We start from the raw sequence: 71434 nt of genomic DNA on the forward strand, positions 1-71434 counted from the left end.
GTTTTGGGAGATTTGGAAGCACCTACTCAACTCCCCGTGGCCACTAACCTAAGTTGGAAGTCAATCTAACATGTAGAAGCACAGTTTTGGGACATTGGAATTAGGGCCGAGAGTTTTGAGATAATTTTAGTCCATTTCCGTCCACCTTTTGGACTTTTAAGAGGTATAAACTTGGTCTCCTCTTCCTGAGCTTCATTTCCATATAAAGTACATCGAAAATGGTTGAGAATTGAGAAAGTTATGAAGTTTTAAAAAATTTCCAGAAATCCGACGACTTTTTCCAGAATCCGGTGAACCAGACGGTGGCCACGGCGGCAGCGAGTGGTTGTCATGCAGAAGTCCGTGACTTCGTGTAGAATGTTTTCGTATATTTAAACACTTCGTTTGAGCAAACTATGGAGGATTTTCTTAGCCTTTTAGTATATGTCCTAATTAATTAATTACTATAGTTGTTTCACATATAAGAGAGAATTACCCCGAGGAGGTACATGGACAAGCAAGGCTAGAAGGTTACGATTCGACAATGTATCAGTGAGTGGGCATTTGTTTTTATATATTATATATAAAGTTTTATAGTTTCAACAAATGCTTTTGGATTGATTTTAGGGAACTTTAACGAAAAGCTCCCGGTACTATTTACTTTAACGAAAAATCACATTTTTACACTAAAAAATCAATCATGGTACTATTCACTTTACCATTTATTTTGTCCTTATCGTTAAAACTCAAAGTTTTCAAGCCCTTTTCATTAGTTTTCCTTTGATTTTATGCCTATCATGCCATGTTTTATTTAATTTTAAAAATATCATTATATTGTTGAGATTTATATATTGTCATGGCATGTTCATATATATTACACCTACTCATCATGCATTCTTGCACCAGTGTAGTACTCGCCTAGGGCCAGGGCCAAGGTTCACGTGTATGCTCACATCACACCACACGCTCACCTTGGATCCATTGTAGGTGCCAATCTTCGTTTGCGTCTGCATTCCTCCTAGGCTGCGCAACTGGTTTGGTCTGTACAAGATCAGTAGAGTAGGCGATAAAGGGTAGTTACACCTCACCACCATGAACGACAAAGAGATGGCGGTCATGATCGAATTGTTTGGCCTTGGATAAAATGGTGACTTTACAGGGAAAAACGGCTACCATAGAGCTCACCTCATTCGGGTCCCTAGTGAGGAATTTCATCCTCATTCCTCTCACCAGATTGATATGAAGGTTTGGCACTTGATTTGGAATGCAAAAGTGATCCCAAAGATATCTAATTTTCTGTGGAGGGCAACATCTACTTATTTACCAACCAGGTCGACGCTTGCTCATCCACACCTCACTACCAACCTTATTTCCTATTTGTAATTCACAAGAAGAAACAATTGAACACATGCTACTGCTTTGCTCATGGACATTGCCGGTATGGTTTGGGTCTCAAATTGGTTATCGCCCTTGCGCTCAAAGAATTTCTTCATTTGACAAATGGCTTCTTGACATGATTAATACTACTCATCCTGATGCTCGTGACCATCGTGCCATTATTATTGGTATTACCTGCTTGGAAATATGGAAAGAACACTGCAGTGCTTTTTTTCATGCTAGGAATCCTAACCCTGTCCTGGTGAACTAGAGGTGCTTTGTTTCGATACAAGAAATGGTGAATTACAGGTGTACGATGGTGCTTTCTCGAATGGTCAATACAAACAGAAATCGGGTTATAGTTTGGAATCATCCATCTCATCCAATGATTAAGGTGAATGTTGATGGGGCGTTGAAGGCAACCTCTAGGGAGTCGGATGTTGGTGTGATATTGAGAGATTCTTGGGGGTCTTCACTTGGAGGTGAATTTTTTCACTTATCTCGTGCATCAACTGAGGAGGTGGAGGCGAAAGATGTCTTGGAGGGAGTTAAGTTGGCAAAAAGACATAACCTCGTTGATGTTGTGATTGAGAGTGAGTGTAAGAATGTTACTGATTGAATCATAAGAATTTCTCCAAAGGTCTCTGGAGAATTTTTCCAATATTGGAGGAAATTAGGAGACAAGCTTCTTCCTTTTCTTCCATTCATTGGAGTTGGATCCTGCTGTCGGCAAACAAAGCAGCTCATGCCGCTGCTAATTTGGCGCTATAGAGGGTGTGCACTTCTAATTGGGCTTCATCGCCTCCCCCCTCTCTTGTCATGGTCTTGTCTAAGGCTAGTCTTCCATGTCCCCCTCTCATGTAATTTCCAGGTCAGGATGGAATAGCTCTCCTTTCTTGATTGTGGATTTTTTAGGAAGCCTTTTTGGCTTGATAATTGGGTTATTACCTTCTGGAACTCTATTAGTTCATGCCTTGTAATAGCTCAGGTTATCATCTCCTATTAAGGAGTCTGCTTGTCCTCAGTTTATCTTGCCTTTGGCATCTACACCAACACCTACTCAATGTATCGCGATGTCAAGAAATGACACAAAGCTATATTCAGCATGGTTACCCAAAGTAAGGATGAAAGTCTTAGGGCTTGAAGCGATTCTGTGCGAAATTAGCTGAAGCAGAGAAGCCTGACGACATGCTTGCCATCATTGATTTCAAAAGTCAAACAAGAAGTAATATGACCATGCCACCCTGGCGGAATGCTTTGATGTAGCAAATGACCTCATTGATTAGGATGACAAAAATATGAGGAAGGCTCGTGATCTAGACCCCAACAAGAAGCTTGGGCGGAAAAAGGAAGACTACAACACTCCGCCTCCCCATCTCTGTCAAACAACATGAGAGGACTAAAAGACAAACCAACTCTGCCTAGACCAAGAAGTACATAGACTTGAACACTACCATCAACAACATCCTTCACATCACCAAGGACAAGCTCTTCCTTAAGCTGCCAAAACCACTCCCTGAGCTTCTGCCCAAGAAAAAGCCAAACAAATACTGTTTATTCCATTAGTGCACCAGCCATACAACTCGTGGGAAGCCGGTTGGCGCTGATGTTGAGGTACAGCTATAGAGAGGATCACGAGGGGAATCCAACTGGTTAGATGCACCGGCTATACAACTCGGGGGGAAATCAAATGGTCAAATGTTGGTTGCAGCAATGCGGGTGGAAGTCGACTGATGTTGATGTTAGGGCGTAGCCACGGAATGAATCGCGATGCTGGTCAGGCCGATTAAACTTTTTTTTTTCTTTTTTCTTTTTTGAGAATTAGGTTGTTCTTCCTAATTCAGTCAAAAGCCATTACATCTCTAGCATTTCTACCAACAGAAGTGTCATTGGATTAAATTAAGGTATTGTGAGCATTTTCTAAATTTTCTTAGCGTCTTTGGCAGGTAGAGCGCGATGTCATCTTCAAAGAAAGCTGTGAGCTGCATCAAGGTTCCATAGTACATGCAGGGAGAAAATCTTATCTGAAGTAGGGAAATTTGATCTGAAGCTGCCGAGGCTAGATGAAAAAACTTTCAAGGCTTACCTGAAACACAATGATGCTGCTTTCCCCCTGGACTTTGTCATGATGCTTGTAAAGGACTATATATCTCATCCTTTTTCAGAACTCTTTAGACTTCAAGCTTCCAATTGCAAGGTTAATCAAGAATGTGTTCTGCGCAATGGGGTGTGCGCATGCTCAACAATCATTTCTGACCATCGGCCTGCATTCTTCTTTTGGACTGGCAAAGTAGGCAGGCCTGAGCATCGGCATGCTGTTTGCAAGGTGCGTGGGCATGGTGATTGGCGTGTTAAAAGGAGCACGAAACTTAAAGAATGATGTCGAGTTATTAAGAGTGATGACATCGTAAGTCCAAGTATGAAAAGTGGTGCATATGTCTCTAAGTGCTTCGGAAGATCTTCGTAGATGTGGATGGTTAGGGAATCATGTGCGCCATGAAGTTTGATGGCCCGCCTACAACCTGTATAAGCAAGAAGGTGTTCTGATGTGGCCATCCCAAAGATCAGTAGGAACGTAGGAAGGTAATGAGTTGTCACGTCTGCGGTTTCGTGTTGAGTCTGCACTTGTTAATCTTCATGCTCTACTTCCTAAGTTATCCACCTTGTGTTGGCATAATGATGCTAATTGATGATCATCTTTCCTTTACTTCGCAGATACATCACTTGTTAGAAGAATTAAGCTACCAAGTTAAATCTTTGATTGGTTCTCAATTTAGCTTTGTTAAGTGTAAGGCTAAAGAAGAGTCGAGAAGCAATCTCGATGGTGTCCCAACAGTCAAGGAGGACAGTGATGCACAACAACTGAATTTTCAAGTCAGCAAGTTGCGGTCCTTATGGTAGGCTAGGTTTTAGTGGTGAGAAGGACTTGGTTGACAACAGAGAGGTCTATATCTGCGTCTGCAAAGCATTCCATACCTTGGGGAAGGTCTTAGGAAGCAGTGGTCAGTGCTAGCATGGAAAAGAGCAAGAAGAAGGTGAGGCCGCTTCTGCAGGGAGGGAAGAATCTGCCTTGGCTACTGTTCTTACTTCAGTAGCCCACTGCCTCATTTAGGTGGAAAGTTCGACAAAATATGTAGTCTTCCTCGTTTTGAGTCATGCGATATTGACTTGGAATCTACTTATTGAGGTGGAAAGTTTGACAAAATATGTAGTCTTCCTCGTCCACTGCCCCAACATCTGATCAAATGAAGGCATTTAAAGGAAATATGCCAGCATTGTTGGTTGCGCTTGGTGCAGTCCGTAGTGTGGCAACTGATGAGCTTGATGACGATTGCAATGAGGAGATGCATACTAAGGAATACTACTTCAGAATCTAAGACCTTGAGAAAATTCAAAGTCTGCTCAAAGGTATGTAAGCTGAACTTGGTCTACCAACTGTATCAATTGACAGTTCGTCATGAATATTTTTACTTGAACTCACACCGCTGATTTGTTTCATACAATTGAATGCATAAATGATCTCTTAGACGAATGAAATTTTTGTTTGGATGATTTTGAAATAAAAATTACGAAACTAAACACTTCTAATTATAAAACTTTAAGGTAAAATGCGTTATTCGCAGGAGATGACATATGCGCATTCTTCCTCCGTAGGATATGAAAAACTTATCCATAATAAAAGAACGTTCAATAACAAAAATGACTCCACAAATACAACCGAAACCAAACATATAAAGACTTCTATAATTAAACAACCTAATATCAGCAAATAATAGCTGCAACGATTAACTTATCAAATATGTACAGGTAGATAACAATTTTAGTTTAAAGATATGGTAGAAAATTGAGTAAAGGATGAACCACACAAACCATCTTTATTAACATGAATACATATAGGCACTCGATTGCTCATATTTAGTTGGTTAAGAACATTCACCTTTATACCTAACGTGGTTTTCCCTCCGCAATATCGCATGCATCAACAAAGAAAATATCAATACATAGCTAAAGTGTCCGATCAAGTTATTTATTCAAATCTTCAAACTCTCTATGTAGGATTTTTCTTCTTTGGAGGAGAGAAACTTGATATATTCATCTAAGCTACTTGCCTTGTAACTTTTGGGATGCTGCTCATCAATGAGCTCCATGGCAGGCTCCATTATCTCTTCCATGGGTAGGCTAAGAAAGCTACCTATAGAAATCCTATTCCTTTCAGGGTTTGGAACCACCCTGTGGAAAACACTCTTGTACAACCCGTTGCTGAGTATTTCGAGATGATTCCCTACTAGAACCTTAAGGGTAGCGTCGGTTGCCGGAACAGACTTCCAAGCATTATTGTCTGCGAAATCCATAATCTCAAGCCCCGACGTACTTTCGAGAATGATGGTGATGATACTGTGGTCTGTATGTGACGATGTTCCGAGTATACTGCTAGATGAGGAGCACCTAGGATATCGGCTGCCTACTATCATTTGCATTCCTTGCCCCAGGCTGCTCCTCAAGTAGGTTGGACCGAGGCCTAAGCTCTCTACTATGGCTCCAATTATATCGATGCTTAATCTCTTTACTTCCGCTGCATACCTTCCCAAATTTTCTCTAACAAAATAATATCAAGTTAATTCCTAACTGAAATGTGAAAACAATAATTTAATTTTGGACATAAGCATAATACCAACTAAACAACGATATCATTGTGTTCAAAACACACATTAATAAATAGGAAAAACAAAACAATACGAAGGGACTTGGTCCTTGATTATTTTAACTTCTTAGCACTATAATTTCACTTTGTTAGGTAGAAATATTGAGTTCAAATCTATGAATCGAGATCCTCTCTAGATATCGTAGTCTCGAGCAGATAGATTGAGTAATCCTCTAGACCCTCATTTCAAATCTTATGCCCCAGTAGTCATTCCTACTGGCCCACCTCACAAAAATCAAGGGTATGGATTACGCAATTTGTTGGTTTCAGACTGTGAGATCAGGAGAGGATCTGAATTCAAGATCTATGATGACTTTCGTGAAATAAAAAATTAAAAAGAATTATGGGGACCCGATTACAAACAAATTGTGACTATGAAGGCAAAAATTGTAAATGAATTCGTGAAAATATAAAAAAAGAAATAGTACAAAAGAATCCAAATTAACATTGCCCCCATTATTTGGTGATCACACTCATTAGAACTTTGAAGAAAGATTTTAATTACCTGAATTCTGTGGGATTATGAGGCCATAAATCAATCCAATTTTCAATAGGGTTGGCATAAAGTTTGATAAAGTCCCTCGAATTAGTCACAAATCTTACTGGCTTGCTTATATCATCAGACGAGAATAGCTTCTTCTGATCCATTGGCAAATCAAAGAAGTTTGACAACGAGCCAAGAGCATTTTCAGTGACTGTTTTGCTTATTCCATGATTGATAACCTAGAAAGTACAACGCTAAATATACTATCTGGGGTAACAATTTAAGAACAACCGGGAAATCAACATGCAATTTTTGTTTTGGTTACCTGAAAAAACCCCATTTCTTGGCAAGCACGGTGAATACTTCTGACCAATACCGACCTTGTGTGAGAGTCCTGGTGCAGCTGGCTAACATCAATAGTGGTCACTTGCGAAGGATGCAAAATTGGCACCAAAATCTTCATCTTTTCCTCCATAAGTTGCAGTTTAGCTAGCTGATGAGAGAGATCTACAGAGTTTGGAAGACTGAAACAAGTAAAGATTAAACCCAGAAAATATATTATATACTTTTCTGTGGACATTGACTACTACATAAACTACTGTATACAGCACCAAGGGCACATCCGAATGTATATAGAATTCAAAGAATCATATGCATCTACTTGGATTACGATTGATTAATTTTCCTTTCTAACCTCTATGTCCAAAGGTCGTGCTCTTCCAGTCTTGTACCGACATTTCGTAGCGTCTACATATGATTAACTACTTTATAAGGAAAGAGCATAACTTCATATATCCATGTGATACTTACCAGAATCAGAACCCTTTGCATTCGAAAATTGACAAAATATGTTGCATTGTATAATCCAGAATGAATAGTTCCATACGGAAAGACTGGGCTTTTTATGATAAAGTATTACATATATCATATTGTGTAAGTTTTAAAGATGCAAGTTAGGAATAATATCAGTGACTATGGGTCACAAAAATAGCTATATTCACACCAATCATTATGGTGAGAAGCAAGGTAAGACAGTAAACTCAGTAATTCGGCCAAGGTAAGGCAGAAATTAACTTGATTTGGGATAGAACCGGACATGGTTACAATAAAGAAGTAGAAAATTACTCAACCGATTAAGATATGTGAGAGAGAATTGCAAATCCCTACTCGGAAGAAGTCGTTTACAAATCTCTCATACATGTTTTCCAATGTTAATGAAGAACCTTTGGTACTTGATAACTTGATCTCAATCTCTTGGTACTTGAAAATCTTTTATCCATAATTTTATTTTATTTTATTTTTTATTTTTTTGTTTTTGTTTTTTTCTGTGGTGGGTTCAGACGTTCACCTTAGTGGTGGCATTTCACCTTTCACCCTAATTCGTACGTTCTTTTTAGTGGTGGATTCCTCTCCACTAATCGAGATTTTTCCAATTCTGAAAGGAACGTGATTCGTTGTCCTTATCAGTAATCTAAATTTTGAGATTCGTTGCAAGTAGACATTATATGTATTAATCTCTTCCTCAAATTTCAAGTATTAATCTCTTTGATTTTGTGTGAGATACACGCACATCCGACAAGCACATCCGACAAACTCATTACAATAGATAGCGTTTTACGCAGTTGAGGTAAGTATTCATGCTTTGAACTCTGGTGTGTGTTCAATCATCACTGATTCTTCTTTCCCTAACTACTAACTGTTTAACTTACTAACCCTATCATTTATATAAAAAATAAAAATAAAAAATAAAAAATATGCCCCTTACCACCAAAGTTCAATGATCAAGAACTTTTAATTCAAACTTTACCAGAAATCGAGGCTTTTCTGCTGAGAAAAAGAAGCAAATGCAAAAAAAAATATTTGAACTTTCATAAACTGTTCGCCATCGATGACGTCAACTGAAGTGTCCCTATTCAGTGAATGTTGCTATATGTCATCGATATTTGGTAGATTTTCTTGATATAGTCTATATTAGCAATTCAGCCCGCGCGATGCTGTGAGTTTTGAAACCGTGTTTAACATGCGGAATATATTAAAATCTATTTACATTTATATCCAAATCTATTTACATCCTTATGTTCAATAAGGTAAAAAATACGTGTTTGTAGAATGGATTTTGAGTTATATACTGAGCTCTATTGAGTCCTCTTGCCATCCAAGGATGTGAGTTCATTGGTGAAACCACATGGATCATTACCACAAATTATCTATTCTAAAACTAGGGAGCAATTGACTGTTCATTGGGCTACAGTCAATTGTTTGCCCCTCGATTTCACGCTATTTACAACAAAAATCATCAGATCTGAGCTGGGTTGGAAAGGTAATTCCCAAAAGTTAGGGGGTAATTTTGTCCGTAGGATTGAGCCGAATTTCACTTTATTTACAAAATTGCCACCGCCTTTTCTTTCCCTCTTTCTCTCTCCCTGCTCTCTCGATAACCATCCATCAAATCCCCCGTTCTTCCCTTTTCTCACTCTGTAACCCTAGCACCGTTTCTCTCTCATTTCTCTCAAATTCGAGACTTCTCTCTCCATTCTCTCAACCTAGCCCCAGCGCTGCTCACCCCATTCCTCTTCATAATCTCAGTTAAATCCATCGTCATGGGACCTTCTTCCTCAGACCTTCATGTGTACGTTACCTTTTCATCTAAATTAGGATCAGGGTTCTGAAATTAATTTCCCCCCAATTTTCCCTCTCTCTTTGCAATGGAAGAACATCCATCGTCTTCCTCATCTTCTTCTTCTGCTGCTGCTTCGACCAGTAGGAATACTTCAGGCGGTGCTGCTGTTGCTGCCACTGCCGCTATGACGTTTGAGAGCTTCGCAGGTTCGGGAGGAGGACGATGACAATCAGTGCTACCAACACACCCATTTCTGGCATCCGGAGCTGGAGCAAAACCACGAAATCGGCACTTCGTACGGTGGTAATATGCCGATGAGGTGTCAACATGATTACAGATGACACGTGGCGTGGTCCTGCATCATCGTCCTCCTCACCTTCTGGTTCTTCGGTTTGTATCCAATTGTCAGATTATATTTTGGAATTTTGATGGCAATTCATTATTTGATTATCCATAATTTGATGGTAGTTGGATGTTCTGCAACATAACCCATTTTTTTGCTCTCTATAAAAGTTGTTTTCGTTCTAATTTTACCATTTTCTATTTTTTACTTATAGGCCTGCTGCTTTTGCGGTGAGGAATTCGAAGGATATGTGCTTCTGAGCAATTCCTAGGCACTAATCACTCACCATATCCTTTTCCACTTACTGGGATTTTCTTAGTTTGAACTATTTTCTTCAGTTTAATTCAAAACTTAATAGTTATTTAAAGTGTTTTATCCAGTTTTTACAATTACTCTCATAAATTGTACCTGATTTGTGGTTCGGTAGGATTGAGGTGATGGGGACGATTCGTGAGGTTGCAGCCATAAGATATAGGGCCTACGCGCGGGGTTTAGGGGTTTCACGGGGGGAGAGTTCCAGAGGGAGGGGGTGCACACGTGAATTGCAGAGGGAGAGGGAGAAGGAGAAAGAGGGGGAGTAGGGTTGCTGATTTGCTATATTCAAGTTCTTTATTTATTTATTTATTTATTTATTTATTTATTTTTGTTTTTTGTGACAGGTTGAGAATGTGAAAGCTTTGCTGGAGGTGGAGGTGAGAAGTTTAATTTAATTCATGATTTATTGTTGTTGTTGTTTTTTTTTTTTTAACTTTATTTTTGTGGGATTGTGCTGTTCTGGGGAAACAATATTAAATTGAAGTAAAGTTTAGATATTTCTGTAATTGGGATTTAGAGTAAGAGATGAAGAACTGAAAGTGATTGCAAAATTAAAAGCTTAGAACTTTTTTGATTCTCTCATAAGAAAGGATCTCCTCTTTGGCTTTCTGGGCCAAGTCATCGAAGCTCTCTCTGTAAGTAATTTCTCACCATTTTCATCATATTTACCCCCGTCGTAGTAAAATCGGATTTCTTTGGTTAAATTGATTGCGCCAATCAGTTCATTTGCTTTCAATTTCTTAGTTCTCTGCTTGGTTGCTGGGAAAGTGTAGGAAAAATGATTTAAATTTACTTCCTTTTATGTTTTCGACTTCAATCTTCGTAGTAATTGTACCTAAATGAGCTGACTATTGTTACAGTTTTTGTGGAATTCCATCTTCTTTCTGTTATCTGATTGATCTAATTGATTTAAAATGTATATAAAAAGTGACTTGATTTTGTTTTTTGCTCTGTTGACTTCTGATTCTAAACTGTTTAATTGGATTCATTATCAAAAAAGCTGATTTTTTTAAATATTTATTTATTATTATTTTTTTTTAAAGAAAAATGATTCATGAATGCACAATGTTGATAGGTTTTTATTGCCCATCTCAAAGACTGATAAACTCACTTTTGGGGGAACATACATGCCTAGCATTTTTTTCCTGTGCTGATTTGAGCTGCAAATGTACGAGGGTTGGTCTGAATTGACGATCATAGATTTTGCGTATGCAAATGTATACTAATTTAGGATCTTGAGCATTGTGGTGGTATGATCTCATGATAAAATGTCCAAGAATATATGATTTTTTTTCTTCTTTTGATTCAGTATCATGGCTCAGTTGCAAAGCACTAAACATTGTAGTTAAATACTTGCATGCTAATGGTTTGGTGTAATGGTAACTCATTTAGAGAGAGAAAGTGGCAGCAGTAGTGGGGAAGGAAGAAGGACTATTCATGTTTCTGTTATCATTTTTGCCATTCGAAGCTCTGGGGTTTGGCTTTGGCTCTGTTAGCTGTTGAGGTAATTATTAATTGTAATTTTTTTTTTCAGTATTCGGTGAGTTTGATCATATGGGTTTGACCATTATAAACAGGTTCACTTTTTAGGGTGGGTAATTTTGTGGTTTGAAAATTATGTGTTAGAAGTGTGTAAGTTTGGGCTTAGAAATGGGTTTTCTGTTAAAATTTCATTTTTGTGATTTTGGGGGTTTTGTTTCAAGCAATCTCATCCTTTTAATTAGACTTATTCCAAATTTTATTGGTGGGTGTTGGGTGCTTTTGAATTTGGTGAAATTTGTGATTTTTCAGTGCTTCAATGGTGTTTTGGAATGATTGGTATTTTGGTGACAAATGCAACTAATTATGTGGATCTTAATTTGATGATTCATTTCTTTCACTCAGTGTGTCAGGAAATGAGTTCAACCATGGATTCATATACATTGAAGTCCACATCAAATTTGTCTGCTCTCTGACCTGATTGAGTGAGGGAGGAGGGATACAGCGCAGAGAGAATATGACGGAAATTGAGGAGGAAGCCCAAGCTTTCAGAGAGTTAGTGAGATCTGAAGCCCATGCCTGGATGAACTGATTTAATTTGAGCACACAGAGCTCTAATCTGGTGTTCAAAAATAAGGCGGAGGCCACAAAGTTCTCAAATCCAAGATGAAAAGGTATAATCCAAGCCTCTGCAACTATTTGTCTCCTTGATATATATATATGCCATTAATTGTTAAAACAATATCTTCGTATGATTTTTTTTTTTAAGTTTATATTTTTGGTCTGCGTCTATTCCCTCTACTCTCATCCCTCTCCTCCACCACACCTCCTCCCCCCCCCTTCCCCCCCAGAGGCGCGCATCCCATCTTTGTCGTTGTCCATATTCTTCTCTGTGAATCAATGCCAATGTTTAATTTTCATGGGAGGTGCAAAAAAAATTTGGACTTTTTGTGATCCCACAACCCCACCCCCACATATAATTGGCTTTAAAGGGTTCTGGGTTCTGTAGATTTTGTTCATTATTTCAAAGTATTATTATTTTTTTCAGAAATTTGAAAGATTGTTTCAAACATTGATATATAAAAGCAGTGCAGTTTGGCATATCAAATCAACCTGCTGCTTTCTTGGGACTCTAATTCTTAGGTGAGTTCTTCTGTTTCTCATTTTATTGATGCTTTTTGGTTTTCCTTTCATCTAGGTTCTGTAATTTTCATATAGTTTTTTGTTCTTTTGATGCATTTGCTGCTATGATCTTCTAACTGCTGAAGTTTCTTCAGTCTGGTATGTCATTTTAACGGTTGGAATTCCACAATTTGATTAGTTTTGATAATTTCAGAAAGAAGAAGAAGGCCCTGTGTCCAAGTTTTAAAAGGCACACTTTGTAATGCTTCAAAATTTCATGCTTTTTTCAGGAATTCAGACAGGCAGGATGCGGATACTTCTGACTTTATTGAGGTTAGTGAATTATGTTGTTTCTCCACGGGGTGCAGTTTTATTGTTACACTTTGTAAAGCTTCAAAATTTTATGTTTTTTTTAGGAATTTAGTAGTCCCCATCATCATCAGTTTGTCTGCTATTGCAGTTAGAGAAGCATTCCACAGAAGAAGGCGGGGTTACACCTTCAGTTTATTCGTGCAAAGAACCAGTATGTCCAAAAATATATGTTACTCGATTCTTAAAAACTTTATGGCATGACAAAATAAATTTACAAATTGCTAATTTTTCTGTTTTGTATAAAATCTTTGTTCACTCTACCTGAATAGGTACACATGTTAAGTTTTCTTTCATCTTATCTTTGGCACAGAAAGCACCATCAAAATTTAAACTTTTTTTTTTTTCATTCGGCTGTTGAGGAAGGGATTGTTGTTGGTGGATGAAACCTTTAGGTAATTATCTGTTGCTTATTGAACTCCCCCAATCATGAGTTTTGACTCGGAAGAAGATTTTGATGATGACAGATACTGAATTAAATTTTGGCTCAAATTGTATTGAAAATTGCAGTTCGGAGCAATTTTTATGAGGAAGAAGGATGAGTCCCAAACATATGTATGAATTTAGTCAATTTCTACATGCTCCATTCAGTAGATGAATTGTAAACATATGAATTTCAAGCACCTGAATTGAATAGATGCTTTTAATTCTTCTCTCATCTAAACCTTAGATTTTTCTGCAATTTTATTTCTATGTTGTTTATATCATTGTTGTTTGAATATATGGTTAAACTTATTTCATTAATTCTTGATGCCGTGTGTTGATAATCCTGGAAAGGTAGGGGTGCGATGGTCGTTTTAGTCTGTAGGGTTTCGAACGGATTGGGTGGGTTAGGGAGACTTTCATTTCCTTTCTTTCTATGAGCTGCAGAGGGACTCGGTGAAAGCATGCCGTCAGGAGAGAGAGCAGGAGGGATAGAGATAGGGATTTGGTGAGAGGAAGGCATGCGGCTTGCAGAGAGGAGGAGGGGAGAGAGAGGGGGAGGAAGGAAGAGTGAGAGCGATAGGGATTTGGTAAGGGGAAGAAATACGACTTGCAGGTAGACAGAGTCATAGGGGTGTACGATTCAAGAGAGAGAGAGAGGAGATTGAGTCGTTGCATCACTCTCACTACCTGCACTCTTGAGCCATGAAGGCCTGAGATTGAGGACAAAGGCCATGGTTGCACAGAATGACTGAGATTTGAAGCCCATGACAGCCTCAGCTGATTGAGGTGAGGAGTCGTTTTCAAATCTTTTGTGCTTTAGGATTAAGTTTACAAACTCTATTCATATCATGCAGCTTCAAATTTGAAATTGTGATTTTGGTCAGCAAGAATTCTAGGGTTTGTGACGTTTGTGAGGTTTACACATTTTAAATCTCCTTTTGTCTTCCAATTCTCTCTACTTTATTGTTATGTGATGTAACTCTTATTCTGTATATTTTACTGACCAATCGAATGTGCAAAGATAGCGATTGAAGCCTTTTGTTGCTGGGAGATCGTTTAGAGGTAAAAACCCAGCTTCCTTTTTTATTTTTTATTTTATTTTTCTTCTTTGTTTAAATCTATTAGTTCTACTTAAGGAATGAATTATGATCAGAATTTGTTTCAAGGAATGCGAGAGTGAAATTCGAGAGAGAATGTGATGAATCATATTAATGTAGAGAACCAGTGCGCCGACCAAAGACGTTAAGGCTGCTCTCATTGATAGCAATTGGGGCTTGATATAGGTTACTTTTCGATATTTAGGGTTTAGGGTTGAGCCTCAAACATGGCGGATGCGTACTGGATGACAAAGACAGAGAGAGAGTGAGAGAGAGAGATTTGGCGGATCTTTGATTCCGGAGTGGGAGTTTGATAAAGAATGTGACTTTAAGATGACAGTTTTTGAAATTGTGTTGTGGGCATGTGTGAAGCTGAATGATGCAACCTTTGATCTCTCCCATCTGAATAAAGCTTAATTTTTATATTAAAATGTAATAATATTCAAATGTATACTAAGTTTCTCGGTAGCCAAAACAGACCCTTTACATGATTTTGTGTAGAATTTGTTTAAAGATTTAAAATTTCTCCACTCTGTTAATGGGTTTGATTTTTCCCCATCTGTTTTGCAGTTTGAGTCTGCTGAGTTCTGTGGATTCACTCAACTGCAATCATCTCTTCTGCAAGTAATCTCTACCTTCATTGTTATTCACATATGAATGTTAGGTTTTATTTGGATGTATTAATTGTCATTGGCAGTACTATAAAAAACAATCTTTCTGCATTATTCTAGGTTTAATATCTAGCTTTTTAGTTGTATATTACTTATATGGGTCTTTAACTACAATATCAAATTTCTTACCTTTTTTCATGTTTTTACTTTTAACTTACTGATATTTATTTTAGAATGTGGAATTATATCTAATATTTGTTTATTTCCTGACTGTCTTAATCCCTCACTCTCTCTAGATTTTAAATTTTGGTAAGAACCATGAAAATGACTGAAAAGCATGATGTTGTTTTCGAAATATATATTAGTATCCCCTTCTCACCCAAATGCCAAAATCAGGTGGCTTGATTTGAGGTGTTTTCAGATATTGTAATTGAATGAACAATTAGGTTACACTTTAACAAAAATGTGTAAAAAGGGTTGATAACCACATCTTTAAGAGAGAAGTACTATTTTGTCTTTGATAGTTGTCAACAGATTTGTGGCTGAGTCAATAACATGCTCTGAGTCTGGAATCTTTGCTCTTCTCTTTTGCATTCCCAAAATTTGTTTCATGTAGCTTGGGAAGAAAATTTTGAGCATGGGTGCAAGATCGTTTACATGTAAGACCATTTGCTCATGCAATTTGGGATGCTCATTTTGCAATCCCACAATAGAAAAAAAGTTTAAAGTCTTAATTGAAAACGTTAATTCCCAGCCATTTATAACAGGATAGCTTTTTAAGTGTGAATAATCATATTGTTTGTTACACATTGTTGTATAACCATTTGTGTTGAAGATTAGCACTAAACAAGTTATGTAAATCCAATCAACTCTTTACATATAGAAGGTTCTGCAAATATAACTAAGCTACCAACTAATACTTAGTAGTCAAAGTACTCCAATGTTTGGAGTCATCGGTAAAATAGGAGCAACTATATTTTGGGCATCTCTTAATATGTATATAATATCAGTGTACATAGTCAAGCTATAAACTACTACTTTATACTTTATACAAACCTTACCCTTCTGAGTTCCCACATATTTTCATTGTTTCATTTATACATCTATTGGAGGATTGGAGAGGATTGAGAGGCAGATGAGTGAGACTTCTGATGGTTACACAGAAATAAATGGTCTCTCGCATCTTGAACCAGATTACTCTGGGTTTGGCAGGTATAAATAATTCTAGCCTTTTTTTAGAGGAACTACGCTTTCCATATCAATCAGAATATTCTGTTATTAGAAGCAATTACATTGAGTTAGGCCAACTAAAATGGCTGGACAGAAAAAATGGTCCTAATTGTTCACTCTCTAATGATGTTGGCAAGTAACGTTGATTGTTAAAAACGCTGGTGGTGCTTCTGTTTTCCACAATGTAAGCCTAAGATTATGCGATGGTGCTCAATGTAAGCCTGAAATAATGTTGTCAAGTGCTATACTGAAGCTATCAGATTGAACATGATGTGTGCAACTTAGATTGCAACCATGCAATTGCTTACTTGGAGGTAATAGTCATTCTATTGCATGCATATCTTTAGAATCTTTGTTTTTTATAACTATTGGTGAAAGCACTGCAGACCAAATCATGTTATATATGCTTATTGTAAACAGTTATGTTTGTAAATTTGAAGCCCAAATTAACATAATTTTCTCCCCTGTTTGACCACGCATTTATGAATGTTGGATTAAAATGTGTTTATTTTTGGGAAGAAATGAGACGGTTGGTTTGAGTTTTAGAAGCCTTTGTTTTTCTGCCTTTTATGGCAATGAAAAAAAGGGGGAAAACATTGGTCTTAATTGTAATTTCCAATTCTTTACGCTGTTAGTAGTTAAAATTAGGGGAATGGCTATTAATATAATTTTTGGTGTATTTCAAGCTTCTAATTCACAAACTGAGTGAAGGTCACAATAAGTATTAGTCACTACGAGAGTGTTGGACTATCCTCATTCTGGAACCAGGTTTAAGAGGCCCCTGACAATGACATTGAAACGGGTATATAACCCTCTTCTTTTCGTCTTTTAGTCTTTCGCTTACTCGAGCATATGCTGTCATTTAAAATTAGTGGTCTGGTTAATGTACCTACAGTATCAGTAGTTCCTCTCTTTTTAATGGAGTGATTCCCTTTCTTGGGCATGTAAAATCTTGGTGTCTGTAAATGCACACATCACATGACTTTTAACACAATTCTTGCTTCTATCATTTGATGTTGCAGTGGGTAAGCTCTGAATTTAATGAATTGTTCAACTTTGAATTTAATGAATTGTGGTGTTTTATCTCTGAATTTCTAACCTATTAATATTGGAAGACCTAAAAGATTATTCCAATATATTGTTTCTGGATTTATTCAAATTAGTAGTGAAATGATGGTATTTATAAATTTTAATTTTTTTTTCTATAATTTACATGTTGATGCAGATTTATTCTCTACGATTCTCTGGTTAGGGTAAGCATTTTGGTGAGCTTTGATTTTCTGAGGGTAAGCTCTTAATCTTTCCTCTATCGTTTTGTAGTTCATCCTATTGTTTTAATTTAGAGCTATTTTAATGCTTTTATGTTTGTCGTTCCGTGCTGGGAAATTGGAAAGCTCTGGAAACAATATAGTTCTTGAGCTAATGTGAAGATTTTGGGTTGAACATTGTGCTGTGAAGATATTGGGTTTAATATTTGATTCCGTTTTTCATTTTGCACTTACAAAAATAGAGGATTGTGGTTAATTATTGTGATGTGAAGCTTCTATTTGATGTCGACTTAATGAGTAGCGATGTAAATTAAACTACGTATTTTATGGATCAATTCACATATCTCTTGCTTTTTCTTTCATTTGGAGATAATTGTGTAAATCTGTGGTTTTGTGAGCGTTACTCATATAAAACATGCGTTCTCTAAATTGTTACATTTAAGAATGCGATTATATCGCTGTAGCATTTTCAGTTAAATTTTCTATGAATATTATTCATGATTTGAAAACCCGCAGCAAAGCGCGGGCAGTCCTGCAAGTAAGTGCTAAAGGAAAGAGCCTTATAATCAAGTAGTAAGTGGTTTAAGTCTATTCTAATATATAAATGTGAAAATGGATAGATTGATAGACATGAAAAAAGCAAGTTATGAAGATTGAGAGAGTAAAGAGGAACTGAAATAGACCTAAGCAACAGTAGTACTGCAGTCTGTAGAGGGTGCCCAGTTCTTGGTCTCTCCAACTTCAAACCTTGTCCCACATCAGAAACAATGAGATCATTGTCAACAGAAAGCATAATACGAGTTTGGACACAAACTACTCAAACTCGAGCAGCTATGACCAAATGATGATAATTGTATAAAAAAAAAAAAAAAACAAAAAAGAAGAAAAAAAAACAACAAACAACACTCCACAGCTACTCAAACTCAAGACGAAATCGATACGGTTCGCACCCAAAAACAGAGAAGAACAGCCAACAAGTATTCCAAAAATCAAAGATCGTGTCTACCCGGAGATAATTTTGTGAAACCAAGAGGAAGAAATTGATAGAAAACAGGGGGGCACAACGATGAAGGCGGAGGAAAACCCAGAAGAGGAAACCAGAAAATGGAAAGCCAAAAGGTAAGTCAAACAGATGAATCGAAGGAGAGAAAGAAAGGATGGAGGACGCGTGGGCTGGATGGAACACTATGTCAATATACGTTGCTAATGTTGACAAGCCCGGCCCAGACGAGCTCCACAACCAAAAGGGCCTCTGAAATATCTTTCTTTCCCGGGTTTATCTGATCCAAATGTTAGAAATCCAATTTCATGGTAACCACTGCTTTTTCCATGGCTAATTGGCAGACCAACACCTCCTCTCTCTCTCTCTCTCTCTCTCTCTCTCTCTCTCTCTCCCCCCCTCTCCAAAACTCTGCAATGTTAATTGAATAATAAAACACAAGTGAAAACAACCATGGCTACGTTTTCTTTGTCCCTAGTGTTTCACAACCCACTTGTTTCACCATACCATTCGAAAATTGGATCACTTTCTGGCACCCAATCCAATTGGTTTCAATCTCCAATCAGAACCAGAACCAGAACGAAACCCAATTCTCGCTCAATCATCAAAGCTCAATCCGGTGCTCGCAGTGAAAACATTGTCATCGTCGGCGCCGGAATTGCTGGTCTTGCCACTGCACTCTCTCTTCACAGGTTACTTCCAAATCTCAGCAACATTAAATCTTTGACCATGCAGTTTTAAAAGTGTGTCATACAATACAAGATACACACACACACACATATACGTGTACATACGATCACTTTGTATTAATATTCTCCTTTTGGATGAATAGGCTTGGAGTTGGGTCGCTGGTGCTTGAACAAGCAGAGTCACTTCGAACTGGAGGAACATCACTCACCCTTTTCAAAAATGGGTGGCGAGTTTTGGATGCAATTGGAGTTGGAAACCATCTCAGGACTCAGTTTCTTGAAATTCAAGGGTATGTTAATCAGTCTTATGTTTCTTCATGCTAATTCTACAAATTACTAGTATATATCTCCACATTTAATTCATCATCTGCGTTTCCTCATTCTTCACACAACCACTCCCAGCTCTGTTTCCGGTTACACCAGAGGGAACCGAACTATGAACCTATCCTAACCCTAACGAAGGCTTTCGCGCCTTGCTGTTAAGTAAGGTGGAAGCTAGCTACTTGCTTGTTAAAGGTGAAACAATTGCCCCACCCGTTTTATGTTAAACAATCTGTAAGTCCTCAAAGAGGCTTGTTGTACATCCTGACCTTGGAACGGGGTAGCCTCCCCTCACCCTAAACTTTTTGTTACAAAAAAATAAAAATAAAAAAACCCTACCCAATTTCCTCTGATCTGGTTCATGGAATCAGCTGTGCAGGATGGTGGTAAAGACCGACAATGGAAGAGAGCTACGGTCTTTCAAGTTCAAAGAGGAAGATGAAAGGTAATGAAGTTAACTCATGTTATTCTTCCACATTCTCTCTTTTCTTAGAGAACATGGCAAATCAAATCTTTCATTCTTTCTCACTTGAAATGGACGAAACAGCCAAGAGGTGCGTGCTGTAGAGAGGAGAATACTGCTGGAGACTCTTGCCAATGAACTACCTCCGGGTGCGGTTCGTTTCTCTTCAAAGCTGGCAAAGATTGAAAAAACTGAAAATGGAGAAACGTTGTTGCAATTGGTGGATGGTACCCAGCTATATGCAAAGGTTACCCTCAGCCCACTCTGAATTTCCTTTAACACTGTCAGTTTGACAATGCTTTTAGAACGACTAAAAGTTCTTCCAGATACGATAACCACTTTTGACAATGTTTCATACGTGTTTTCCGGGATATAAATCGCTTTTCGTTTAGCAGATTGATGAAGGGTGAAACTGAGATCACCAAATGTTTCTAATTTTTCAATATGTTCTGATGAACCCCAACAGATAGTAATTGGATGTGATGGAATTCGATCTCCTATAGCTACGTGGATGGGGTTCCCCGAGCCTAAATATGTAGGGCATTGTGCTTTTCGTGGTCTTGCAAGTTACCCCGACGGGCAGCCATTTGAACCAAGGTTGAATCAAATCTATGGAAAGGGACAGCGTGCCGGTTTTCTTCCTATTTCTCCTACGAAAGTCTACTGGTTCGTCTGCTACAACAGAGCATCTCTAGGTAATTTCTAATCTGGCCAACAATGCAGATCGATGATTGGAATCTACAAACATTCCCATGGTTGATTTTTCAATGTGGTACATTTTATTGCAGGTCCGAAGATTACTGACGGGCCATTTTTAAAGAAGCAAGTTACCGAACTAGTCGAAGACTGGCCTTCGGACCTATTGAACATCATAGATAATACCCCGGATGACACAATCATTGGAACACCACTCGTAGACCGGTGGCTATGGCCCGGCATCAGCCCTTCGGCTTCAGCAGGAAGAGTTGTGCTGGTAGGAGATGCATGGCATCCAATGACTCCGAATCTTGGGCAAGGTGCTTGTTGTGCTTTGGAAGATGCAGTAATTCTGGCAAGAAAGCTTGCGGGTGCCATCGAGTCAGGACCAGCATCCGTAGAAGATGCTCTCAGCTCGTATGGAAGCGAGAGATGGCCACGCATCTTTCCGCTGACTGTACGTGCAAATCTTGTAGGGTCACTCCTACAGTGGGAGGACCCTGTTGTGTGTTTTTTTCGGAACAATGTCATCTTTCCCAAGCTTGTTAGGTTAGGACCATTGTTGGAGCACACAAATTTCGACTGTGAGCCTCTACAAACTTCAGTTGTGTAACATTGGCGGCAGTGTCATCATCCCCAGAACTAATTAGGTTAAAAACATTGTTGGAAGTTCAAAGTCTATTAAAGACAAGGGATGGGAAATATGCTTTGAAATGATCTTAAAGTACTAATTGTACATGACACTATACTGTTTATGAACGAGGTCTATGTTATCTTACATTCATATAAATTTCTAAGAGCTCCTCGAGTAAAAGGGCGGACCCCAATCACGATCCATAAATCGTTTCTTCAGATTGAACTCCAACTCTATGTTTGATGGAAAGCTGCTCCTCCCCAAGATCAGTATCTCCCATCAATCATGATAACTTTCATTCTGGACAAGAAAAATAGAAAGCGAGTCACTTAAATATCGACACATCTGTTCAGCTACAAAGCTCACTCAGCAATACAAACAACCACGAAACAAAGCGAAAGGACAACAAAAAGTTGCCAAACACAAAGGGACTAACATTCCAAAGATATGACCAACACAAGAAGCCTTCACAAGAAAACATTTTCTTCGGCTTTTCGCGATAGCAAAACACGCATCAAGAAACACAAGTTTGGTACAAGGAAACAAATTAGTTTCAATCGCGAAACTGACTGATGAATCGAAAACTGTAGTTTCTAACTTCCTCAAACTGCACAAGAAGAGATTAACTTTTGAATCCTAACAGTACCAGTTCAAGCTAAGGCACCACAGTAGATAATAAATACCAAAACATGCCATCACTCCAAAGTTTTATAATCTTCGAACTTGAAGTAAGAAAGAATCAAATATTAATCCATGTCGCCTCAACCAGCTAATTTTTCTTTTATATTTCATAAAACAGATACTGCCACAGTATTTAAAAGCAGAACTGCGGACCAGGCGTAGCTAAGTTGGCTAGCGCAGTGTGAGTCGAGTCTTTCTGCACCCAAGTTCGAATCCTCTTTCCACAATTTAGATTAATTTAGAGTAAACAAAAGCAGAACATATTGCCGAGAAGATGAAATTAAACGGAACGATCATACAGGAAACAAAACATAATTCCAAATATAACCCGGAAGGGAAAACAATATATGGGGACAAATGGGCAAAACGGGAAGGTTGTGTATATTGTACCTGGATTGGAAAAGAACCAGAGGATGAAGGCGCAGAGGACGAGCAGGACAGGTATCAAGTGGATGGCGTTCTCTGCGGACCTGATGCGGCGTCGCTCTCTCTTTGCCACATGAGAGAGGGGATCGTATGTGGGGAGATGCAGATGCTCGTGCTGGTCGCCATCTGAGCCGTCGTCTGTGGTTGGTTTGAAGGTTGAAGATTGGGGTGAGGAGGAGTAGGTCAGAAGCAAGTCCTCCGAGGAGGAGACTCTGGAAGCACTTGTGGATCTCTGCATCTTTCGAGTTGTCTGAATCCTTCCTTGTGGTTGGAATGTTAAGATGGGGGTCAACCAAGAGACGGTAAAACTACTCAATTTGACCCAAAATTACCACTCAGGTTCATACTTAACGTCATGTTGCTTAAAATTCGTTTTGTCGTGGGGAAAAATAGCAGTTAATTTTGTTATAAAAAAATGCTTAATGTTTCGTTGTAATTTACTTTTCTTATAATTTAGATTTTTTTTTTTTGTCAAATTATAACTTAGACGTTGAAGTAGTTGAAATTTAACGTCATGTTGTAACATCTTTAACATGAAAATTGTGAGCCAAAAAGTAATTAGCAATGATTAGGTAATTGCAACAAGATGGTCACCTTATAACAACAACTAGAGGTGCAATTCGGACAGATTAGAAGGTCAACACACTTCGGCCTTGGGTTAGGTTCGAGTTTAATCAAGTTCGTGTTAGCTTGAGTTTAGGTTTAGCCCAAGAGCTCAACCCACAGGTTCCAATCTACAAAAACTTGTGAAGTTACCATAGACTTGTGAGTTAGTTCCACCCAGGGGTTACCATAGACATGGGAATTTTCAAATTCAAAACTTAATTACAAATGAAGAAAAATATTACTAAATAATAGTGCTAAATGACTTCGTTGGCACAAAGGTGCGAACTTTATAATAAATTACACTCTTTGCTTGCACAGAAAGAGGCATTCTGGAGGCAACGCCTTGGGGAAAACTGGTTACGTCTCGGTGATCAGAATACAAAATGTTTCCACCAAAAAGCAAACCGAAAAAGGTGTGCTAATTCCTTAATGGGATTATTTGATAATCAAGGGGTTTATCGGGAGGATAAAGCAGGAATGGAGTAGATAATGGTGAGCTACTTTATGAAATTGTTTGACTCGGAGGGTTCAACAAATGCTGATGAAAATTTACAGTACATCCAACCGAAGGTGACCGAAAGTATGAATGCGGATCTTATGAAGCCGTTTGAGGATGAGGAGATTAAATGTGCGCTCTTTCAGATGTATCCGACAAAGGCTCCCGGTTCGGATGGAATGTCTCTACCCAAAAACATTGGGATATTATTGGTCAGGATGTTTGTAACGGGAGTCCCAACACTTCTCTCGACGGGAAGAATGTTGAATAAGATCAATTACACCCACGTTACCCTTGTCCCGAAGAACAAATATCCATATGGCACAGTTGCGTCCGATCAATTTGTGCAATGTAATGTACAAAATTTGCTCAAAAGTTCTAACCACTAGACTCAAATGGGTGCTTCTGAAGACCATTTCGTCAAATCAGAGTGCTTTTGTACTGGGAAGATTGATTTCGGATAATAGTTTGGTAGCTTCGGAAATTGCCCACTATATGCATAAGAAAGCGTCGGGTAGGAATGGAGTGATGGCGTTGAAGCTGGACATCAGTAAAGTTGAATTAAACACGGTAAAATACAAAAATATATATATATGACAATATTTGGGAATTTCTTGTATATTCATTAATCTCCAAAGTTGAGTATATATAAGAGTTACAATTGGTATTACATATGCACTTCGTTAATGTGGGACAATAGACTACTATTTACACTTAAACTAATTAATATATAAATATATAACTCGCAACACTCCCCCTCAAGTTGGAGCAAAGATGTCATGCATTCCCAACTTGTCAAGCGAGTTGGAAAACACATTATTAGACATAGCTTTAGTAAGCACATCAGCAACTTGATCTTGAGATCCCACAAACAAAAAATTAATAATTCTAGCATCCAATTTTTACCTGATGAAATGTCGATCAATCTCCACATATTTTGTTCGATCATGTTGCACTAGATTATGAGCAATCTCAATAACAGCCTTGTTATCACAATGAAGTTTAATAGCATCCTTGGGTTTAAATCCAAGATCTCTCAACAATTTTTTCAACCACAACAACTTACATACACCATAAGACATACCACAAAACTCAGCTTCAGCACTTGACCTAGCCACCACTTTTTGTTTCTTGCTTCTTCAAGTAATTAGATGACCATCCACAAAAGTAACATATCTAGATGTAGATCACCGGTCCGTGATAGAACCAACCAAATCTGCATTTGTATACCCTTCTACATTCAAATGACCATTCTTGGAGAAAACCAAGCCTCTGCCAGGAGCCATCTTCAAGTACCTCAAAATACGGATTACTGCATCCATATGAGCTTCACTAGGTGAGTGCATAAACTAACTTACCACACTAACTGCATAAGCAATGTCAAGGCAGGTGTGAGACAAATAAATTATATCCCTACAAGCCTCTGATATCGTTCTTTATGAGTAGGAACTTGATTTGGAAATAAGCCTAAATGATAATTCTGCTCAATCGCAGTATCAACATGTTTTCAATCTAACATACATGTTTGAGTTAATAAATCAAGAACATACTTATGTTGAGATATAAAAATACCATGCTTGGATAGTGCAACCTCGATTCCAAGAAAATAGTTTAATTCACCCAATTATTTCATCTCAAATTCAGTAACTAGGTACTTTTGAAGGCGTTGTACCTCCTCCTGATCATCACCAGTCACTATCATGTCATCAACATAAATAATCAATATAGTTATCTTATCATTTTGTAGCTTTAGAAACAAAGTATGATCTAAATGACTCTAAAAATACACAAACTTCTTCATTGAACTTATAAACCTCCCAAACCACACTATAGGAGATTGTTTCAAACCATATAAAGCCTTTCACAATCTACACACAACACATTTTTTAGGAGATATACTTATTCTAGATGTGAGATCTATATAAACTTCCTCATTAAGATCACCATGAAGGAAATCATTTTTAACATCAAACTGCAATAAGGGCCAATCCTGGTTTGCTGCTAAGGACAGAAGAACACGAACAATATTAAGTTTGGCAACATGAGCAAAAGTCTCCTGATAGTCCACACCATAGGTTTAAGTATAACCTTTAGCAACTAATCTGACTTTATACCTGTCAATAGAACTATATGCATTATGCTTAATAGTGAACATCTATCTACATCCAACAGCTTTCTTTCCGTTTGTCAATGGAACCAAATTCCAAGTGGAATTCTTTTCCAAAGCTTCCATCTTAACATTCATGGCATTAACCCACTTAGGGTCAGATGTAACATCCCACATCGACCAATGGAAGGGGTGATGTGCCTTATATGTACATGCCCACCTCCTTTTGCACGAGGCTTTTTGAGAACTCACTAGCTTCGGGTTCCATCGGAATTCCGAAGTTTAGCAAGTTTGGACGAGAGCATTCCTAGGATGGGTGATCCATTAGGAAATTCTCGTGTGAGTTCCCAGAAACAAAACCGTGAGGGCGTGGCTGGGGCTCAAAGCAGACAATATCGTGCTACGGCGGAGTCGAGCCCGAGATGTGGTGGAGCCTGGGTCGGGGTGTGATAATTTGGTATCAGAGCCACTTTGTCGTGTGGTGCGAGTGTGCCAACGAGAACGTCGGGCCCCTAAGGGGGGTGGATTGTAACATCTCACATTGACCAACAGAAGAGGGTGATATGCCTTATATGTACATGCCTACCTCCTTTAGCACAAGGCCTTTTGAGAACTTACTGGCTTCGAGTTCCATCGGAACCGAAGTTAAGCGAGTTCGGGCGAGAGCATTTTTAAGATAGGTGACCCATTGGGAAGTTCTCATGTGAGATCCTAAAAACAAAACTGTGAAGGCGTGGCCGGGGCCCAAAACGGACAATATCGTGCTATGGCGAAGTCGAGCCGGGGATGTGGTGGAGCCCAGGTCGAGATGTGACATCAGACAAAGCATCCTGCAATTTTGTTGGAACCAATACACTAGATAGTTGACATATGGTTTGGACAAACGATGAGTAGACACATAGTTGTTGATAGGGTACTAGGCTTTAGCATGCATATCAAACTTATATTGTACATTAGGTTTTTCATGATTGACTCGTGGAGGCAACTGATAAGTAGAGGAATCATCATAATTTATCTCATGTATGTCACCATCTTGTACCAAACCATTAAAAGAATCATCATTGGACGAACCATCAACATGCAACTTGTTAGTCACACCAGTAGCATGCAACTAGTCATCAAGGGGCAATTCATTAGACATACCAACAATATGCAACTCGTTGGGCATATCCGACGGGTCGTCAGTAGAAATAGTCTTGGGAATGATAGTTGGCCGATCGCCATCTATAGCTGACTCAGGAATGATAGTTGACTGATTGCTATTTATAGCTGACTGGTTAGTATCACGTAGCATAACTGGTTTCATCCCCAAGTCTACCTATAACACATCATCCATATCATCTCTTCGAATCTGCACTTCACTCCCCCTGAAATGGAGAGTCGGAAAAAGGCTTCACAAAATACGGAACTTCCTCATGGAATATGACATCCATTGTAATATAAGTTTTTTGAGTAAGAGGATGATAACACGTATAGCCTTTCTGATTGTTAGCATATCCAATAAATACACATCAAAGAGCACATATATCAAGTTTACTCCGCTGATGAGAGTAGAAATGCACGTACGGCACACACGCAAACACCTTTGAAGGAAGTTTGGATACATAACATGTTTTTGTAGCACATCAAACAGTGTCTGAAAATCAAGAACCAAATGGTGTCTGAAAATCAAAAACCAAACAGTGTCTGAAAATCAAGAACCTTACTTGGAACATGATTTATCAAGTACAGAGCAGCCAAAACAGCATGCCCCCACAAATGATTAGGAACATATTTATCCAACATCAAAGAACGAGCAACCTCGATTATTTGATGATTCTTCTGTTCGGACACATCATTTGATGGGGTGTAAACGGAATAGTCGTCTGGTGAATAATACCATGATCACGGAAAAAACATGCCAAAGTGTGATTCACATATTCTCCTCCATTATCAGACCTGAAGACCTTAACTTTTGTCTGAAACTGAGTAGGCACAAAATTCTTAAAGAAGTAAAAGGACATCACTCTTATTCTTCATCAAGAACACCCAAGTTAATCGAGTACAATCATCAATAAAAGTAACAAACCAACAAAATCCATTAGAAGTAACCTTCATCGGACCCCACACATCAGAATGTATCAAATCAAATGACAAAATAGCTTTAGAATCACTTATGGGAAAGGAAGCATGATGACTCTTAGCCATGACACATGTTTCACACTTGAACTCTGAATAACTACAAGTGCGAAACAAAGAAGGAAATAGATGCTTCATATAATTGAATGATGGATATCCCAAATGTCGATGCCACAACCAAACTTGATGTTTGTCATCCACTTTAGCACATAGAACTTGATGATTATTTGAACCTGAAACAACAGTATCCTCCATAGTCAAGATGTACAAACCCCCATTCTTTTACCACGACCAATTATATTCTGAGTTTTGAATGTCTTATAAATAACAATACATGGGGTAGAAGTGAGTGGAATAATATAAGGTATCAAGTAGTTTTCCTACTGACAAAAATTGCACTTAACATCAAGAACAAGTAAAGCATAGATGAGCGATATAAGGTCGGGGTGAGAGAGATAGTGCCTTCACCCTTCACAGAGGAAGATGCTCCATTTGCACTGATAATATACGGATCACGAACATAGTCACGTAACTTATCAAACACTCTAGGGTCACCAGTCACATGATCAGTGGCCCTAGTGTCAATTATCTATATATTTGTTCCACCGAAAAGCATAACAACATTATGATTATATTGAGCCATTTAGTTAAAACACGAACAATAAAGGCACAAAAGATACACAGCGGAAATAAGACAATTTACTAATACATTGTAGCAATGTTCACGACACTGTAGCATGGCACTGTTCACTTTTTTTTTTTGGCACAAAATTAAAGCACACGGGTCACCAAGAGCGAACTACTTTGATACCAAGTTGAATTAAACATGGTAAAATACCAAAAATATATATGACAATATTTGGGAATTTCTTGTATATTCATTAATCTCCAAAGCGGAGTATATATAAGAGTTACAATTTGTATTACATATGCACTTCGTCAATGTGAGACAAGAGACTACTATTTACACTTTAACTAATATATAAATATATAACTTGCAACAAGTAAAGCATATGATTGTATTTAGTGGAATTTTCTTCAGAAAATAATGGAGAAATTGGACTTCGCGGAAAGGTGGATTAATCTAGTGATAACATGTGTGTCTATTGTTTCATATTCTTTCAAATTAAATGGTGAGCTGGTGGGATATGTTTTTCCAAAACAGGGTATTAGGCAAGGAGATCCCCCTTCTCCGCTTCTATATGTTTTATGTGTGGAGGGGCTTTCGGGCCTGTTTGATGCTTGGGAAAATCAAAACCAAATTAAGGGATGAAAGTATGCAAAGATGCCCTGTCCATGAACCATTATTGTTTGCTGATGATAGTTTCATTTTTGCTTTGAGTATAATACAAGAATGCTTACAGGTAAAGCAATTACTGAATATCTAGGAAGATGTCATGGGGCAAGCTATTAATTATTCGAAGAGTTGTGTAGCGTTTAGCGGTAACTTAACTGATTATGATGGCCAATTATTGGCAAATCGTCTAAATATGCCTCAGGTTCCTTTCCATGATTCTTATCTTCGCACGTAGTGTTTATGGGAAGATCGAAGAAGAATACGTTTGCTTACATCAAAGATGGACATTGGAAGAAACTAAATGGGTGAAAATGAAGCCTCCTGAGTAGTGCCAGAAAAGAGATTTTGATCAAAAGTGTTGCCCAAGCCGTTCCTATGTATATGATGCAATATATTCTGTTATCGAAAACATTCTGTGATGAGTTGAATCAAATGGTGGCACAATTTTGGTGGGGTAAGGAACAAGGGAAGCAACAGATACATTGGTTTCGCTAGGAAAATTTGTGTAAGCCGAAAGGAAAGGGTGGTCTTGGCTTCAAAAATATTTATACTGTCAATCTTGCTTTGCTTGCCAAACAAGGGTGGCGGTTAATGCGCCAACAATCTTCTTTGGCGTCCCGAAATTTCAAGGCTAAGTATTATCTGCAAACAGATTTCCTTTTGGCTCCGGTTAAAAAGAACTCGGCATATTGTTGGAGAAACATAGCAGAAGCCCATAAAATAATTAGAGCAGGAGCTAGGTGGAGAGTGGGGGATGGTGCAACCATTAAAGTGTGAGGTGATAGTTCGTTACCAAGGAAAAATTTCTTCAAGATGCTCAGTCCTATCTTGGTGGGAATGAATCAATTGAATAAGGTGAATAAATTGATTTCACTAGAGAGGGAGTTAGGTGGAATTTGGATCTTATACATTATTTTTGGAAGAAGTGAAAGTCCTAGGATGGGTACTAATTTAACCTAGAAATGTAACTAAATTTCAACTTAAAACTAAAGCAATTTAAGGTTTAAGTTAATCAGTAATGTAAACTAATCCCTACACAAATAGTCAAAATAAATATAAAGAGTACGCACATGATGTAGGATTTAACGAGGCAAAACCCACCACTGGGAAAATCCTTGGGCTACCAAGCCAGGAAGCACTAAGAAAGAAAGAATACATAAAGACTTACAAGAACTCATCAACTAGACAACCATACTAGTTGGCAGCTTTGTCTTCGCGCTTTGCTACTCGATCTTTCTTCAGTCTTCGAGTTGAAGTGGCACGACACTAACACGATCGTCAATCACCTTTTCCTCGAACTTTGCAAGATACTAACTCGATCATGCATAATGTTTATATGATGAAGTGTTTGGTTGAAAAATCAATCAATTACGAAAATCACAAGGCACATTTTCATAATTGACATTCAATAAAAAACCAAATGAAAATCAGCATGAAAATAATATTTTCTCTTTAAAAACACATGTTATTGAAACCGTAAGATGGCAGCAACATAAAAATAATTTTTCTTTGACAAAAACACGCTGCTGCCTTTTGTTACCTTTTTTTCGAAGAACAAAAATTTCATGCATATACGGCTTACGCAAAACCAATTTCAAACATTCCTTATAAACCCTCAAGGCACGGGAACCAATTTGGAACTGATAAGATTTTATAACTAATAATAGGTTTTAGGTAAATGACAATCCTTTTAAAACCACAAATCCTAGATACACACGGCAACAACTTATTTTTTAAAACAATGACAACCATGCAATCCATTTAGTTGGATAACTCTCATCAATATGCAATCAGATAAGTCTTTTGAAAATACAATCAAATTATCTTGAAAGTAGTTTTAATAAAAGACCTATCTCAAATACAATATCATGAGATATAGATGAATGTAATTGGATGCATGCATGCAAACATACCTGAATGTGTATCTTGTTCACGTAACATCTTCTCATCAAAAGAGTAAGAGACCTCCCTAGACTTAAACAATTACAATTGAGAATATATAACAAGTCTAAGCTATTACAGACTCATGCATTTTGTCAAGAATTGCCAATATTGCACTAACAAAAAGCTCTTTTGATTCAAAGCATACCCATTAGTATGTTGCAACCGCAAGATCGCTTGATTTGGAATGCGGAACCGAATGGGAATTTCACAATTTCCATAGAAGTTAAATTCTTATGGAAAGCTTTGTGGAGGGCTCGGGTACCAGAGAAAGTGAAGATTTGTGTTTGACGGATTTGCTAGAATGCACTACCAACTCGGGATCATTTAAGAAAGAAGAAAGTCACATAGGAGCATGTATGAGACGAATAGAGGAGCGTTGGTGGGGTTAGGGTGGTGATCTGGGACAATAAAGGTGCATTTATGGCAACCTTGTCGACTAGGCATGATGCCATCTCTTCCCCACTACTGGCTGAACTTATGGCAGACAAAGATGCAACAGATTTGGTCATAGTCAGACAGGAAAACCTATAAGCCACTATTTTTTAGGGTGATGCGCTACTTGTCATAGCAACCCTCAAACATGATGGTTAGGATGATTTTTCGTCGTTTGTAAATATATTACATGACACCAGAATGATGATTAAATCGTTGCCCTGGTGGAGGATTGAACTCAGGAAACGAATAAAGTCTCGCACAGGTTAGCACAAATGAGTTTGAATTGTGTAAATCCTATTCTTTGGTTTGAAGAACCTCCTGATGTAATTTTGGACCTTCTCTTTAAAGATAGTAACTCTTAAGGGATCGTTTGGAAATACTTTTAAAATGACTAAAAACGCTTTTAGAGAAAATATTTTTGGGTTCCAAAAGCACTTAAAGTGCTTTTCCAGGATTTATTTGCATCTTTACTAAAAATTGGTTCTAAAAACATTTTACCAAAAGCGCTTTCAATCATTTTAAAAGTACATCCAAACACGCTCTAATTTTTTTGGTGTGGGGCACTCTTTTTTCCTTAGACTAGGTTGAAATCTTTGGTAAGATTTTTATCAAGGCCTTTTGTATGCACCCTATCCTCATCGATTTGTACATATTTATCCAATTAATGATTATCGTACCAATTGCTCAAAAATAGTGCTAAATCACAACCAATACTACTCATTTGTGTAACATCACCACGTTATTTATTTCTTTTTGGTTGAGGTTGAGGTCAACATGAACACGAAACACACGCATTCCTTGTATGGACGCTTTCCCCAAATGCTTTTAGGCTTTAAGCAATTATCACTTGGGAATTAAGATTTGTGGTTTGCCATTTCTATATGAAATCTCAATAGCACGTTCATAGCGTGTGAACCTCAATTTTGTTTGCAACACGAAATGACTCAAACACCCCCGTTTCTTGTGTTTAATTATTTCATGCACATTTCATAACTTTCTAAAATTAGATAGGAAAACATGTATTAAAATTTAGTAGAAAGTTATGAAATCATAAACACAAGTTTGCGCATTGGAGAGGATTGGATATGTACAAATAAAATTGCAATGTACTAACGATTTATAAATTTCATAAGGCATATTTTTTTTTTTCGGATCAATTGAGATTCTCATAAAAACCGTATATAAAGATAAATAAATGAACACAATGCAACATTACACAGCAAGCTCCCTTACGAGTCGCATCACTGATCTAGCCACAAGGGCGCTAAAAGAAAGGTAAGTAGAGTTAAGCTATGCCTAACCTTGATTTACATTCCTCGATGGACATGGCAGCTCATCATTTGGCAAAACCAAAATCCAGAGAGGGAGAAGGCTTCGAGGCCCACCGTTGACAACACAGCCTCTCAATACCCAGACTAGCAGCTTCATGTGCTACTTTGTTTGCTTATCTACGAATCCAGTTCCACCGAACTTTGGAATCCCTTTCAATCATGATGTTTCGCAGACCATGGCTTTAGCTAATATCAGTCCTGCAAGTGCAAGTGCAAGTGTGCCTCTGCCTTAGTTTCCTCGACAGACAATCTCGAATGACACAGCCAAGCCAGCCTTGCACGATGATTTTCATGCGCCATCTATATTTATTTTAACAAAAGAACGGGACATTCGCCTTAGCGTATTTATTACATCGGGTCCTTCTTTAAAAAAACATTGCACATTTCCTTCCCTGTCTCTCAACAATAACACCCACCATGTTAATTAATACAGGTTGGATATGTACAATTAAAATTGAAATGAACTCAAACCTTTATACGATGTAATTTGAGAGCCATCATCGCTTTTATTGAAGTTAGGACACTAATTGACCCAAAAAAAAATAGAAGTTAGGACACTAATTATTGTTTCATGAAAAACAATCATTAAAATGATAAAGCCACGAAACACATTTTTCATGGTGTCATACGACTATTATGTTAAAGCCATCATTAAAAAGCAGAAAAAATGGTAGCATGATATTTAGATTTTGGCTCAACTACAAGTTACAATTTTGATTATTAAATTAAACATGTGTGAGTTTCAAATAAAAACGAGATGAAAATTTAAAAAAAACAAATATAAGATAGAAATTATTCGATGTGATTAATACGGTGCTTCTTTGAGCTCAAAACCTCATCTTTTCCAACTAAAATCTATCGTCTACAAATGTGTCAAGGCCATCATGATTTCAAATGAGAAAGAGAAGCCAAGGTCTAAACGATTTGGCATGGGGCTCCTAAGGAGCTAGGGACCACTTGGGTCCTTATTATTGGCTCCGCCAATGTACATAAAAGAATCTAAAATTTCTAACCGACAGAACCCTAAAATTGATAGACAACTGTACCTTGGAATGAGCAAAAAATAGATGGGCAAGAAATTGAATAGAGGAAACGCTAAATCCCTAATTTTTTTCTTACAAATATTTTAGAATAATGTTAAAGAGATCAAATTTCTAAATTAAATTATGTGGATGTTGATAATTGAATTATTAATTAAATTTTGATTAAACGACACTTAATTAATAATTCAATCATCAGAAACTACATAATTTGATTTACACAATTTGATTTAAAATTTTGATTTTCCTACCATTATTCAAAATAAAGAAGATTACACGTGGCGGAATCAGGTCCCTGTTACTACGTCACAGGCACGAGACACAAAATTCCGACATTATAGGTGCCCCTTTATAATACTATACAGACACGATACGCACCAAAAGGCAACATCGTCTCGTTTCTTCGTTCCCTCCCTCCCTCCCTCCTCCTCGGTTTCTCCTTCTTCACAATCCTCTGCGTCTTCCTCTTCCACTTCCCTTCTCTCTATCCGGCTCTCCGGCGAAGATCTCAGGCATCGCGGCAACTGCTCGCTGGGACTAGAATTTCTCCCCAATTTCTCCGACTCGTTCTAAGTCCCAGCCATGAATCCCGAATAGTGAGTTCAATCCCACGATTCTTCTAATTTGTTTTTTAAATTTTGTATTTTAATTTTATGTTAAAGATCGAATTCGATTTTGTATGCGATGATTTTAGAACCTCAATTTTATTGGAAAGTTTAGTTTAATTTAATTTTCTGAATTTTATTCTGCATAATTGAGGGTTTTGGAGTGTAGATCCAGACAACGGGTGATCAGATCCGTTGAAATTTTCTGTTAGATTCGTAATTCATGTAAAATTGTGGGGTCGAGTTGCTGTTCTTGATAATTTTGATTGTTGTATACAGTTTAGGGATTGTGAATTGTGAATTGTGATGAGTAACTTGAGTTTTGAATTGTGTGCAGTGACTATTTGTTTAAGCTTTTGCTAATTGGAGATTCCGGTGTCGGCAAGTCATGTCTACTTCTGCGGTTTGCTGTAAGTTGTAGTCGATTAGTCATCGAATTTCTTAATTTTCTTTCGGTCGTTGCGATTTGCTTTACGGTGATTGAGATTTTTGCCTTCTGATTGATGTATTTCATTTTTTTCGCAAACCAGGATGATTCATACTTGGATAGCTACATCAGCACAATTGGAGTTGACTTTGTAAGAATTTATTGAGTTTTACTACACTGATTTCTTTGTTTCCACTCTCGCTAATCGCTGTGTTATCTATTGTGTTGTTTAGAAAATTCGCACTGTGGAGCAGGATGGGAAGACTATCAAACTTCAAATTGTAAGGTTTTATGGTGTTATTGTTTAATGCGCCACATACTGAGATTTGTTCTGTCGAAGTTATCTATCATGATGAAGTTGGTATCTTGTTTGGATATTTTCAAATGAAACTGTAGTTATGTTAAGTTTAACAAGTTATGTGAACAATGTCTCATCTCGCCTTTTCTGTGGTCAATTTTTAATTGCTTGTTCTTTTGGGGTGTGCAGTGGGATACTGCTGGCCAAGAACGATTTAGGACAATCACTAGCAGCTACTACCGTGGTGCTCATGGTATCATTGTAAGTGTGTGGTTGCCTCATAATTTGTTATTTTTTCTTCTTTGCTGGTTATGTAAGATGGATATTGGTCGTATGCTGTTGGGTGTCTTGCAGGTTGTTTATGATGTCACAGACCAAGAGAGCTTCAACAACGTTAAGCAATGGCTGAATGAAATCGACCGATATGCAAGTGAAAACGTGAACAAACTTCTAGTTGGAAACAAGTGCGATCTTACGGCAAATAAAGTTGTGTCCTATGAGACAGCCAAGGTAAATATTGACGAGGAGATTCTAAGTTTTACGTATTGTATACTGTTGCTGGTTCTTTAACCCATTCTTGGAGATGCGAAGTACAATGATTTTTTTTTCTTTTTCTTCTGTTTCCTTTCTCTAGGCATTTGCAGATGAAATTGGAATCCCATTCATGGAAACAAGTGCTAAGAATTCCACTAATGTTGAGCAGGCCTTCATGGCTATGGCTGCTGAGATCAAGAACAGGTACTTATATGCATTTTTTTTTGTCGTCTTTGTATAGCTCAGCAGGAACCTGTCTTCTCATAATTTTGCTCATTTAGCAACATATGCTTGTAAAATTTGAGTCTGCAATAGTTATGATTGCGTGGTTCTAGCCCGCCTGACTTCTAAACATTTTACCTGCAGGATGGCAAGCCAACCGATGAACAACGCCAGGCCTCCAACAGTGCAGATTAGGGGACAGCCTGTGAACCAAAAGTCTGGTTGCTGCTCTTCTTAGAGGGGGGGGGGGGGGGGGGGAGGAATATAATTGGTGGGGTGGGGGAATGATGAGTATATCCAGTGTTCCTCGTGGCATGTAAAACTAGTTGTTTCATCTTAACGTTATGATATGAAGATGATTATTCGTCGTGATTCTCTTCTTGTCAGTTGTCAGCACTTTGTTAAAGCTTCCATTCTTTTAATGTATTTGTTTTCGAAAACTTTGTACAAATTAGGAATATTGGTGAATAGAAGTATTTGCCTTGTTCTGTTCCCCTAAATGTGAAAGATGCATTATTTATTTTCCATTATTTCAGCAACTGCATTGCGATCGATATGAGTTTAGTACGGCATGGATTATATCTCCCTTTTTGACAAATATTGTCCTCCAGTGCCAACTGTAATGACTCAACAAACCTCTTCCGTCCATGTTCGATCGAATACCAACTAGAATACTAACTAGTTTTTTGTCTAGTGGTATCTCTCTTCAGTCGTCAGGTTGTAGGGTTTAAACCGCTTCCTCATTAAATAAAAAGAAAACGAAAAGAGAGAATATATTCTTGTGAATTTAATCTGCACTCTCATTCTACAGAACAAAGAAGGTTGGCATGGAGTTCGTAGGTCTCAGAAAATCCTTCCTAAGCTTGTGCGAGTCACAAAACTTCAAACGGCAGTGTAAGCTCGGACGGTGTCATCTGGGGTGTCGGATTCAGAAAGGACTCCGAGCAGAGGTCGCAAGACAGTCTATTACGTGTAGATGTGTGGAGTTTTGCCTGAAGTATGTGTAGTGATTTCGTTGAGCAGATTGCTATGACCCTCATTATCCCTTTGAGACATCCATGGGAGTACTGCTTTGCTTGCCCACCAAGCACCGCTGGTCAACTGGAACACTGCAGGGAAAACTAGCATTGGAGCCTACCGATTTTTGCACCTTTACCAGTAATCTCCACAAGAACAAACCCCATTTCTGAAATGATGAAACCTTGTGGTATCTCTAACTATTATTTCCCTTTTTTCAATTGCTGATACATACTTGGTGGCACGATGGCAATCCCCGCATATTCTCAAGTTTTTGAAGATGCGAATAGGGCTTCCTAACGGCACTTTTATAAGCCCGAATGCAATTGCTAGTTTTTCACTGTGCCATAACAGAAGTTGCTGTTTCTGCTCTTCCCCGACATCATGTAATGCAAATTCAAGATCTGGAACATAGCCTGCCAACTTCATTTTGCGATCGAGCTCAAATAGTTTTTCGTGTATAGATGGCAACTCTGGATGTGCTCTATCACCTGATCTGAACTCATGCACTACACTCTGCACCTCAATCCAACTATACCCAGGTGTCTTCACTACCCTATTTTCTTTCATCAATCGCCTGACCTTCGCAACATGGTCCCATCTGTTTGTTGCAGCATAAACATTAGCAAGTTGAACATATGCAGCTGCACTCGCTGGATCAAGATCGAGCAATTTCTTGGCAGCAAACTCAGCTAGCTCTAAGTTCTTGTGGATCCGACAAGCACCCAAAAGAGTTCCAAAAATGGCAGAATGTGGTTCAAATGGCATTTTCTTAATCAGATCCACAGCTTCAACTAGCTTACCAGCTCGACCAAGAAGGTCTACCATACACGTATAGTGGTCTGGCTTTGCTTCAACTCCGTAATCCCTTGCCATTGAATCAAAATACCGAACCCCAAGATCCACTAATCCTGCATGGTTGCAAGCCATTAACACAGCAACAAACGTTATCCAATCTGGCTCTTTTCCCTCATTCCTCATCTGATCAAACAACTGCAGAGCTTTAAGACCTGCTCCATGCTGAGCATAACCAGCAACCATTGCATTCCAAGTAACAACGTCCTTTCGTTCCATGTCAATGAACAATTTCCAAGCATCCTCCAAATTACCACACTTACAATACATGCTAACCAAAGAGGTCCCTGCAGTTGTATCATTATATAACTGAAATTTATAAACCAGCTGATGCACTTGCTTACCCATCTTCAATGCTGATAGGTTACTGCAACCCAGTAGAACACTACTCAAACTTGACGGGTTTGGCCTAACCCCATATCCGATCATTGACCTAAAAATTTTCAAACCCTCTTCAGCTCGACAATTTTCAACATAACCTGATATCATAGCATTCCAAGATACTAAATTTTTCACTGGCATATCTCTAAACAATTTCTCGGCCAATTCAATCTTCCCAAACTTCATATACCCTGTAACCATAGCAGTCCACGCCACAACACTCTTAACCGGTGCCACCTCAAACAACTCCACAGCCATGTCCAAATCCCCACATTTCACATACCCCGAAATCATTGCACTCCACGAGACACTGTTCTTCTCTGGCATCACCGAAAACAGCTCACGAGCTTCCCTCATCTTCCCGTTTTCAGCAAAACCCGACATCATAGTATTCCAGGACGCCGTGTCCTTAACCGGCATCTTATGAAAGAATTTCAAAGCAGCATCAACATCCAAATTGTGCAAATGACAAGCCAACATAATATTATACGAACAAGAGTCTGGTGCAGGACATTTCTCGAACACCTCACAGGCTTCTTTCATTTTCCCCGGTGTTTTCGCATACCCGGATAAAATCGAATTCCAAGTAACTGTCGTCCTTACCGTCATCTTCTCGAACACCCCAAGAGCAGAATCTAAATCTCCAGCTCGAATGTAGCTGGTGATCATCTTATTTGACTTAATGACATCACCAAACTCACGTTGATCAAACGGTTTAGATTGATTGCAGAAACTGTTACTGGTTGACGCCAAGTGGGTTTGTTGTGGTGGGCAGGAGGGGAAGTTGGCGGGAAGAGCTTCTTTGTTTGGATTGGAATGAGGGTTTTGGATTGTGAAGGTGGAGAGCGGGCCGGTTTGGTGTTTGGTTGGTGGGAAAATTTTGCACACCAACCACGGTTGTGGTTTTGTGTTTCTAAGATTTGCCATGGTTGGCAACTTTGCAGTGAGAAAACAAAAGGATTGAGTTTACAACTCTTACTCAAAGATTAAGGTCCGATTGATGCAACGATTGTTTATACTTCGCCGGATCTTGAAAATCAAAACGGAAAAACGATTTTTCCGTTGCCGGGACTTGAACCCGGGTCTTTCGGGTGAGAGCCGAATATCCTGACCAACTAGACTACAACGGACTTGTTGTGCATACAACACCCCATCTTGTATTCGGAGACTGACCTGGTGGGTACCCTGCGCCCCATGTTTAACCACAACAAAAAATTTTTATCCTACTAAGTAGAGTGGGCTGCATGAATTCTGAAACGCTATTGCACTCCGTTTGTGTCAAATCTTCTATTAGCTCCCCGTTTGTGTCAAATCTTCTATTAGCTCCAAGTACTTCTGAAACGCTATTGCACTCCGTTTGTGTCAAATCTTCTATTAGCTCCCCGTACTTCATGCATTTTTTCACTTTCCAAGTCTTCCTAGACCTTCCTCTACCATTTTTCCCATGAGCCTCTTTCTCATAAATTGCATATTCTAACCGAACCATCTATAAGTCTTTGTTTGACATTTGTGGTTTAACCATGGTTAACAAATTAAAAATAAATTATAAAAATGAGAGAAGAATACTTGGACATTCTTGTAATGGTTTGAAACTGATGTTAAAATTATTTTGATTTCTCACAACCACTTTATTTACTAAAGCATAGGTAGTAAAATTGTTCTAATAATGACTTCTCCTACGTTTTTAATACATTTAATCGAAAAATACGTAGATCCCCTTTACACTTTGTAGTCCAATATTTCAAAAATCATAAATTATATTGATCGAGGAGGAATGGTCGATTACATTCTCATTCATTCTTTTGTTTTGTTTTGTTTTTTACTTGCACGACTCGTGACTATCTCCAAAGTGTGTAAGCATGTCATTACTCTATATAGAACATACTATAACAATATCCTATTTATGAATTGTAATGCGAATCCAATTTAAAAAAGCAATGCTGGATAAACTAACTTTTTAGACCAAATTTGTAAAGCATACGGTGTGTCATTAATAGAAAATAAGCACGTTAATCAACACTTAAGTGATAATTCAATTATCTACAATCAAGTCATGATTTACAAAATATTATCTAAAGGTTGACTCAAAAACAGAAGTTGACTGAAATGGTAAAAACGTTTTGGTTAGATTAGGCACTTGAGTTTGATTGCAATGAGTTTTATCCTTTAATTATTCTCTCTCAAGTAATTGATCATGTATTGAACTCATCAATAGCATTCACGCTCATCGTTTTAAAAACTCAAATTTTCCCACCAACTACAGGAGTTTGATTTTATAAAATTAGAATCAAACTCAATTTTCCGAGTCATTGCGGAAGGCCTAAGAGTTTGTTTCTTACAGGAACTTATGACACCACAAGAGAATTGGTAAGACGGATTATGCGTCACCACATCATTTTACCTAGCGAGACACTATGTGGGCTAATACCAGCCCCACATCAACCGATAGAGTCCCAATCGACGGGTAAACAAGCTAACTGTTTCTCAAATAGTCCGTTGCAGATTACTTATACCGCTCTCTCCCTCTCATAGCGTAACTCAGAACACGATATGAGAGATCAAGAGAGCGTATAAGACCGTGCGTTAATCTCATCGGACTATTAGAGAATAGAGAGAACAGAATAATTAGCACAACCATTTGAAGCAAGAAAGATTTAAAGTAAAGCATGAAGAAACAGACTCGGTTCTTAACCTATTCCAACTCAAAACTGATGCATGACGACTAGTCTGCCACTCAAAAAAGTGCATAGATAATTAAAATAGTTCTTAATATTCTCCTGTGAGTAGTCTGCCACTCTAATGGTATCACATAAACACCCAAATGCATTCAAAGCATAGAGCTGGAAGAACCAGGAACCTCTCACTTCCCACCGAGGGAGGGGAACTGCCCGGGATCCTCAATGGAAGGAGCTGCCACATTGCTCGAATAACCTCCAGGTCCTCCACTGTATCCACCTCTTGGCCCACGACCACGGCCTCGACCGCGACCACCATAGTACCTCTCACCCTCAGTGGCCTTCAGAAACTGATTAATGCTAACAGACTGCACACAAATATGGATAACAGTCAGTCATCTGATCATTTCAACAATTGGAAACCAATACTATCCTCCAAGTTTAACCCTGATGTACCCGTTTTGATAACCAACGGTGACTAAGCACTAAAAGTTTCAGGTACAGGACAACTAATGTCCAAATTCTCAACACAAAATATCTGGTAACATAGCTACGAAAGGAATAATCACTCGAGAAACAGAATAGAACCACAGAATTAAAAAACCAATCAGGAATAAAATGAAAAGGCAACCTTCTTGGCTCTCTCTTCTTTCTCAGCAGCCTCCTTGCGCTTATCCTTCTCAGAACCCTGATAAACAATAGCAAAGTAAATATGATAGCCATATCGCATAAAAGAGTAGTATATCTAGGGTATCCATCACCTACCAGCTTGATAAAGATTTCATTATTTTCCTTCTTGTTTGAAAGCAGCTGCATGGCCTTCAAGTCTTTGTCTACATCAACCTTTCTTTCCTCAGTCTTCAATGCAAGCAGAGCCTTCCTCTTCTCTTCACGCACCTTCTCGTACTCTTCCAATGTCATTTCCTACAACAATGCGAAACAGTGTAAGAGTTTAATACAAGGATACGATCAGAAAATCCAATTGCAGCCGTTATATCTATGGTATCCAGAAAAGTAACATCAACAATGTGAAAAAATATAATTTACCTTCTCCTCCTCAGGCTCCTTCTCTTCCGTCTCATTCACAGTGCTATCCTTATTGGCATCTGCAGTCTCATTCTCTCCCGACTGCTTCTCAGTACCAACATTCTTCTCAGTTTCAGTGCCAGGCTCCTCAATCTCCCTAATATATAACAAAAATGTGTACGCAAAAGTAAGGTACATACCAAACAAATGTGAAACAGTTTGTTTCGTTAAGTTCTAGTTTGAAATTTATCTTGAAATCAGAATATAAATACTTACGGAGCAATGTCATCAGAGGGTGTTCCCCAATTCCCCCGTCCAGACCCTTCACGCTTAATATCACTCCTGATATTAAAAATATATTCAATATCAAAATGAAGAAAGCAAGAAGATCCACATGTGAAAAGTTAAATATATACAGAACTGATTGTAAATTACTAACCCACGTCCTGTACCACTGTGACGATCAAAAACCCTCCGAGGGCGTTCCCCTTCACCATCCTCACCATTCTTGTAACCACCACGACGCCCACCACGGAAGGAGCCACGAGGAGCACCATAGCCACCACGTCTTTCAGAGGCTTTCCCATCTCCCTCTTCAGATGGTCTGTAGCCACCAGAAAAACCATTGGTGTTCTCATTGCTGATTGGATCTCGATTAAATCCACCACCACCACCTCCTCCACCACGCCCACGACTGAACCCACGTCCACCGCCACTACCACGGCCACCTCCACCTCCACGGCCACCTTCATACTTTCCCTCCCTCACTGCATATGTTACACACGGTTATTTGATATGCATAATAATTAAAACATTATATGTATAAAATATAACCATACATATGTGATTCAAGAGAGGACCACAAAAAACCTTTCCAGTATCTCGACAAAAAGCACATGTTATTGAGCAGAAAAACTTCACTACTAATGTGTAATAAAATATTAATGAAACCTCTGCTAAACCAACATAAATTCGACAGTTTATTTTTAAATTTGAGCCACATGAACTATAAGAATAAGGGCTTACCATCTCAAAGTACTTAAAAACAAAATATTTTCCGTTAACTGGCATCCCCTGACTGTACCTCTTAATAAGATAATAATCAATCAGATGTCTAGCATAAAAACTGAGACATTAAAAGCACGATCGTGCCACGATTCATTAGATTTCAATTTACCAGTTCTAATGGTTCAATCTCAATTTGGAGATGGAAATTTTACCACAATAAAAACCCAATACAGTCTTTGCTAATTACCCTAGAAAACCAAACACTATGAACATCCACTGCCACACATACTGAAAACTCAACACCGCATCTCATCAGATATGTACAATATCAATGAAGAATCCCCCAAATATCAATAACTTATCAAAACAACCACTTTCAACTTCAACAAAAAAAAAACATATTAAATAAACAAAAAAAAAAAATCATTTTCTCGATGGAATCCAACAAGTGAGAATAGGATAACAACTAGATTAAAACGCAAATTTTAATCTCCATTTCCAAGCAAACCCAACATTGTTTTCAGCAAACAAAACCCAGAAATGAAGTTAAGCAGCAAAGAAATGAATAGAAAAGAGACCAGATTGTGCAGGGGGGAGTGGCTTGGAGGGAAGCTTAGCAGGCTGAGCAGGCTGGGTCTGATGGGGTTTCTTGGGCTGCGCCGCCGGCAGCTTCTGCTGCTGAGCAGCGAGAAGTTGACTTGGGTCCTCATTGTCGTCATCCCCCAAGAGATCGAAAGGGTTCGCGGTTGCCATTTCTGCAGCTCCGAAAAGTCCGATTCAATACCCTACAAAATTCCCACCGACTTTGAAAAGCAACCACGAAACCCTTCACTGATTATTCGAATCCATGAATCGGAGATTGGCTGCTGGGGATTTTAGGGTTTAGAGTTTGCTGTTTGGGAGCAAAGAAAGTTGGAGTGAAAATTTGCTGCTGCTGGTGGCGTTGTGGCTGCTGAAAACCCAAACCGATGCGGCACAGAGAAATACAAGTGACAAAACCTGATCTTAAAAACCCTAATGAATATTACTAGTCTGCGGCCGGGTTTATGTTAAGCTTTCGGTGTACTGTGCATATCTTGATGGGTAAGTTGTGTTGCTGGGGTGCTTGGACCAATTGGACGTGAAGAAAAGGGCCCAGTGACCAACTTCCACTTTCTCTATCATTGTGAACTTTCAAGGATTTTATTTTTTTTAGAGTTGGAACTTGGGAGTAGTGGTGGTGATAGGTTGATTCAATACAACATCATGGTTTAAGATTGGTAAATGGTAGGGAGACTATGCTTTTAGGTTATATTTTGTAGGTTACATGATGTAGTCGATGATGGTTGGATACCTTGTTTAATGATTTAAACAAAAATTTCAACCATTAATTGTCAACATTATGTGGTTTACAAAATATGGTTCAAGTAAATGATCTCTCTAGCATTGATTTTATTTGAAGTCTTAATTATTAAAATGTCCTATGAATATCACGAAAGTGTTACTTTAATTTGTGTTTTAGAAGTACATCACTTTTAATTCTAAGGGGTTGGTCCTGTAAAAATGGGGTAAAGGTGGGAACTCCCAACCCACGTTCGAACTTCCACAAATGCATTTTTAGGAACATGGCCTCTACTTTGACTCAGACACTAAAAGTACGTTGCCATTTCATGTGGCATTTGGGCTGCATAAAGGGGAAGATTAGTCTACTATCAAAGTATAATGAGAACCTCCTGTATTCAGAAAACAAAGATAATAGGAAAAAATTAAACCACTTTCCTTGTTGAGGTGAGGGAATTTGCGAGGTGTCTTGCAGTCGGGGTGTTTTGGTGTAAAGACATCTTCTTTTTTTAGTATGTTGGAGGGTTAATTTTAAATAGTACATGAAATTGAAGTTATGTAGGGAGTGTGGATGCAAATTTTGTACAAGTGACTGACTAGAAAACTTGTGAAAAAAATATTAATGAAAGTCAATTGACTAAGGCCTGGTTTGGTACTGAAGTGATTCTGAAAAAAGCTGGTATAAAAAAGAGTTGGAAGCTGCTTTTGTGTTTGGTAAACATTCAGCTTCAGTTTTTTTTCACAGTTTTGGGTGAAAAAAAGCCAAAAACAAGAAGCTGCAAAACTCAACTTTGAAAAACTAGCTTTTTTTCACATATGTTTTACATAAGAGTTTACTAAACACTATAATATTGCTCTTTTTTTTTTTTTTTCAAAAACACTTTTACAAAAAAGTTTACCAAACATTCTGTTGCTTTATTTTACAGCTGCTTATTCTCATAGTACAGCAGAAACAGTTTTTTTTTCAAAGAATAGCAATACCAAACCAGCCTTAACACCGGTATGGTGTTTGCCAAATGACTTTTGATGCCTAAGTCAAAGAAACTGAAGAGTTTGTAAAGACTTATAAATTATCCGATTACATGAATGACTTGACTATTTATAAAGGTGAAGTCCATCAATCGCCTTCTATGTAAGGTGACCTGTTGCGCAGTCTCCTATGGCAGGAGAAATTGTGGAGGTCTTCTACTTTATCCTGACCTTTACATTTAAGATGTGGGCATTAATATGGAATTGTGCAAAGAATGTTGGAACCTAATTGGACTTAAAACTCATTTTGATAAGGTCAAATGACATTGAAATTTGAAACTGTTAACGTTAATATATGACAAAACTACATCCCTTTGAAGTATGACATTGAGGATAACATGTCAGTGTAGTGGATAGCTTATATGTTTGAAATCTTGGATGTACTAATTATCAATTACTTCCTTAATAGGAGGAAGCAATTACGATTTAGCATCTGTAAAAAGGATTGGTCCCTGCTCATGAGAAAACATGTTCTTTACTACTAGCCCTATTCTTATAACAGCATAAGGTTCCAAGTGAGCAGAAGCTTCTTCCTTGGCGATCATTCAATAGCTTACTCAAGTTACACGCATATCTTCTCTCATTACTACTATGACATTTACATGCTTTATATAGTTCCTCATCAATTTATAATATTACGATAATGCTAAAGTAAAGGATATATTCCAACATTTGGCATCATAGCCATTTAGCTTATCTAAGATTCATAAGGAGCATTGATTTAACATTAATTGTTTTTCCTTAAAAATGATTATGGATTTGCAATTTGTTATATTAATGGTTTGAGTGAAGATTTTTTTTAGTCGCATGTTGAAGAACATAATGGTAAAGGTAGCTCAGTACGAATGTCATTGAAAACTAACAGTTTTCTTGCAAGAACCACAATCTCAATAGAATTCTTGAACTAATGTTCATATAAGTTTTTCTTGTAGTCGTAGTCGGAAAATTGGTACCAAACAACAATATATCTCCTTAACAAGGTCCAATTTTTCACCACTGGAGTGGAGATGGATGCTCTGCGAAGCCAAACCACTTTTCCGCTAAGTAACCACCGTCGTAGTAGATGATTTGATGATTTTACACTTGGTTGCGCATTTTGTCCAGCATCAAACACATTTTGGCTGTGAGAAATCTATCCTCGTGGGTCACTTTTAAAATTACACAACTCCTAGTGGAACTTTTAAGAAATCTATCAAAGTTTTAGATCCGTACGATGAAGATCAGCAAACACAAGTTCCATCATTTTAATACTCCCTCTTGGGTCACGGGCTCATTATTGGGGTCATGGATGATCTAATGTTCATATAGTTTTTCACCAAAGTGAGAATTATTAGAAAGTTTTGTTCAAGGTATTTTTTACATAAAATTGTGACTAACAGATTATAACATGAGACTAATCTTTCCAAAAAGAAATAATGATTGGTTCAAACTGTACTCTGTGTATAGTATTTCATAATTCCCTGAAGCAACTTTAGTCTCTTGTTCAAAGATGTGATTCAAGTTGGAATGTGATTTTTTTCAAATAGCTATACAAATAAGGATGATAATGCATATTCACTACTACAAAATAGGGTCTTCATGACACTTGGTAAATTTTTAATAACATTCTTTTATTAAAATGTTACTAAAATAATATTTGATTCTTGTATTGATTTACAATTGGGATTTGTATAGTTTTGAAGGTTGAGACGGAGAAGAAGATGTTGATTCTTCACGGTAGGAAGAATACGAGCAATGTGATTAATTCTGTGTTATTGAACCTTCACCGTTTGAAGAAGTACAGTGCTGTGCAATTTAGCTGCATGAATGAAGATATTGGCCCTTTTGAAAGTAGGGGTGATACTTCCCTTGAGTTTTTCTCTCATAAAACCGATTGCAGCATTTTCATCGTAAGTATAAAACTGCCTCAACATTTTGTTCCTCCAAATAATTTGATTTCATGTGACCTTGGTATATATGTGTATATATATTTGTGTGGTTGTCTCATCCTTGTTAGGTATTTTATTAATACAAAAAACAGAAAAAAAAGAAAATAGTTAGAATGTGGGATAACTTCCTCGTAATTCCATGTACAACTTCATTCTTTCTGTTTTCTGAAGAAACAATGGCAGCCTACCACTCCATATTCTCTCTTCTTCCTTTTCTTTCCTTTCCGTACTCTTTCTCCACAGGTTTTCTACACTACTACAAAAAACACTTTGTGAGACGAAACACACATCGTCGCGCAAAGTTACTTTAAACTTTATCGCGCAAAGTCTTTACAAAAATAAATAAAATAAAAAATTTATTTTTTAAAATCTTTGCACGACGTAATCCAAATATTTCGTCACTTAAGCCAATTTATTTTTCGTTTTTTATTTAATTTTATATTATAAATTTTAAAATATAGTTTTTTTCATAAGTTTTTATTATGAAGTTTTGGTTTGGCGCCAGAAAATTGCGCGACGGACCAACCGAGTTGCGCAAATAGCCTTTGCACGACATTTTGGTTCACCGTTGAAGACTATTTGAATGGTATATATATTTATTAAGTAGTGAGGATAGCAATAGTTATTATTGTAGTTTAGATGAGAATTAATATAAACTTGCAAAATTGAATGGTATATATATTTATTAGGTAGCTTTAAATTTATTTATTTTGCACTTATAACACTTAAGAAATTGAACGGTATATATATTTATTAAGTAGCTTTAAATTTATTATTGTAGTTCAGATCGGGTTTTTGTTAGAAAAATATGTTATTGTAGTTCGGATCGGGTTTTTGTTAGAATTAAATTGACGATCAAATTAGTTCATTGTATACATATAGGGTCAAGGAGTGTAGTTGTAAAAAAATCATCAAAATAAGAGTTAAAATAATAGTTAAATCATGAATTTTCATTTATAACCATCGAAATTTTTTGTCTCGTTACTTGTTATAAGATCTTGTGGTATCCACTAGTGTAAATGCTTTAAATTGAAGATTGAAGATCTTGTGGTATTCAATGATTGTATTCATATAGGGTCAAGGAGTGTAGTTGTAAAAAATATCAAAATCGGAGTTAAAAAAACCGTTAAATCGTGATTTTTTGTTTATAATCGTCAAAAAGTTTTGTCCCGTTACTTGATATTTGAATGTTTGTTTTTTGAGATTTTTGGCATATGCGTTCTCGAAGTATGATCGTTGAAACTAATTTCGTAGAATGCGTATCCCATCAAAACAATAGATTCACTAACACTTAGAGTTTATTTATACTTTCATAAGTATAATATAAGATTTTGTGGTATCCACTAGTGTAAATATTTTAAATTAAAGATCGAATTCATTCATTATATTCATATAGGGTCAAGGAGTGTAGTTGTAAAAAAAATCATCAAAATCGGAGTTAAAATAATTGTTAAATCGTGATTTTTCATTTATAACCGTCGAAAAGTTTTGTCTCGTTACTTGATCTCTGAATGTTTGTTTTTTTGCAATTTTTGGCGTATGCGATCTCGAAGTATATACACAATTTTGAAGGTTGGATCCTTGAAACTAGTTTTGTAGAATGCGTATCCCATCAAAACAATAGATTCACTAACACTGAGAGTTTATTTATACTTTCATTAAGTATAATAAGATTTTGTGGTATCCACTAGTGTAAATATTTTAAATTGAAGATCGAATTCATTCATTGTATTCATATAGGTTCAAAGAGTGTAGTTGTACAAAATCATCAAAATCGAAACCGTTAAATTGTGATTTTTTTTGTTTACAACTATCGAAAAGTTTTGTTTCGTTACTTAATCTCTAAATGTTTGTTTTTTGTGATTTTTGGCGTATACGATCTCGAGGTATATACAAACAAGTTTGAAGGTTGGATCGTTGAATGGTATGTGTGTGTGTGTGTATTATGTAGCTTTAAATTTATTTATTTTGTAACACTTAAGAAATTGAATGGTATATATATTTATTAAGTAGCTTTAAATTTATTATTGTAGTTTGGATCGGGTTTTTGTTAGAAAAATATATTATTGTGGGTTTTATGTAAAAAAAAAAAGCGAATTTGAAGGGAGTAAAGTCACATTTTCAATAAATTTTACAATATTTTTTTTTAAATATAACTTATGCGACGCCACAATGGGATCATTGCGCAAAAACCAATAGCATGACGTCATAATGTATACATGCGTCGCGCAAACCAATTTATTTTTGTTTTTTATTTAATTTTATATTATAAATTTTAAAATATAGTTGTTTTCATAAGTTTTTATTCTTTTTTAGAAACTTTGCTCAACGAATTTCAATATTTCGTCGCCTAACACTTATTTACTTATTTATTTATTTATTTTTATATTTTTATATTGTTAAACTAAATTATTTTTATATTTTTTATTATTTTCTTTGCTAGCTGTCGCCTAAACTTTATTTATTTTAATTTATTTATATTTTAAATTGCAAAATAAAAATATTTTCTTTTTTATTATTTAAAAAAATTATTTTTATAAATTTTGATCGATGAACCAATATTTCGTCGCACAAAATCCTTAAATTTGGATGGAAGCCAAAAATGGGACATGGGAATTTTTTTTTAAGACTTTGCGCAACCAACACTTTGTTGCGCAAAACTTTACGTGACCAACACTTCGTCGCGTAAAACTCTACAAATTTGGGCCGGCACCAAAAATGGGATGCAGGAAATTTTTGTTTTTTAAGACTTTGCATGATCAATATTTCATCGCGCAAAATCCTTAAATTTGGATGGGAGCCAAAAATGGGACGCTGGAATTTTTTTAATTTTTTTTTAAAGACTTTGTGCCACCAATTTTTCGTCGCGCAAAGAATTTGGATGGGAGCCAAAAATGGGACGCTGGAATTTTTTTAATTTTTTTTTAAAGACTTTGTGCCACCAATTTTTCGTCGCGCAAAACTTTGCGCGACCAACACTTCGTCGCCCGAAACTCTAAAAATTTGGGCAGGCACCAAAAATGGGATGCGGGAATTTTTTTAAGACTTTGCGTGACCAATATTTCGTCGCGCAAACTCGTATCCTTCGTCGTGCAAAGTGACACGGTTTTTAAAACCAAAATAACTCCTCCACCATTTTCTCAATGTCTTTCTCTACTCTTACTTTTCCTCTCTCTTTCTCTTTCCCCAAATCCGACCCTCTCTTTCACACTTACTCCTCTCACTTAATCTCTCTTCTCTCTCTTCACTATCTCTCACTCTCACTCTCACTCCCTCTCCCATCTCTCTCTCACTATCTCCTCTAATTCTCTCACACTCACTCCTCCCTCTCATTCTCAATCTTGCCAAAAGGTATATTCTCCCCAAATTTTAATTTTTTTCATTAATACGTGTTTTTCGAGTTAGTTCTAAGTTTGGTGCAGGGTTTGGGGTTGAGTATAGGGTAAGGAGTGGAGTTTGGGGTCAAATTTGGGGTATACCAATTTTAGGGGAGATTATGCCATTTTTTTGTTATTATTTTATGTTATTTTTTTGTTATTTGACCATATTTGTTTTTTTTTAATTTTTAATTTTTTTTTATAGGGAATTGTCGAGACTTTGACAGCTAAAGTTGAGGATTAGGACGCTATCAGAACATATCCCCACCACTACCACCACAATAGACTTGTATTAGGATTTTATTATTGTACTTTGTTAATTTATGTGTACATTTTGAATATATTATATATATATATATATATTGGATAATTTGATCACTATTTTTCATATGTAATTTTATTTTGAATATGTCAATTTAAATTAAAGTAATTAAAAAAATAAAATCATACAATTAAATTAAATAAAAAAAGTAAAAATTCGAAAAATCTTGAGCTACCAAATATTTCGTTGCGTAAACAATTAATATAAGAGAAATAATAAAACAAAAAGTCAAAAACCTTGCGTGTAACATCCCACATCGCCCAAGGGAGTGGATCATGTAAGCCTTATATATACATTCTCATCTTTACCTAGCACGAGGCTTTTTGGGAGCCCACTGCCTTCGGGTTCTGTAGGAACTCCGAAGTTAAGCGAGTACGAGGCGAGAGCATTCTCAAGATGGGTGACCGACTAGGAAGTTCTTGTGTGAGTTCCTAGAAACAAAACCGTGAGGGCGTGGTCGGGGCCCAAAGTGGACAATATCGTGCTACGGTGGAGTCGAACCCGTGATGTGATGGAGGCCCGGGCCGGGATGTGACAATTTGGTATCAGAGCCAATCCTGATCGGAAGTGTGCCAACGAGGACGTCAGGCCCCTAAGGGGGGTGGATTGTAACATCCTACATCGCCCAGGGGAGTGGATCATGTAAGCCTTATATGTATATTCTCATCTCTACCTAGCACGAAGCCTTTTGGGAGATCATTGGCTTCGGGTTCCATAGGAACTCCAAAGTTAAGCGAGTATGAGGTGAGAGTATTCCCAGGATGGTGACCTACTGGGAAGTTCTCATATGAGTTCCTAGAAACAAAACCATGAGGGCGTGGTTGGGGCCCAAATGGACAATATCGTGCTACGGTGGAGTCGAACCAGGGTTGTGGTGGGGGCCCGGACCATGATGTGACATTGCACGACAAAATATTAAATTAATTTATTTTAATTAAAAAAAAATTAAAAAACTGCTTCGTCGCGCAAAGATTTGAGCGACATTTGTCTTTGTCGCGCAAAATGTAGCTTTGCGCAACAAAGATTAATTTTTGTCGCGCAAACCCTATCTTCACGAGCTTTGCGCAACGAACCATGTCAGACGAAATTGTACTTTGCACAACAAAATTATTTCATTGCGCAAAGTATTTTTGTAGTAGTGCTAGGATTTTATTTTTGCTCTTGAATACACCGAAACAAAATTGATCATTTTTGGTTTTTTATTTTGTTGTAAAATATAAATTTTGCTTTTGGGTGTTTGAAATTCTTGCAGGTAGAAATAGCTGCTATGAAATTCTTCCAGTTTTGGTAAAAGTAAGTAATTTTTTTTTTTTTGAGATATTAGTATCTGTCGGCATAGATTGATGATTGTTTTGAAGTTAAAAATTACAGTAGTTTGGTTTTCTGTTCTCGTATAGTTTTCTTTTTCACTATTTTTCTGTAACAGGATTTGCAACTTCTCTGTGGGGACTGTTTAACCTGTTTACTCAACGTTTAAAGCCATTGAGAAGAAGAATCAAGAGGAGCACCAAAGAATGCTCCTTTATTTGGCAGGTTTGAAGTTAACATCGCCAATTTTTTCTTTTTTCCAAATACACTGTAGGGATTGCTTTACCAATTCACTCAATGTTTCATTACTAATATAGTACTATTTTGATATGCTTTGAGATAAATAGACACTCACTAATGAATGGTTGGTTAATGGGTTTTTGACGAACTAACTAACGCTACGTTTTTAATTACAAATTGTTAATGAGTTTTCAATGAATTGATTGTAGGTATGATTTTAGTTGTACCTTCTATGAGGTCAGTGTGCAAAGCAAGTGTTGGACTGAGTACTAAAATTATTTTCCCTTATGTTTTGACAAAGTTGAATGATTTTAACTAAATTTTGGATTTGATTTTCTTTAACAATATACTACAAATGAAATGGATCTTAAGGGTTGCCTAATGATGCATATACATTAGACAAAGGATCTCATTGTGACGTCTGAAGATGAGTTGGGAATTTAATTCGAAATTTTTTATGATTTGAAGATTTATCTATTCTTATTTTGTTGTAATTTTTTTTTTTAGAATCCATTTATCCCATTGTCATTGTTCTAAGATGTTATGGTTCGTCATTCATGCATACTTTGATTGCCATTGGTATGATGCAAAGCGTCACATGTTTGCATTGGTGACATGACTAATGATTGAGGTCTATACTCTTTCTCTATAGGCTTTCTCATTGTTCTCTTATGAAATTAGTTTGAGATAATTTTCTCGACATTAGCATTTGAATTTGTTTAAAGGCAATCTTAGTTCATTAATTTTTCTCTTCTAGATTTTGTTACAACTTGAGAGACTTAGTTATCTCTTATATAATGAAACAGTTTCAGCTTGCATTTATGTAGGGTTTTTCACGTGTATATTATATTTCTTGAAGACCATAATACATCAAATTCAATGAACTATTTCTTTCTTTTTATTTCATCCACCGACTTAGCTATTGTAATATGGGTTTGGTTTTACATGATATGTTGCAATTTCATGATCTGTAGAAAATCGCTCATTATAGTATTGAGATCTATGGATGATGCATTCCCCTTGCAAAGGTATAAAATTTTGGACTATCTCATTGCCTACTGTATACATTCGCATGATTTTTTTCCCTTCATCAACCAATATTTCTATAACAAATCTTGCCCAATGATTGTAGAGGATAAGTAGCTTTGAAAAAGAGACAACCAAAAGCAAGTATCATCTGGAATAGTTTGGTGTCATTTGGATTAAGAATTGAGTGAGCTAAGTATGTTGATGACTTCATCCAATAGATGAAACACGAGGCTAGCTAGTTTGTGAAATTTTACATTAAGTGAACTTATAGTTTTATTTTAGTAGGAAAGCTCTACATATTTTATTAAATATGTTGACTGTGAGATTGTCTTTTGTAATACTTTGGGAGTGGATTAATTACAAATTTATGAAGTAATACTGGTTTATTTGAGGTAAATATCCTGTTTTTTCTTTTTTTTTATTTTTTATGAATTATGTAGATCTTGTTTTCAAATTAAAAATAAATTATATATGTCATCAAACATATTTTAGGACATGTATTGAACTGTTTATGACACGCTTTGTGTGTCGTTGCTAATATTCAATGATGTTGCAAATGGTTTCGATTCTATAATACATGACGTTATACAGATGTCATGTTTAGTATACCATGACACTCATTCCTCTGTTTATGACACATATTCCATGTCTCAAATTGAAATAGATGACATTTTTTTTTTTAAATTCAGTGACACTAGTTAGGTGTCTCTAGAAGCTATACATGACACTATGCGCATGTCATGTGTAATATACCATGACACTTATTATGTGTCTTGAATGGTAATAGATGAACAAGTTCTTAATTCAATGACGCTTGTTAGGCTTCCTTAGAAGTAATATTTGATACTCTTTCAACATCATAAAAAAATATCTTTAATGACACCCATAAAGATGATGCGAAACCCTTGCATCATTAAATTTTAAACATGATATAAACTGCATCATGTATGTAAAAACTTGCAGTAGTGATTTGACAGTTTATGTTTCTTACCCAAATGTGTAACTGTGTTTAATATTTGAAGTTGTTTCACATCTGGGTAATGGCGTAGCCACCCATAAAGCTAAGGTGGGCTATAGCCCAGAGAGGTTTTCTGTAAGAGTAGTGCTATCTATGCACTCATTTTTACTTCTCACACACCCCTCTTAATTTTCGGTTGTTCGAATCTAATGAGTTGGAGATGATCACTGACAGAAAATTAATAAGGCTGTGTTGGAAGTAAAAATGGGTTTGTAAATAGAACTATTCTTTTGTAAAATCATGTTTATAGCTTACTCAATTTCAATAGAGATTATTATTTAATGTATATTTTATAGAGGATAGGTAATAAATAATATGTTTTATGCTAAAAATTATAAATTAGTTCTATTTCCAGTCCCTTTTTATCATATTCTTTAAAGAAAAAGACCATTTACCCTATGTAATTTAGCCTCTGTGCTTCTTATTCAAGAAAAGAAAAATAATTTCTTTAAATCCACAATTAAATCCTTATCTCTGCAATTCCTTAATTTCCGTTGCGATTTTCCAATAAATGTCACCTTTGGTACTTTCTTAATCTCTATATTTACTTATTCTTGATTTAATTAGTAGGTTAATTATTTATATGGTCCATGAATTTATCAGTTAGCGTTACGATTTTGAGAATAGTTTATATTATATTGTTGTTGTTGAAAATACTAGTGGGTAATGAATGCCCACAGTATTGAATACCTGCCACAACATTGAAAACATTGCCAAAGTGTTGAAAACCTTGGCAGAATATTGATATGTGGAGATTATATTGTGTGCTTAGAGTTGCTCTATAAATAGAGCACTCCGTATGCTTTGAAGGTAGAGAGCAGAAAAAGAAAGAGAGGAAGAGGAGAGGAGAGAATACATAGAGTTATCTTTATACTCCTATTATTCCAATTATAATGAAAGCACCACTACTGTCCGAGGACGTACTCCAGTCACACTGACTGTAGAGGAACCTCGTAAATTTTGTGTCTTGTTTTATTTATTCCACTGTACACACATCGTCGATTTTACAACACGTTATCAGCACAAAAAGCTCTCATGTCAGTGGAAAGCATAACGTCATAAATCCGGTAAAGCATTATCCACCTCTCACCTCCGTCATCTAAAATCTCACAGAATAAAGGTATGTCCATTTTTCGTCTCTCCCACTGCGCCAGAAGCGCCCCACCGAATTCCGATGAGAATTGAAATTTTACGACCTGAAGTCGTCACGAGATGAGAAAACTCGTACTTGACAACTGGTTTCCAGAGATCCAGAAGAATCTCATTAGACTTGGAAACCCAGATCACGTTGTTTTCGACGGATCTTGAGAACTCCCATGAATATTTGGTTGTTTGAGATGGTGATGGCAAGAATGAATCCACACAGGCCTCCCTCTGTTGTGCCTCCGTCAACCCCACTATCATCTATGTCTCTGTAAGGAGGTTCTTGCTTAACGATGCCATGTTCCCTGGGTCATGCAAGAACAACGCCAGTCTCTGAATTGAATTTGGGCAACCTCCATAACTACCCAGCTGGCCTTTTGTTTCGAGACTGCCAGAGACAGAGAAGGAAGAAAAATAATAGAAAAGGGGGATTGATGGAATGGCAAGGCACATGTGAAGAAGAAAAAAAGAGAGAAGATGTTGACTGCAACCTAAGAAAAAAAAATATTTATATATAAAAAGGATTTGAATGGTGCAGAATGGTGCATGACACCATTTAGTCAAAATGATATAAATAGGTTTCTGTTGGTGCATGGCACCATGTTGCAGAAATAATAAAAGTAACAATAATGAAGTTTGAATAAGTGCTGACAAAAGAAAGAAAAATAATAAATAAAAGGAGGTATAATACTTCTTGTTATTTATGTGAATTGGTGTTGATTTAAAACCCTTTCACAAGTTCTATTTCCTTTAAAGCAATTTATTTATCATGGACGGTTTTACCGCCTACCGTTTTAAGTTTTGATTTATGTGAATGGTGCTGAATTAAAGCCCTTGTCACAAGCTTTATTTACTTAAATGCAATTTATTCATTATGGCTGGAATTACCGCATATTGCTTTAATTTATTTATTGTACTTCTTTTTGTTACGATGAGTACATACTGGACCCGAAGTTCCTTGATCAGATCAGAACCTATAGTTTCTTGATCCTCATCAAATAAAAATGATTGGACCTGAAGTTCTATCAAACAAAAAGATCAGGACATGAAGTTCCTTGATAAGTACCTTAAGTTTGAAGTGCCGCAGTGCCTCAACTTAATTGCAATAAAAGCCATAAGAGTCTCAGTCTGCAGACTATTAAATAAGGACCAGAAATTCCTTATGTCCATACTAAAAAATGGTTTAGCAGAAGCATTTATTAAGCGGATGAAATTGATTACCCGCGTTCTGCTGATGAAAATAAAATTGCCAGTTTTTACATGGGTACATGTCATTTTACATGATACATTATTGATTTGGTTGAGACCTGTTGACAACCATTAATACTTCTTAGTACAACTCGTGTTTGGGAACCAGCCAAACATTATACATTTACGAGTTTTTGGTTGTGTTATCTATGTGCCTATTGCACTGCCACAACATACTGAAATGAAGCATCATTGCGGATTAGGCATTGATGTTGAACATCATCTATCATTCAATATTTAAAACCCTTAACTGGGGATATATTTACCACGTGGTTTGCGGACTGTCATTTTGATAAGACAATTTTCCCGCCGTTAAGGGGAGAAAATAACTTCGTTTTAGAAGAACAATGAACAAATATCATTCCAGAAGAATGATAAGAAAAAACCGTTCCAGAAGAACGAAGAGAATTTGTCTTATTTTGATTCATGAAGTAATCAATATACAAACGAAGTGAGAATAATTGAATGATGCATTTAATGATGAAACGAAAGTGATAAAATCACATATGCTTACTGCAAATGTGCCTACAAGAATTAATGTCCCTGTTGGACAAAATAATATGGCAGCAAATGATTTATCTGTTGCACGCCTGAAGCGTGGCAGACCCTCAGACTCAAAAGGTTCAGTCTTTCGAAAGAAGAAGAATATGGCACTACTGAACTATTGCATAACTGTCGCATGCCAGACACATAACAGTTGCCGCAAGGATACTTGTCCCGGAAAGGTCAATCCGCGGACATGAGAATATTGATGTCTCATGCATGAAGCATGATAGACGTATAGGTTCTAATGACTCAACTCCCGAAGTGGAGATTAAAATCCAAGCTCTATAACACTCAAAAGGAGGTTATGATCCGCATTCTCTAAATTACGACTATCCTGGAAGAGATAGTGTAATGCCCTTGAAGAGGCAATGGATATCCAAAAGAAATGAAAAGTTTTTATGCATGCGCATGCACATGAGAATATAGGATCACAGATTGATGATAACCAATTGTAATTTTGGTTTTTACAAATAGCTACTAAATTCATCAATGAGCTGTGGTGATATTGAGTCCCGTTTTTTTCCCATCAACAAAATTATGGGCTAAAAATGGAGAAAGGCAAATTCCATTATAATTTTGTAAGAACGTAGAAAAATAGACCTATATACTTGGATACAATACAAATAGCCAAAAGATGTTGAACCTAGAAGGTTACATATGGGCATTTGTAATACCGTGAATACACTCACATGATCTGACACAAGGTTGTAAAGGAGTTTATATGAATGGAGAATTATATACGAAGGGTTATAAGTCGCCCACATCATATCTCCATAAGTAAATCCCTCAAATATACATGGAAGCGAATTGCTCTGTATAAATTCTAAAGGAAAATGTGTCATGAAATGTAGAAAATCCCTGAAGGATTCAAATTGCTTGAAGAAAGCCCCGGAAGGGTAAAGCATGAAATATGTACTCAATACCAATGGATGGTATAAATTGCCTTAGTAAGTACTTCCATTATGGTATTGTTGCAACATACTAAAATCTCTTGCAAGAGTTGATGATATTAAATTGGGACTCCTAAAGAGTCAAGAAAGATTATAAAGTGTTGAGAGAAATATTGTCTCGAACTGCAGAATCGAACAATATGCCAACACGAATCTTATCCATGATGTTTATGACATTAAAGAATCATATGGATTGAAGATTATGAGTTGAATACTCAAATGATTTAGACACTGAGAATAATCATTTATCTTCGCGAGGGGTAAAGATAAATTGATATTTGGTTCAGAAGTACCACATCTTAGTGAAATATATGCTTTATTGTATTTAACACAATACACTGAATGAAATAAAGCTTATATATTAATATCTCCGAGAAATTACATACACATGAGTTAAAACAAACAAACAGAAATGAACCTTCACAAAGGTTACTCATGTGAAGCCTCAGTACTCGGAAGTACCCCAGAAGGGGAAGACACCAGAAGTTGATTATTTGGAGTCTCAATACTTGGTGGAACTCCAGACAGCTAAGACAATGGATGTCATTGGAATAAAGACTCGAACCCCCGATTGTCATTTTGAGTCCGACCTTCGGATTCTAGTAGCTGGTCGAGCTTTCTTTTCATGCTCGTAGAGTAATTATTTGCAAGCATGTGTAACACTTTATTCTCATGCTTGAGCCCTCTAATCTCTTGTTTAAGACTTGCAACCTCAGCCATTAATGATTCAACTTGGTGAGTTCGAGCAAGTAGGCGCTGGCCCATATTGGATACAGAGCCCGCACATTGAACACTGAAAGCCAATGAGTCTTGAACGGCCGCCTCATCAGACCGGTTTGAAAGGATTTTGTTGTCCTTTGGAGTGAGAAGATTCCTGGCTACCACTGTAGCAGTTATGTTATCCTTTATCACAGAGTCCCCAACCGTAAGAGGACCATTAGAAGATGAGAAGGACGGGCGCCATATGTTATCCTGACGCTGCTCGTCTGTATTAATCCTGAGACTCAAATCTAAGCAAATGTTAGATGGGCAAGCCATTTTCAGAAATGATGAAGGAAGTCAGATAAAATCTCAGAAGTGCAAGAAAGGGAAATTTCTGCAGGCAACAATTTTTTTAGTGTTTCTGAACAAAATTGATATCTCTATAAAATGAGGGGCAACAGGACCACTTATTCAAAAATCGAAGAGACACCGATTTTCGAATTTCAAAAGCCGGATTTCCCTGCATGACTTCTGTCAACATTTCTCAGACGCAATCTCAGCTCTTGGATATCACATGCAACTTTGTCAAAGATCTCTGATAAAGTTGAAAACGCGTGAATCTTACTGTTCTAATTACACCACAGTTGTTGACAAGAGTAAAGGCACAGCACTACTACCTGCTATTGGGAAATCCATATATATGTCAACCTCTGTCCTCCATGGCAAGGCAGAACTGAAAAATATCTAACTCTTCCTCATATCCGAGAATGCTTATTTCACAAAGTATCTCGAAATACTCAGTTTTCTTCCTCTCCGAGAATACCTCTACAAACAAGTCACACCAGAGTAAAAGTATCTCATATCATCAGGGACGAGAGCAAAAGTATCTCATATCATGCAATTTCCCTGTCCTTTCCTTTGTCCTTATTCTTACCTGCCAAGACAAGGACAAAGAAAGCAATATGTCGGAACCTCCACTCAAACTTTCGCTGCCACCAAGAAGTGATGGTCCATTCAAATACAAGGTTTGCATCCCACTCCTGTATCAGAGGACAAATACTACACGAGAAGATGCCAAACCTGCATAAGGAAAATACCACTTCTGCAAAGGAGCAAGTAAGGCAAGTGAAAATGATACATTGAAGCCTGTGGAGACAACCACAACAAACACATGTCAGTTCATCCCCGACAAAGCCTAAGATCACTAGTCACATGAAGCTCCTCATGACTGTAGAGGAACCTCGTAAATTTTGTGTCTTGTTTTATTTATTCCACTGTACACACATCGTCGATTTTACAACAGTTGTTCTTTTATATTGATTATTATATAAATTTATACAAGCAAAAAATAAACATATAATTTTATAGTACTATTTTCAATTAGCCCATCCATGGATAAAATCCTGGCTCCGCCCTTGCATCTGGGGTTGCAGAGTTGAAGCTATTCTTTGGTTTTCATCCATGACTTCTTTAGGTAGATAATCATTCATCTCTACACTTCCAATATGTTGTTTGTTGCTTGACGCTTTGCATACAGGTAATGTCTTCTAAACTACACTATAATACATATTGATATAAATATATATATATATATATATATATATATGCATATGCACATAGACTTGGTGTAATGCAATGGTAACTTAATAATTAAATCATTGTTCACATAATATTTTATTCTTCGTACTTATCAATATATAATGTGATCGTTTTCAAGCATGCTGACAATTTTCTTAAGATTAATTAAATATCAAAGTAAATCATGAAAGAGATTAATATATGGATTCCTTTTGTTTGGCAAGACTTGAAGCTTGAAGAGGGTTATCCTAATTTGTCACTTACAACTAATCAATCAATCTCATTGTTTTTGTTTCATTTCAGGTTGAATTTGATCAAAGTTATCACGTACTTGCATCGACTAAGCAAAGTGTAACGACTTAGTTGATATTAAGACCAATGATTTCAAGGTTCTTTGTTCAAGCTTGCATCTTAGCTATAACAAATGGATGATCTTCTTGCCAAAGATGTAGATCATTATTTTTGGTTCAGCTAGGATGGCATAGTATGAATTCTAGTTCATAAGAGTTTGTGAAAGCTTCATCTTGCCTAAAGGTATTGAAAGTTTTTCATGAAGGTAACTCATGTAATATGTGATCAAGAGATAAAGTTCTATGTTTTCGTTTACGAATGCTTCTACTATGAACCCTATTATAGTTATGTAAGGGACCAATTTTAATGGAAGCATGACATAGAAATTGTTTTAGTATGATACTAAGTTTTTTGACCTAACCGATTATTCATATTATGCACTGAATAATTTTAGTAAAAGGAGTCACATGTTTAGATTTGTGGGTTATGACATGAAAATCGGTTGCATCATGTTATATATTTTTATTTCTCCTCATGAGATTTGTTGATGCACATATTTTGGACCCACAAAAGTTAATCAAGGACTAATCATGGTACACATTGTTTAAAAATTTCATGCTCATTTGTCTCTCAAGTCTCAAACTTTGCTTTTGCGGTTTCTGTTTGGATCTTATTGTGTTTAAATTTAATTCATGATAAAATTGGACAATAAAGTTGATTTCCTTATATTTCTCTAGACACCAAAAATTACGAAAATATGTTGAGAACTGAATTTTGTATTGTTTTATAAGATTTATGATAGATGCACCAAAATTTCTTCGGAAATTATGTCTTTGGTCAAGCTTGATCAATGACACATTTAATCCACGAAATGACTTTATTTTTGGATATGCTTTATGTATATGTGTCTTCTCTTACAATGCAAATTTCTGTGGTTATTGGTTATGTATTTTGTTTGTTACAAATTTTTTAAGTAACATATGCTTAGAACAAAGTCTCTGCTGTAAGTTTTTGGTTGATATACTTTGCTTGCTATTTTGAATGTTAATAGGACGGAAAATGTTTTCATAATTTTTATGATGAATACTAAGTCCTTTTCGTTATTGTTTTACCTTGGGTTAGTCAATCTTATAAATTAATTATAGTAAATCCCAGAGTAAGAGAGACTTAGTGCTTTTTATGAGTAATTTTGGTCAAACAATAATTAATGAGGGTTTTTCCAAGTGGGAGAACAAAAGTAAAAAGTTTTGAGCTTCACACGCATTAACCTTATTCTATAGGTGTTGGGTTCTAAAAGTTTGTGGGAGTTGTTATTGTATTGTCCTAGTCACGTTGAAAGCGAATTAAAGTTTTTGAATGCATATGTATTATTTAGTTTCCTTTTGTATGTTGAATGCAATTTTTAATGTAGTTGAACCCGGTTTTTGAAGAAGTTGGGGTTAAATCATGACCTTGGAGACGATAACATGATTGAAAATATACTTGGATGATTACATGTTGATCTTTAAAATGATTTTGGACCCTAATTTGGATTTAAACACATTTTGATAAGAAAAAATGATGTTGAAACTTGAAAGCAGTTAGAGTCAATATATGATAAAACATCCCTTTGAAGTATGACATTGAGGATGGCATGCCAGTGTGGCGGATAGCCCATACGTTTGAAATCTTGGATGTACTGATTGCCAACTGCTTCCTTAATAGTTGGAAACAATTAGGATTTAGCATCTGCAAAAAGGATTAGTCCTTGCTTATGAGAAAACACGTTCTTTACAGTAATTTGCCCTATTCTATTAAGAGCATAAGGTTCTAAGCAAGCAAAAGATTCTTCAATGGCTTCCCTTAGGCTTACACATATATCTTATCTCATTACTACTATGATATTTTGCATGCATTATATAGTTCACCATCAATTTTGTAATCTTACAACAATGCTAAAGAAAGGATAAATTCCAACAAGGAAGTGTTTGACTCTAGGGAGTCCTCCATTGCTTGCTCGGGTGCTTTATGAGCTAAGTTGCGACAAGGTAGTTGACAAAGTGTTTTGTAAATATATTTAGCTGATGATTTGGGCCTTGGGGCCTAACTGTTGTGGACTTGCATCATTCTTCACTGAGTTGATTAGATTTAGCCTATTAGGATTGATATTGTGGTATGCTCACGCTGTCTGAGATTATGATTTACGTGACATGCTTTGACTGGGTGTGATTATTTATGCTTCCTCTGAGGATGTTTTTGATGAGGTACCCTTATTAGAAAATACTCTTGCTAATATAATAGAAGACTAACGGGACTGGTTAGTAATACATCTATGTACTTAGCATAATCACTTATTGACGGTCATTTATGATTGTTGGATGTTATTACAACATATCTAACTGTTTTAATGGGTAATTGTACTAAGTATTGTATGAAGCTTACATGTGCATGGTAGGACAAATTCAATGTTTTATAGTACTTCAAATTCAATGTTCTCAAGAAATGGTCTGCCTTGTCTTTCGTAAACTCTATAAAGTTGTTTTGCCATGCTTGTTTGAGCAGATTCTCTCCTATCGACAGTTGCTATTCCAATGTTCTCTAGATTGTTGGAACTTGTGAGGGACCATTGTCCCACATCGATCATAAACTCTCCATAATTCCTCTTTATAAGTGAGTTGTTTAAAAGGAATTGGGCCAAAGCTATAGACATTTGGGCCTTGAGTTTGGAAAGTTTGGGTGTATATATTAAATATCAAAGATGGGCCTTGAGCGTTGGGGCTCTTGGGCTCGAAAGGACGAAAAACACCAAGTACAATTTTTACGTTTTTTATTTTAGGATTTAGTTTTTTATTTTTGAAAGGATAAGACTGTTTACAAAAAATAGTTACATCTTTTCTGAAGGGATAAGAATGAACAACCATAACTGTTGCAAAAATGCCATTATATATATGGCTATGATATCATAAACGAAGAACAAAATTCCATCGTTCTCTCTTTGATCCTTCACAGAGAAACACATAGAAAATTTGCCAAGAATCCAAGTTCGAGTGCAAGAACTTGGGTTAGATAGTTGTATCTTGCAAGATAGACGTCCGTGAACTACTGCACTGGTGTAGGGGCATATTTATGTCTTAGGAGATTTCTACCGCAAGCCTTTATTTTTCGAAATCAAGTCAATGATTATTGTTGTGATTTTATGTGCAATTTCATTAATTATTCATATTCTGGTAGATTATATATATAGTGAAATTGTAATTCGTATTAAACTGTGCAATTATTATAGAGAATTGTTATTGGCACTCCAAAAATCTCATTCTACACTCCAAACTTTCTATATTTGGAAAGAAAAATACACATGTGAGGAGTGTAGAATGAGATTGTTGGAGTGCTAGTTCTAACAATCTAGATGAGAGCTCGAGCACAGTTGTTTGGATTTCAATTTTAGGCTGAATTTACTGCCCTAGATTATCTTTCTCTTCTTTTTCTAGTACTGCCCTAGATTATCTTTCTCTTCTTTTTCTAGTTCTGGTTTTAATCGTGTTTTTTTATGGATTGCTCCCTTTCTAGGGTTGGGGTTTTTTTTTTTTTTTTAATTATTTTTTTTTTTTGGACAAAGCGTAAAATTCATTACCATAACCACAAGTACAACAAAGGCCCAAAACAAGTTAAGCATAGACTTGGCATTCGTGTCGTGTTTCTCGTGTTTGTGTCGTTTTCGTGTCATACCCGATAGTTTAACAGGTCGTGTCATGGTTAAAGTAAACGGGTAATATGACCCAACTCGAAATCAACCCGTTAATATTATTAGATAATATGACCCAACCTATTACCCGTTCAGAAAAATATATTTTAAACCAATAAAAATGAAAATGAAAAACATAATTTGACCCAAAAAAATGTAAAACATAATACTAAATTAGTATATACATACTAAATTTCGGAGTTGACCCATTCATGAAAGTTGTAAAGCTTTTCATTACGAGTGATTACATTTTTCACACTTCTACAATAATTATTATTAATTTATTAATTTTTCACTCAAATAAATAACATTGTTCATGAGATTTGGAGGGTTTTAAAAATCTAAATGACCATGTAACCATCGTCTAAGCGTTACATTGGACGGTTGGATCATTGAAATTTTTCGCGTATGCGATCTCGAAGTATATATAAACAAGTTTGATGGTTGGATCATTGAAATTAGTTTCATAGGATGCGTATTCCATCATAACGATACATTAACTAACACTTAGAGTTTATTTATACTTTCATTAAGTATAACATAAGATTTTGTGGTATCCATTAGTGTAAATATTTTAAATTGAAGATCGAATTCATTCATTGTATTCATATAAGTTCAAGGAGTGTAGTTGTAAAAAATCATCAAAATCGGAATTCAAATAACCGTTAAATCGTAATTTTTCGTTTATAACTGCCGAAAAGTTTTGTCTCATTACTTGGATCTCTGAATGTTTGTTTTTTGCAATTTTTGGCATATGCAATCTTGAAGCATATATAAAAAAGTTTGATGGTTGGATCGTTGAAATTAGTTTCGTAGGATGCATATCCCATCAAAACGATAGATTCACTAACACTTAAGAGTTTATTTTATACTTTCATCAAGTATAACATAAGATTTTTGTGGTATCCACTAGTGTAAATATTTTAAATTGAAGATCAAGTTCATTCATTGTATTCATATAGGGTCAAGGAGTGTAGCTGTAAAAAATCATCAAAATCGGAGTTAAAATAACCGTTAAATCGTAATTTTTCGTTTATAATCGTAGAAAAGTTTTGTTCCGTTACTTGATCTCTGAATTCTTGTTTTTTGCGATTTTTGGCATATGTGATCTCGAAGCATATACAAACAAGTTTGACGGTTGGATCGTTGAAATTAGTTTCATAGAATTTGTATCCCATCAAGTTCAATGAGATATAACTTGATGGGATATGAATTCTACGAAACTAGTTTCAACGATCCAACCGTCAAACTTGTTTGTATATGCTTTGAGATCACATAGGCCAAAAATCGCAAAAAACAAAAATTCAGAGATTAAGTAACAGGACAAAACTTTTTTACGGTTATAAACGAAAAATTACAATTTAACGGATTTTGATGATTTTTTACAGCTACACTCCTTGACCCTATATGACTACAATGAATGAACTCGATCTTTAATATAAAATATTTACAATAGTGGATACCACAAAAATCTTATGTTATACTTGATGAAAGTATAAATAAACTCTTAAGTGTTAGTGAATCTATCGTTTTGATGAGATACGCATCCTATGAAACTAATTTCAACGATCCAACCGTCAAATTTGTTTATATATTCTTTGAGATTGCATATGCCAAAAATTGCAAAAAACAAACATTCAGAGATCAAGTAATGAGACAAAGCTTTTCGACGGTTATAAACGAAAAATCATGATTTAACCGTTATTTTAACTCCGATTTTGATGATTTTTTACAGCTACACTCCTTGACCCTATATGAATACAATGAATGAATTCGATCTTCAATTTAAAATATTTACACTAGTGAATCTTATGTTATACTTAATGAAAGTATAAATAAACTTTAAGTGTTAGTGAATCTTATCGTTTTGATGACTTGGAATAAATATATTAATTATTTTATATATTTTAAGTGTTAATTAGACTATGTTTCAATTAGTATGTGATAATATTTAATAATAAAATTACATTTATGTTTTTTATTACGTATTTTATTCAAGTTAAAATGTTATAAGAGATAACACAAAAAAAAAAAAAAAAAAAAGCTGGTTATTTTTTTTCTTTGGGTTAATTATTAGGCGGGAAATGGATGGATATAGGCTGCAAAATTTCCCAAACATTAGGCAGGAAATGGATGAAACTCTTGAAATATTAGGTGGGAAATTAATTATTATAATTTTTTTATGTGTTTGGTATTTTTAAATTACTTGATATTTTTATTTTTAATGTGTTTTATGATTTTTAATCTCAATTTTTGCCTATAATATACTATAAAAATAAATAAATAAATAAAACTTAAATTTTAAAATTTGTATAGAATAATAATTAATAAATAATATATACATATTCATTATATCTATTGCATTTTATAGTAAGTTTTTTTTAGTAGTTTAAAAAATTAAAATCATCAAAATAGCATTTTTCTTATCATGTCAAAACAGGTTACATGCGTGTCACTCTCATGTACACCTGTTAAGGACCTGTTATTAATTGGTTATTATCGTGTGACTCGATAATGACTCGATTAATTATTGTGTTGACCCGAAACCCATTATTTTCGTGTCGTTTACATGTCGTGTTAACGGGTCGTGTAAGAAATTGCCAAGTCTAGTTAAGCACAAACAAAAATGGGCCACAAACACACAAAAGACAAAGCCTTGGAGCCCAGCACACATAAACTAAACAAACAGAAAAACCCTAGGAAACTAGTCTTCCTGCTGCTGCCAAAGAACCACCGAACAATCTTCACGAATTGCCTCCCAACAAGTTCACCTAAGATTACAACATCAAGAACCCCAAAATTGGTGAAGCAAGATCCTCAAAGAACCAGCAAGAACCGCCACCACGAGAACAAGGAAGCACACAGGGAGAACCCACGAGCAACATCACCAACAAGGGTGAACAACAGGCAGGACCAATAATGGTCAACAAGGGTGGTGGTGTAAGCACCCGAGCTAAATCTCTACACACCTTGCCAAAGATGTGCGACAAAGCACAGTAAACGGAGGCAGAAACTGACCGAAATTGAGGATAGAGAGGGCGGAACCAAAAGATGCAGATGGTGGAGGAGTATAGATCAAAGAGGGGATGAGTCAAAGATTATGGAAGAACCGGGAGATGGGGGTTTAAGTCTCAAAAAGGTGAAATCAAAGGCAAAAGGAGAGAATAGAGAATGAGATCGGGAAAATTGTAGGGGAGGGGAGGAAAGTTTGCAGGCAACAGAAAGAGCAAGAAAGAACTGAAACCAAGCAAACCACTGAAACAAAACACACATAAAAAACATGGGACTAGCACCGACCCTAACCAAAGTTAAGGTTGGCTCCGACGCAGATCAAAGAGAACAAAAAACACTCACACAATGGTGAGAAAGTCTCTCACGAGGAAGAGAAAAGCTCTCACAGGGGAGATAAATTTTGTATTGGGGTTTCTTTGTACTTGCGCCTAGGCAACTTTTGCTTTTTGATGAAATGAATATTGATAAAAAAATAAAACTTACTTTATGTGGAAATATAAAAAAAGGGAGGCAAAAGGAAGAAAAAAATGAAAAATAAAATATGGTAAAATGAAATAGAATGTAAGACCAGTTCTACCGTGGGAAAGGCCATCCCAGGCTATTCACTATTTAATCCACCCAGTGAACAGTAATTGCCCTTAATGAACAGTAACTGCCTTTTGCATCTTCACCCCTACACTGAATAACCCTGGCAATAGGCAATAAAATATTAGTATTTTATTTATTTATAAAATAATACAAAATAATTTAATTTGTAATTTCGGATAAGATTTTTAATTGTTCTTGTTGCGCCACGTGTCATTATTCGAAAAGACAATTATTGGTGATGGATTTCGATAAGATTTTCATCCAATGCTGTCGTGCCATGTGTCGTTACCTTTTCAGAATCGTTGAGGATAGATTTCCGATAAAAATTTTAACCAATCACATCGCACCATGTGTCACAATCTGTTTACAATCTTTGAGGATATATTTCGATCAGATTTTTAACGAATGACGGCATGCCACGTGGCATTATCTACAACCTAATCCTTTCTGAATCCACCATATAATCCACCATTTAATGCCACATGTCACAATCAGTAGTCATTTTGTTGGAAAAAAAAAATTGGATTGAAACTTTGAAAAAAAGATAGGAATGTGGTTGAAAGTAGTTGAGAAAATATGAAATTGTGGTGTAAGTTAGAAGATAATGAGAAGGTATTTATAGAAAAATAAAATCAATTTTTTTTAAAATTTTTCAAATTTTTTTTTCGGATTTTTATTAATTTTTTAGGTTTTTTTTTAATTTTTATTCACCTAATTAATCTCTGTCGTTGGATTAAAAAAATTTTGAATTCCAACACTCTAGATTGTGCCACGTGGCACAACGGTAAGATTTCTGATTTTTAAACTGTTTTTTTTTTATCCACGTCCAACGATTGAAATTAAATAAGGTTTTAAAATTATTATTACCGTTGGAAATCCAACGGTATAAAGCAAATAACCATTGAGATCCAACGGATGCCAAGGCACCACGTGGCCTCCAACAGTAATTGACGAAGGCATGCGCATGTGGGCCCCAGCGACTGACGCAAAACAAAAGCAAAACATGGCTAACGTCAGGGCGACGTCAGCCTTGCATCAAACTCACTCCAGGCTCTTGGGCTGGCAATTCTCCAAGGGCCTCTCCCTCGGGCCTACTCAGGCTTGCTTGCCAGCACACGTTGGGCTTCATCACTCGAGCTCTTTGGCCATGTTCTTGCGCCTGTCCCTTGGGCTGGAGCACATGGTGGAAGTGCTCTAAGTAGTTTGTCATTTAATTGATTAAGAGTATTTGCCCAAGCAACCAAAGTCTATGTTCAAAATCTCTCTCATAATTTAATATAAATTATCCTTTTATTTGTCAACAAAAACAAAATAGAAAATGGTACAAGTAGCCCCCATACTCATAGAGTGACAAATGCGCACATCCCTACGAATGAAGGGGTATTTCAGAAGTTTTGCTATATGTTTTGTTATTATATTAGATATCCTCAGCACTTTATCAAAAGTTCGTCTAAATTAATTCCTCGAAACTAATACCAATTGGTGAGGCGATGTTTCAATTCTTCTCAAAGCAAAAGCAATCCCAAATACTTGCTCTAATGCTAGTAGTTGCAGTCCCTCTATATTTCTCCTTCAATTTTACACAACACAAACCGAAAACAATCACTTCATCCGGGTCTGAAGAAGAAACTCCCATGGCCGCCAACGAATTTGGTGTAAAAGTTGAAAAAAATCCCACTCAATCCAAACTGACTGAGCTTGGAGTCGCAACTTAGCCCAAGTATGTAACTCTTCATCTCCCATTCTCTTATTATATGCTGATTCAATGAGAAAATTGGGTGATGGCTTCGTTTTGTTTGGCTAGTGAGAAAATTGGGTTTTGTTTTTGGGGATGGATTATAGAAAATCAGACCATTTCAGTCACTTGGTAGGAAATTTTGTTTATGTTTGTATATGATGATCTGTGATTTTACATGAAAGATTTCAACTTTGATGTTTTGGTTTTACTTCCCCTTGCTTACAATGTTAGTAAACCCCTTAACTTTTTCTTACCCAAAGTGGTCAATACTGTTCTGGATGGAACAATTATAATACCATAGGTCATAAGGAGACTATGAACATGATGGATAGCTTGCGAAAAGAAAGGAAAAAAAAAATCTATGCTACATTTGAGACCACCCATCAAATTATTTGATTTGATCTGAAGTGTGGAGACGAGGAGTGAAAGACATTACAATTGAGCATTGATGTTTTAGAAACTAACACACAAATTAAACCTTCTTTTAGATAATTGTAGTATGCGTAAGTAAGGATCGTTGTAGGCCGGGAATTAGGAGGGATGCTAATCTACACTAACTTGACTAAAAAACTGAACACAAGACTAAGCTAGATTGATTCAAATAACACAAAACAAGCACTAAGGGGTGTATTGGATGAAAATTGAAGTAAATTGACACGAAATACTAAGGGGTGTTTGTTTGGACGAATTTTAAACTAAAACTAAGTAGGTTGTAGAAACAAAGTAAGGGTGGTACGAAACTAAGGTAACTTAAGGGGTGAAAGGCTAGATAGAGGGTCCTTCTCCACACATGACACATATGCAACACAAATCGATTTCTAGTTATTATTCCTACAAACCATGAATGACAATGCCCCAAGTTAACCATGAACTGCACAAATTAACCATTAGATTTTTCTAAATTCATTGAATTGGACTTTGCGACGCAATCAAATTATTCTTATCAAGTTCCCTATATGAATTGCATGATAGAGATACATATCAAAGATCATTAAGTTCTATGAAATTCATAAGCATTGGCATGGCATTCATAACTATGAACTGCATGATACACCTACAAGGAATTTACTTAACACAATCATGATTAGTGATTTCCACTACTTATAAATATAAGTTCATAACTATTAGGTGAAATTCCTTTATATTTTAGCATCAAATTCATGCATGCAAACCAAGTATGGCAGGCACGGCTCCAAACTCTCCTTCCTTGCAAGCTGTGGCACTCTTTATATTTCATCTCTAAAATTCTCTCTAAAGCTCTCTCCCTCTAAATTGCGGCACAATGTGTGTATATATAGGGTAGGGTTCGGCAGAAACCAAGGAGAGAAAGGAGAGGGTTTTTGCATTGCTTTAGGACTCCTTAAATCATATAGGAAGGATTTCGAATAGGATAAGGACTTCTTTTGCAGCTGGAAATAATCTGAGATAATGTTGGATAAATTGGGATAATGTTTGGATAAGATGAGATAAGATAGAATTAGATAAGGTTAGTTTGGATAAGATTGGATAATGTTCCTTCTTTTCAGCTGATTCCTTGTCTTCCAAGCTTCCAAATTTGATTCTCCAAATTGTAGGACATATATAGCACATGT

At 36.5% G+C, this 71434-nt stretch overlaps 6 protein-coding genes, 1 long non-coding RNA gene and 1 other non-coding gene across 35 annotated transcripts; 3 read left to right on the plus strand and 5 right to left on the minus strand.

Annotated features, from left to right (window-relative positions):
- Positions 1-5205: 5205 nt before the first annotated feature.
- LOC103935845 (2-oxoglutarate-dependent dioxygenase 21, chloroplastic) lies at positions 5206-18230 on the minus strand. 5 transcript variants are annotated; one of them, XM_048591580.1, is made up of 4 exons: positions 18106-18230; positions 6868-7066; positions 6564-6781; positions 5206-5952 (listed from the first exon to the last, which is right to left on the minus strand). In XM_048591580.1, the coding sequence occupies exons 1-4, from the start codon at positions 18213-18215 to the stop codon at positions 5388-5390; spliced, it is 1092 nt and encodes a 363-aa protein (XP_048447537.1). In that variant the 5' UTR covers positions 18216-18230; the 3' UTR covers positions 5206-5387. The 5 variants fall into 5 exon arrangements, with proteins under 5 accessions (XP_048447537.1, XP_048447541.1, XP_048447538.1 ...); XM_048591584.1 differs by having other exon boundaries at positions 6868-7049; positions 18106-18163; XM_048591581.1 differs by lacking the exon at positions 18106-18230 and adding an exon at positions 7353-7838 and having other exon boundaries at positions 6868-7049.
- LOC103963491 lies at positions 9082-17784 on the plus strand. Of its 21 annotated transcripts, none has more exons than XR_007260931.1 (12): positions 9082-9552; positions 9720-10455; positions 11213-11324; positions 11705-11973; positions 12394-12580; positions 12712-12754; positions 12838-12944; positions 13153-13185; positions 13301-14278; positions 14884-14937; positions 16037-16468; positions 17380-17784. It is a non-coding gene; the product is annotated as an uncharacterized LOC103963491 (long non-coding RNA). The 21 variants fall into 21 exon arrangements; XR_007260932.1 differs by having other exon boundaries at positions 13157-13185; XR_007260921.1 differs by having other exon boundaries at positions 12389-12442; positions 12568-12580; positions 12838-14278.
- A 101-nt stretch (positions 18231-18331) lies between the features above and the next one.
- On the plus strand, positions 18332-21364 carry LOC103935844 (monooxygenase 2). 4 transcript variants are annotated; one of them, XM_048591578.1, is made up of 7 exons: positions 18332-19114; positions 19255-19401; positions 19812-19877; positions 19980-20142; positions 20362-20590; positions 20684-21205; positions 21251-21364. In XM_048591578.1, the coding sequence occupies exons 1-6, from the start codon at positions 18876-18878 to the stop codon at positions 21202-21204; spliced, it is 1365 nt and encodes a 454-aa protein (XP_048447535.1). In that variant the 5' UTR covers positions 18332-18875; the 3' UTR covers position 21205; positions 21251-21364. The 4 variants fall into 4 exon arrangements, with proteins under 4 accessions (XP_048447535.1, XP_018500174.2, XP_018500175.2 ...); XM_018644658.2 differs by having other exon boundaries at positions 20684-21364; XM_018644659.2 differs by lacking the exon at positions 18332-19114 and having other exon boundaries at positions 19262-19401; positions 19804-19877; positions 20684-21364.
- On the minus strand, positions 21273-22683 carry LOC103935841. Its single transcript, XM_009345648.3, has 2 exons — positions 22297-22683; positions 21273-21525 (listed from the first exon to the last, which is right to left on the minus strand). Exons 1-2 carry the CDS (start codon positions 22568-22570, stop codon positions 21521-21523), a joined length of 279 nt encoding a protein of 92 aa, XP_009343923.2. The 5' UTR covers positions 22571-22683; the 3' UTR covers positions 21273-21520.
- Positions 22684-34087: 11404 nt separating this feature from the next.
- LOC103935846 (ras-related protein RABD2c) lies at positions 34088-36036 on the plus strand. Its single transcript, XM_009345654.3, has 8 exons — positions 34088-34302; positions 34649-34721; positions 34842-34889; positions 34972-35019; positions 35226-35297; positions 35391-35546; positions 35671-35774; positions 35937-36036. The coding sequence occupies exons 1-8, from the start codon at positions 34289-34291 to the stop codon at positions 36028-36030; spliced, it is 609 nt and encodes a 202-aa protein (XP_009343929.2). The 5' UTR covers positions 34088-34288; the 3' UTR covers positions 36031-36036.
- A 1-nt stretch (position 36037) lies between these two features.
- LOC103935847 (pentatricopeptide repeat-containing protein At4g16835, mitochondrial) lies at positions 36038-39173 on the minus strand. The gene has a single exon (XM_009345655.3). The coding sequence runs from the start codon at positions 38970-38972 to the stop codon at positions 36945-36947; it is 2028 nt and encodes a 675-aa protein (XP_009343930.2). The 5' UTR covers positions 38973-39173; the 3' UTR covers positions 36038-36944.
- Positions 39103-39175, minus strand: TRNAE-CUC. The gene has a single exon. It is a non-coding gene; the product is annotated as a tRNA-Glu (tRNA).
- Positions 39176-40773: 1598 nt separating this feature from the next.
- On the minus strand, positions 40774-43730 carry LOC103935848 (RGG repeats nuclear RNA binding protein A). The gene is made up of 7 exons (XM_009345656.3): positions 43333-43730; positions 42186-42513; positions 42023-42088; positions 41768-41903; positions 41486-41644; positions 41352-41408; positions 40774-41088 (listed from the first exon to the last, which is right to left on the minus strand). The coding sequence occupies exons 1-7, from the start codon at positions 43505-43507 to the stop codon at positions 40906-40908; spliced, it is 1104 nt and encodes a 367-aa protein (XP_009343931.2). The 5' UTR covers positions 43508-43730; the 3' UTR covers positions 40774-40905.
- Positions 43731-71434: the final 27704 nt, after the last annotated feature.

The sequence above is a fragment of a genome, unplaced genomic scaffold, assembly GCF_019419815.1.
Source record: "Pyrus x bretschneideri cultivar Hongxiangsu unplaced genomic scaffold, Pyrus_bretschneideri_v1 Contig34, whole genome shotgun sequence".
Taxonomy (NCBI): Eukaryota; Viridiplantae; Streptophyta; class Magnoliopsida; order Rosales; family Rosaceae; genus Pyrus; species Pyrus x bretschneideri.

Bases quoted from the DNA above. Each gene is read 5' to 3' on its own strand.
- LOC103935848 (XM_009345656.3), bottom strand. From the start codon at position 43,507: ATGGCAACCGCGAACCCTTTCGATCTCTTGGGGGATGACGACAATGAG. The intron at 42,514-43,332 runs GTCTCTTTTCTA...TAACATATGCAG, and splicing joins ACTCCCCCCTGCACAATCTG to TGAGGGAGGGAAAGTATGAA. The intron at 41,904-42,022 runs GTAAGTATTTAT...GTTATATATTAG, and splicing joins CCCTCTGATGACATTGCTCC to GGAGATTGAGGAGCCTGGCA.
- LOC103935845 (XM_048591580.1), bottom strand. From the start codon at position 18,215: ATGCTTTCTGTTGACAATGATCTCATTGTTTCTGATGTGGGACAAGGT. The intron at 7,067-18,105 runs GTCTATTTCAGT...TACTTGTTTCAG, and splicing joins GCAGTACTACTGTTGCTTAG to TCTTCCAAACTCTGTAGATC. The intron at 5,953-6,563 runs GTAATTAAAATC...TTATTTTGTTAG, and splicing joins CATAATCCCACAGAATTCAG to AGAAAATTTGGGAAGGTATG.
- LOC103935846 (XM_009345654.3), top strand. The intron at 34,722-34,841 runs GTAAGTTGTAGT...TTCGCAAACCAG, and splicing joins GTCTACTTCTGCGGTTTGCT to GATGATTCATACTTGGATAG. The intron at 35,775-35,936 runs GTACTTATATGC...TTTTACCTGCAG, and splicing joins GCTGCTGAGATCAAGAACAG to GATGGCAAGCCAACCGATGA.
- LOC103935841 (XM_009345648.3), bottom strand. From the start codon at position 22,570: ATGCAGAGATCCACAAGTGCTTCCAGAGTCTCCTCCTCGGAGGACTTG.
- LOC103935844 (XM_018644658.2), top strand. From the start codon at position 18,876: ATGGCTACGTTTTCTTTGTCCCTAGTGTTTCACAACCCACTTGTTTCA. The intron at 19,115-19,254 runs GTTACTTCCAAA...TTGGATGAATAG, and splicing joins ACTGCACTCTCTCTTCACAG to GCTTGGAGTTGGGTCGCTGG. The intron at 20,591-20,683 runs GTAATTTCTAAT...ATTTTATTGCAG, and splicing joins CTACAACAGAGCATCTCTAG to GTCCGAAGATTACTGACGGG.
- LOC103935847 (XM_009345655.3), bottom strand. From the start codon at position 38,972: ATGGCAAATCTTAGAAACACAAAACCACAACCGTGGTTGGTGTGCAAA.